This window comes from Ipomoea nil, unplaced genomic scaffold (assembly GCF_001879475.1).
Source record: "Ipomoea nil cultivar Tokyo-kokei standard unplaced genomic scaffold, Asagao_1.1 scaffold2761, whole genome shotgun sequence".
Taxonomy (NCBI): Eukaryota; Viridiplantae; Streptophyta; class Magnoliopsida; order Solanales; family Convolvulaceae; genus Ipomoea; species Ipomoea nil.
In genome coordinates, this window is record NW_017619189.1 from 562296 (window position 1) to 623243 (window position 60948).

The 60948-nt window shown below is 37.7% G+C and overlaps 3 protein-coding genes across 5 annotated transcripts; all 3 read right to left on the reverse strand.

The window, feature by feature from the left end:
• Window positions 1-357: 357 nt before the first annotated feature.
• LOC109157119 (FAM10 family protein At4g22670) lies at window positions 358-5771 on the reverse strand. Of its 3 annotated transcripts, none has more exons than XM_019305004.1 (12): window positions 5487-5771; window positions 5272-5323; window positions 4802-4963; window positions 4621-4708; window positions 4455-4535; window positions 4278-4342; window positions 3728-3868; window positions 3437-3553; window positions 3274-3352; window positions 2984-3237; window positions 2124-2181; window positions 358-629 (listed from the first exon to the last, which is right to left on the reverse strand). In XM_019305004.1, the coding sequence occupies exons 1-12, from the start codon at window positions 5594-5596 to the stop codon at window positions 532-534; spliced, it is 1305 nt and encodes a 434-aa protein (XP_019160549.1). In that variant the 5' UTR covers window positions 5597-5771; the 3' UTR covers window positions 358-531. The 3 variants fall into 3 exon arrangements, with proteins under 3 accessions (XP_019160549.1, XP_019160548.1, XP_019160547.1); XM_019305003.1 differs by having other exon boundaries at window positions 2984-3031; window positions 3068-3352; XM_019305002.1 differs by having other exon boundaries at window positions 2984-3352; window positions 5487-5770.
• Window positions 5772-36245: 30474 nt separating this feature from the next.
• Window positions 36246-36692, reverse strand: LOC109157017. The gene has a single exon (XM_019304903.1). The coding sequence runs from the start codon at window positions 36690-36692 to the stop codon at window positions 36246-36248; it is 447 nt and encodes a 148-aa protein (XP_019160448.1).
• Window positions 36693-41846: 5154 nt separating this feature from the next.
• On the reverse strand, window positions 41847-44869 carry LOC109157120 (lipid transfer-like protein VAS). Its single transcript, XM_019305005.1, has 3 exons — window positions 44463-44869; window positions 43998-44057; window positions 41847-42113 (listed from the first exon to the last, which is right to left on the reverse strand). Exons 1-3 carry the CDS (start codon window positions 44773-44775, stop codon window positions 42031-42033), a joined length of 456 nt encoding a protein of 151 aa, XP_019160550.1. The 5' UTR covers window positions 44776-44869; the 3' UTR covers window positions 41847-42030.
• Window positions 44870-60948: the final 16079 nt, after the last annotated feature.

Genomic DNA, 60948 nt, shown 5'->3' on the forward strand with positions numbered 1-60948 from the left:
CCAAATTTCAATAAAATATCAACAATCAAATAATGCTACTTTTTCTCCTAAAATTACCTCCTAATGTTCACCTCTTTATTTACTAAAAAACATCTTTATTTGCTAATCAAATATAAAAGAAAGCAATTAAATATCACCACATAGGAGGCGAAATCAATAAGAAAATGCTAACATTTTCAAATGATTTTTTTATAATCCAAACTGTATTAATAGAATCATGGAAAAGATTTCAGACGAGATGCAGTAACCTATCTGAACCATATACTAATTGCACTTTCATGAGGACATGACAAATGTTCCATGGATTGTAGGCATCTTACTGTGTATTATAACATGAAACCGAACCAAATAAAGGAAACCAAAATACTTTAAAACATCAAATTGCAGAAAACCTTCAGGATGAAATAATAAAAGTTGTATGTTCATAAGAAATCTGTGCATGTTTTAATAAAGTATATCAAAAAGCATAGAATGCAACAAGGCCCAACCAAACTCTACCAGAATAAAAACATTCAAACCCATATACTGTTGTTACTTTGCTCCACCAAACTTGTTCATCATTTTTGCAATGACCGGAGCCAACTTGGGATTTGATTGGTGCTTGGCTAGATTAGCAGGGTTCTTCATCACTGCAAAAATAGTCATTTAACGAGTTCCATATTAATCTGGCCTTATCGACAACACAACTTAATCCCCTCTAGAACGTGATTGTTTAAAAAAAAAAAAAAAAAAAAAAAAATCTTAATATCAAGCTAGAGTATAGATGCATGAATCACAATGATTACGTTACAAGAATACAGTTCAAAATGGGCAAGTAATCTCAGCCTAGGGAACAAATCACAGTTTCACCAGTAAACAAAAGGCAAATAGCAAATGAAAAGATAATACTGGAAAGCAGAAGCAACAGAAGGCACTTAGGAGTTGTAAATGTGAGCATAATCAGCCTGCATTAAGAAGAGAGAGAAAATGCCCATGCACATTGATATTATATGTCCCCATGCCGATCCTTCCTTTGGCATTTCAACTTTAAAATTCATGTCAACACATTGTATCATGATAAAGTTTTGTACAAATCAAACATACAATTGAAAGCAATTATTATTACATCATCTAGCCTAGATATATACAGCCTACATCATCAGCACATTGTATCATGATAAAGTTTTGTACCACCCCCATCTTTTAGACTAAGCTATCCATTCAATTCTTTATTTTGTTAGGAAGATCCATTCATTAATCAATAAATTCAGATAATCTTGAAATTTGATACCACTAAGTAGGAATAGACCAATATCACACCATGAAGCCATACTTCCTGGAAAATCCCACTAAGCAGGATAATACATCCCTACATATCTACAAATCATGACTTTGCACTGTAAAATATACGGAGTAGATTAAAGGTGTGTTTGGTTCGCACATAAGAATCGGAATCAGAATGGGAATCAAATACTTGGTAATGGTAAAGGGTTTTGGTGAAAGTATTTTGCATTTTCGGCAGTAGGGTGGAATTGAATGATTACCAATATTGATGTTTGGTTATGTATGACCCTATAATCAAAACAAAGGTTTTAAAAATACAAAAACAAAAAATCAAGGCAATTGATCCTAATATAATGACATCCAAAGCACCAGTATGAAAAAAAAAAAAAATCAAAACAAAAATCTGAGGGATGTAGTGAGGAGGCGACAGATCAGGAGGTGACAAATGAGGGATAAGATGGGATGATACATGTTTTTAATTAGGGAATGGAGTTTTTAGTTGAAGGGGTAATCAAATCACGTAGTTGTGTTTTAAAAAGTTGTCAACCAAAGAATAACTATGATTTGATTCCCATTCCTGGTGTGTAAATTCACGAACCAAACACATCCTAAATCTGCTTACCCATATCAAGTTTTCAACCCCACACACACACACACACACAAAAGATATCATTCCAGCTTAACACATCAAACAAGCTACAATATAGCAGGGGAAAAAAAAGTATTGGACTGTAATTTAAAAGCAAAAAATTTCAAATTCTCAGGCGAAGCCAATTTTTGAAATGGAAACTTAGTAACCAATTAATGTGTACATGCATCCAAAAAACTGAATTGCATTATATTAGGACCAAACAAATTACCATCTTGAAGAGCAGTCATAACTTCTGGATCTTTAAAAGCAGCCATTAGTTCAGGGTCCTGTTCAATTCAACATTAGATGATGAGTCAGATGACATTCAATTACAATTGCTAGGTGAAACTCTTAAATAACCATGCAAACCAGCATAAAGAGGGGAAAGTTGTGAAGAAAATAGTTCGATATCACGCATAACTCTATAACAAATTGAGTAAATACTAGATGAACTATTGGAGTATAGCACTTATACACCAACGCCAAATTGCTACTAATCATATCAATGATTAAGGTGTTAACCATCACAAATTTACATTCATCTGTTAAAGACAGTGAAACACTTCTCATATGACAATTTGGAATGTTTAATATTTTGAAATAATGTTTTCTCAATGGATCAGAGTTGAAGTTTGGAGGGTGGGAAAATAAAAAATGAATAGAAGTAAAGATAACTATGGATACATAGTTATAATTTTTGGTTCTTTGTATTTTCTGCAAACTGTTTGCAATTTCTTTAGTAATTTACCTCATGTGACAATGTATACAATAGTAGAACCGACTTCACAAGGTTGCTATGTTTTTCCTAAATTTAAGGTTAGTAACTTCTTATAATAAATAACAATTATTTTGATCAATTAATTACAAAAACTTAAATGATTATTACGGAGTACTATTTGCACCCAAAAAAAAAAAAAAAAAAAAGACATGGCCAATATTGGATTTATTCTTTAATGAAGTGGGGCAATTTTGTTAACCGCCAGTCATACACCAATGGGGCATCAAATATTTTCTCTAAAAAATTAGAGCAAAGACAGGACCATAGAACTTGGATAAGATAGTTTGTTATCAGAATATATAGTTGCTTACATTCAGTATTTGGCTGTAATCAATGTTTCCTGGCATCCCTCCAGGCATGCCTCCAGGAAAACCTCCTGGCATTCCACCAGGCATCCCACCACCCATACCAGCAGGGAAGCCACCAGGCATCCCACCACCCATACCACCACCCATACCAGCAGGGAAGCCACCAGGCATCCCACCACCCATACCAGCAGGGAAACCACCTGGCATGCCACCACCCATACCAGCAGGGAAACCACCTGGCATGCCACCACCCATACCAGCAGGGAAACCACCTGGCATGCCACCACCCATACCAGCAGGAAACCCTCCTGGCATGCCACCACTTCTCCTACTTGATGACTGCTCTTGTTTCTTTGCCCTTTCATAAGCAGCCTGAGATAATCACAAGAGATATCACTAACCATGGAACCAAGGATGATATCTTCACTTCTAAAAATGCAAGTAATAATGGTTTACCTGAGCCTCAGCTTTTCTACGTTGCCTCTCACGCTCAATTTTTCTATCTTCTCTTTCTTTCCGCAACCTATCATACTTCCTTCGGTGCTCTTCAATTTTGTGTGCATTGGGTTCAACCTGCAATCATAGATAAATTTAATTCACTCGTGACTAGTGACAATCTATCTGTAATACAAAAGTTTAGATCAGCCCCAACGTTAAAGAAGAATGTAGAAGTCGTTGAATTACAGTGAAGTCGCATCACTGTCAAAGGCAGATGTCACTTAGTGAACTGGAATATAGCATACTAACCTTTTTAAGTACAGAACTTATCTCTTCATCATAGTCCAGCTTTGAAGCTGTGTGGAGATCTTTTGCAGCCTCTTCCCATTGTCCTAACATAGATCGTGCAATACCGCGTGATTTATACCCTTTGGCAGAATCAGGATTAATCTGTAGCAACAAAATGAAATTTATTTTACAAAGAAAATCATGACAGCTGTCACTTTTTAAAATAATACATCCTTTTAGTAATGAAAATTTTAGAAGATATAGTTCACACCAGGCTCTTGATAGTTTAAGAAAAAAAAAAGAGTACAAACAATGTTGCGTAGAACAATTTTTAGGAAACCCCTGACCAGCCATCGAGAGACGGCATTTCAATAATACATCATGCACAAACATAGCATGTCCATCTTCATACATGAATGCATTGATCCATAAACATCCAATATGAACATAGAGTCATAGACAATTACAGGATGGTTCTTAGAAAATCTCCATAAGATGTCCCAAATACAAATCCTGCTCCTTAGTGTTATTTAATTTCAATAAACACCAAAAAAGTTAATAAAATGCCAACCTCTAAAGCTGCACTTGCATCTCGGATGGCAGCATTGGGCTTTTTCATTTTGATAAACACACTGGCTGTAAAACATCAAACATAAAGAGAGCACATGATTGCTCAGGAAATATGACTCAATAGCATTATATAAATATTAGAATCATTAATACAAGAAAAACATAATACAGGCATTACCTCTAGTAGCATACATAATAGCAGACGTAGGGTTGAGTATAATTGCTTTCGTAAGATTATCAATTGCTTCATCCAACTTACCTGATTGAAACAAAAAGTGGAGACATGTTAGCTTATTGTATATCTTTAGATACAACTTTGTGCATAAGGCTGCAAGCAATAGCACCTTCAGAAAGTGCTTCCATGGCCTGAGCTTTTGCCTCTTGAGAAGAGTCACGATTTTCCTCTGTAACCTCCACTGATGAATCTCCCATCTACCACAGTTGAAAATGATCATAACATTAACAAAACAACAGAGCCAAAATTATAAGTTAAAAACTGAAACATCACATCATAATGTACCAGACCTGCTGTGGAGGATCATTGTCAGGCTCCACAACGCCACTCTCATCAAGCTCAATATCAGATTCTACTATCTCAGGCTCCTCTTCTTCAGTAGTTCCTGTTGGATGAGCCTCACTCCCAGAGTCACCCATTTCCTCATCACTTTCTTCTACCACATGAGACTTCTGTTCACACAAATTTTCCACAAGACATAGTACTACAGAGTATCAAACAACAACTTTTATCATACATTGCGAGCTCAAATCTAATAGTCCCACAGTGAACCAATAATGTTAAATAAGCTCCATTTCCTGTTCTATGGAGCAAAAAGTTTTCACATCTTCACTATATCCATTTTAGATGAAACTATCGATATCTAGACACTCGAAACCCTAATTCACTGCAGGTAAATAACATTCACTTTTCCAGAAATCAAATGGAAGAAGATTAATTTCAAAAATCAACAAAAAAGAAACAAGTTCAGAATCCATACCGCTTTATACTCTCCCGGCTTGTAAGCAGAAGGAGGAAGCTTTCCGCCAATACTGAACAACAAAAAGTAAATAAAATCCAATTACAATCACAATAAACACAAAAAAAAAAAAAAAATCAAACTCTGTAACACCAAAAATCATAAAACAATAGCAACAAATTTCTAAGGTTTCCGAAATCCATAAACGCACGTACAACATGTGTGTATACACATACCTTTCGATGTAGTCGCGGAAGAAGGCGAGCGAAGGATCGGAGAGAACAGAAGGGTCGGACTTGCACTGTTCAACGAATTGCTTCAATTGATTCAGGTTAGCGGCGTCCATGTCTGAGGGAGAAGAAGAAAAGATCCTTTTCCCGACTGATGGAATTTGGGATTGCGGTGTTATGGTTCGTTACTATAGTACTACAAGGTAGTGAGGCGGAGAAGGGTAGCGATGTAAACCAGGGTCTCTTCGGCGGTTTCTACTGTAGCACGCTTCTAGTAACTTCTATTCAGTAGTCTCTGGAATCATCAATCGTGACTCTGACCGGTTCAGATACTATTCACAGGACCTCAATAAAATGTTCCGGTTCACGTAACATTGAGCATCCCTATTAGTGCATTTTACACCTTTTTTAGAATAGCTTTAGTGATATCGATGAGAGAAGGTGAGAAACAAGAAAATTAGAGTTGTTCCTACAAATAGTGAGTTTTTTTTGTGATCACAACGGACAAAAAAAGGGAAATAAACACGTAGCAATGCGCGTTTTGCGCAAAATGACGCCAGCCGAAGCGCCATGCATTGGACGCCCCCAGCTGGCGCGTCAATACCTTTTTTTTTTCCTGTGTCAGAATCCTTTTTTTCCTTCTTTTTTTTTTTCTTCTTCTCTTTTCTCTTCCTTCTCTCCTACTTAGCACATCAAAACTACACAAAAAACCTCACTATTGAAGATACCCTAAAGTAACATCCACTTCGATAGTAGACAACTAGAATTTTATGGTAAATAGTAAATACAATGAAAAATGTTTAAATTAGTTACTCAATTGTACATAAAAGTGCAATTGAATCATTTAATTTAAAAAATGTAATTAAGTTTCTCAACAATCCAAAAAAAATTGACTAAATTTGACATGTCATCGCTAACGTGGCGGTCATCATCTTAAAAAAATATTATTTTTAAATTTATTTTAATAATTTTAGATAAAATAAATTTAAAATTACACTTTTTGTTGGATGGCCTTATTACACTTTTTGTGTTGGGAAATTCTTCTTACCCCTTGTTGGAAAAAATAGCTTAAAATGGCATAAAATGGCATGTTAAGTGGCTATTTTGTGGTACAATTATCAGTGGGGTCCACTTCCGATTTGGGTCGGGTCAAAGTGGATTCGGATTCTTCGTAGTGAGACGAAGAGATCGATATATTGTACGCTCAAAACGGATAATGGGTGAATGAGATATTGATTCTCAAAGTAGACCCATTTGAGTTGGAAAATGAAGGGAAAAAGTGTGCTTTTGTCCCACATTGCTTTGGAATGAAGATTTTCCCCCCTTATATACAAGAGCTCTTTTGAAGCTTGTAGAATTGTATATCATAGAGGCTCTCTCGCGCGCGCGGGGGGGGGGGGGGGGGGGGGGGGGGGGGGGGTGCAAATCAAATTCCAACTAGCAAAGATTGAAAAGGGCTTGATTCAAGCCCGAGCTCGTGTGCGCCGGCACCTGGGGCACTCTCGTGCTACCGAGAGCATGAGAGGTTGTGGTGCACCGAGAGCACAACTCTCGTGCTACAAGAGAGCATGAGAGGTTGTGGTGCACCGAGAGCACAACTCCCCTGTACGCTAACGATCTGGAACCCGAAAGTTCTGACTGTTGAGGGGATTGAATTCATCTGTTACGAAATTAATTGTCTATTAATTCCAATTTTGAATTCTGAATTCAATTCCCAGGTAGTGGCCTGCTGTTATAGCTGTTGGAAGGCAGCTTTAATGTCATTTTTAATTGCCATAATAAAGGCTATTGGCTCCTTCAACCCTATATAAGAGAGGGTAGAGGCAGTAGAGTAAAACACACAGCTTTACACAGCACGAAAGTATACTTTTCCAGCTTCAAAAATCTCTGCTTCTACTCTTTCTTTAGCTATACTGTGTTCATAGCCATTGTCTTGCTCGCCGGATCCTTTGTTTGAATGCTCAAACATTGGATCATAGCAAGTTTTATCCTGGGAAGCCTAGGCCACAACGCTCCTAGCATCTACGGGAGGTGGCAAATAAGGTTTTAAGGAAAGAGTGCTCACTCGACTCTTGCAAAAACCCAACACCAAACACTAGCCACTTTTCTTCATCTTTTCTTCCCTTCTTTCCAGAAAATAATAGTCAATTTTATTTGATTATTATTTATTTTCCTACCAACGGTACCAACAGTCTTAAAACCTTATATATTTGTTTTCCCGTTGGTGGTCTTCTCCGAATTTCCTTGAAGAAAATGGAGCATCCCGTACTGCCAATTGATGGGGAGGATAATGTTGTTGCGGACAACAATGGAAGAAACGGCAACAATAATGTGGTTGCGGACAACAATGGAAGAAACGGCAACAATAACGTTGTTGCGAATAACAGTGGAGGGAATGGCAACAATGTTGCTAATTCCCAAGCTACACCAATGAACGTTGGTTCACAAGATGGTGGGAGCACTGAGGGATATATTCCCATGTCTCGGGTACCTTCGGTACCGAGTGGTTCGGCTGAAAAGCCGGAGAAGTTCACCGGTGTTAGTTCGAACTTCAAGAGGTGGCAACAGAAAATGTTGTTCTACCTAGCAACTCTCGGCCTGGCAAGGTTCTTGTCCGAGAGTGTTCCTGAGTTGAAGGAACAAGATGCACAATCCGTGATGGCAGTTGGCTATTGGAAGGATTCGGACTTCCTTTGCCGAAACTACATCCTGAACGGATTGTGACACGCTATATGATGTATATCGAAAGATAAGCACATCAAAAGCGTTGTGGGAAGCTTTGGATCATAAATACCGAAGTGAGGATGCTGGCTCAAAGAAATTTGTAGTTGGCCGATTCCTCGACTTCAAAATGGTTGATTCAAAGACCGTGCTAAGTCAGGTAGAAGATTTGCAATTAATCTTTGATGAGATCCGTGACGAGGGCATGGTGCTAAGTGAAGCCTTCCAAGTGGGATCTGTGATCCATTTGTTGCCTCCATGGTGGAAGGACTTCAAGAACTACCTTAAGCATAAGCGGAAGGAGATGAATCTGGAGGACCTGATCCAGCGACTCAGGATTGAGGAAGGGAACAGGACGAATGATAGGAAAGTTCCTATCGTTGTTGGCGCTAAGGCCAACGTTGTGGAGCACGGTAAGAGCTCAAAGAGGAACAAGAAGGACAAGCGAAAGCTAGGTCCGAAAGGTGGCGTTACCAAGAACAAGTTTCCTGGTGAATGCTACAATTGTGGCAAGCATGGCCACAGAGCATCTGAATGCAAGGCTCCAAGGAAGAAGAACAAGAGTTCTGAAGCCAATGTTGTTGGAGATAGCAGTCAGAAGGAGGTCGAGATTAGCCTTTCGGCTATGGTGACCGAGGTGAACCTCGTGGGCTCAAACCCTCGTGAGTGGTTCATTGATACCGGTGCAACCAGGCACTTGTGTTGCAACCGAGAGATGTTCAACACCTTTGAGACCGTTGAAGGTGAAAAGGTGTGGATGGGAAACTCTGCTCAGTCTGCTGTGGAAGGCATGGGCAAGGTGGTTCTGAAGATGACTTCCGGGAAGGAACTGACGTTGAACAACGTGTTGTATGTTCCTGAGCTGAGGAAGAATCTTGTGTCTGGCTCTCTGTTGAACAAGCATGGCTTTCGCATGGTGTTCAAGTCAGACAAAGTAGTTTTGTCCAAGTTAGGAATGTTTGTTGGTAAAGGATATGTAACTGATGGGCTGTTTAAGCTCAGTGTAATTCCTGTTATCAATAAAAGCAAAGTTAATTCTGTTTACTTGCTTGAGTCTTCTAATTTATGGCATGGTAGACTAGGTCATGTTAATTTTAATTCTATGCGTAGATTAATTAGCATGGACCATATTCCTAACTTTCAAATTGACACAAATAACAAGTGTGAAATTTGTGTTGAGGCAAAACTAACGAAAGTACCTTTCAAGTCGGTTTAAAGGGAAACTGAACCACTAGAATTAATCCATAGTGATTTGTGCGATTTTAGATCGATACAAACGAGAGGTGGTAATAAGTATTTTATCACATTTATCGACGATAGCACACGATACTGCTATGTGTATTTGCTTAAGAGCAAAGATGAAGCCGTTGATAAATTCGTTCTTTATAAGAATGAAGTGGAAAACCAACTTAATCGGAGAATTAAGAAGGTTAGAAGTGATCGAGGTGGTGAGTACGAAGCACCTATTGGTGACTTCTGTGCGAGTGTAGGGATAATACACGAGCGTACTGCACCTTACTCACCTCAATCGAACGGTGTTGCCGAACGAAAGAATCGTACATTGAAAGATATGATGAATGCGATGCTTATAAGTTCGGGCCTACCTCAAGATGCTTGGGGTGAGGCGATTTTGACAAGTAACTACCTTTTGAATAAGGTACCCCGAAAGAAGCTCGATAAGACTCCTTATGAGCTGTGGAACGGTAGGAAACCTTCCTACCAGTACCTGAAAGTGTGGGGGTGTCTTGCCAAAGTTTTGGTGCCAACACCTAAGAAAGTAAAGATAGGTCCTAAGACGGTGGACTGTATCTTTATTGGCTATGCACATAATAGTAGTGCTTATCGGTTCTTAGTACACGAGTCCAATAATCCGGATGTACACGAGAACACGATAATAGAATCAAGGAATGCATATTTTTTCGAAAATATATTTCCTTGTAGGTCCAACGAGGGACCAAGTACGTCAAAACGAACGTTTGACGAAACTATGGATAATGATAGTGGGGAATCCGAGAGAGAACTCGAGCTCGAGCCGAGACGCAGTAAGCAGGCGAGAGTTGGAAAATCATTCGGTCCTGATTTTCTAACTTACTTGTTAGAGTACGATTCGGGTACTCTAACTTGTTTATTAGAAAATGAACCCGATTTTCTATCTTGTTTGATAGAGAACGAGCCTCGAACGTATGTAGAAGCTGTGACTTCTACGGAAGGACCAATGTGGAAAGAGGCTATAAAAAGTGAAGTGGATTCTATTCTACAGAATCACACTTGGGAACTGGTTGATCTTCCTCCGGGTAGTAAACCCTTAGGATCCAAGTGGGTCTTTAAAAGGAAGATGAAACCGGACGGTTCCATCGAGAAGTATAAGGCTAGGCTTGTAATCAAGGGTTACAGGCAACGCGAGGGCCTCGATTACTTCGACACGTATTCTCCCGTGACGAGAATAAACTCCATAAGGATGATACTTGCCATAGCCGCACTGCGGAACTTAGAAGTCCATCAAATGGATGTGAAAACCGCTTTCCTAAATGGCGAATTAGATGAGGAAATCTATATGGAACAACCCGAAGGGTTCGTGGTTCCGGGCCAAGAGAGGAAAGTGTGTAAGTTGGTTAAATCGCTCTATGGTTTAAAACAAGCGCCTAAGCAGTGGCACGAGAAGTTTGACCACGCGATGTTAACTAACGGGTTTAAAATAAACGAAAGTGACAAATGCGTCTACGTTAAGGAAACGATAGACGGCTATGTCATCCTTTGTTTATATGTCGATGATATTCTCATCGTTGGTAGTAATGATCGGATGATCAAGTCTACCAAAAACATGTTAAATGCAAGATTTGACATGAAGGATATGGGTTTGGCCAATTTAATCCTCGGGATTAGAATCATTAGAAGACCTGATGGTCTCGTGTTAAGCCAATCACATTATATTGACAAAATCCTTGAGAAATTTAACAAGGATGATAGTCAAGTGGCTAGGACACCATTTGATACAAATATTCACCTAACCAAGAACCACGGAGAAGGTATTTCACAAGTGGAATATGCTCGGGTCATTGGTAGTTTGATGTATCTTATGAGCTGTACTAGGCCGGATATTGCCTATGCGGTTAGTAAACTCAGTAGATATACGAGTAACCCCGGTGCCATGCACTGGAAGGCAATAGTAAAGGTTATGAGATACTTGAGGTATACTCGTGATCTTGGACTGCACTATGGGAGATATCCCGCCGTACTTGAAGGGTATAGCGACGCGAACTGGATATCTGATATTAAGGACTCTAAGTCCACGAGTGGCTACGTGTTTACACTAGCCGGTGCAGCCGTTGCATGGAAATCCTCTAAGCAAACTGTGATAGCTAGATCCACGATGGAATCTGAGCTGATAGCCTTGGACAAAGGTTGTGAAGAGGCTGAATGGCTACGCCATTTTATAGAGGATATTCCTAATTGGGAAAGACCGGTACCTCCAATATGTGTGCATTGCGATAGTCAACCCACAATTGGGAGAGTACAGAGTCATATGTATAATGGTAAGTCTAGACATGTGCGTTGTAGACATAATACCATTAGACAACTGCTCACAACTGGTGTTGTCTCGATTGACTACGTAAAGTCAAAAGACAATATAGCGGATCCGCTGACCAAAGGGTTAGGAAGAGAAGTTGTGGAGAAGTTGACACGAGGAATGGGTCTACTGCCCTTGGACTAAAAAGTTCTATAGTGGATACCCAACCTAGCTGGCACCTAGGTTCAATGGGACAACTAAATTATGGAACGGAGCGCATCACTGTGGGGGTCTCGGACTCCCTACCACTCCTCGTTAAAACAGTGACTCCCGCAAGAGGCTAGCATATTAATGCTTTAATGATTCTTGAGTATGCGGGATACTCGAGAAAGAATCACCTATGTTAGAGAGAAGTGAGGGTCGCTTCAAAGGAGAATTGTTGGGCACAATTCTTTAGAAACTCTCGCAGAACCAGGAACGGTGACCCATGACCAAAACGGGCACACTCATGAGAGCAAGAGCATGATTGGGAGATTCTTGTGTGAGATATGTCATCGTCTACACAAACGGCAATCGGTTCAAAGACATCGCGTTCTACCGTACAGCCAGTAGAGTAAACATGTCTTTACGAGGGAAGGTTCAAAGGGTATAGTGACTCCCTACCTATCCTATGCAGGGATCGACCGTTTGAACACAGTTGTTTCCGATTTCAAAATACCCCGAAAATCAATTTTTCATTCATGTGGGGGATTGTTGGAAAAAATAGCTTAAAATGGCATAAAATGGCATGTTAAGTGGCTATTTTGTGGTACAATTATCAGTGGGGTCCACTTCCTATTTGGGTCGGGTCAAAGTGGATTCGGATTCTTCGTAGTGAGACGAAGAGATCGATATATTGTACGCTCAAAACGGATAATGGGTGAATGAGATATTGATTCTCAAAGTAGACCCATTTGAGTTGGAAAATGAAGGGAAAAAGTGTGCTTTTGTCCCACATTGCTTTGGAATGAAGATTTTCCCCCCTTATATACAAGAGCTCTTTTGAAGCTTGTAGAATTGTATAGCATAGAGGCTCTTTCGCGCGGGGGGGGGGGGGGGGGGGGGGGGTGCAAATCAAATTCTAACTAGCAAAGATTGAAAAGGGCTTGATTCAAGCCCGAGCTCGTGTGCGCCGGCACCTGGGGGCACGAATGTCGTCCGAAAATTGGCTGGCCTTGCGGGCTAAGTTATGCCAAACTTCGGTATCATTTTCCACTTGGTTCGGCCAGAACCGAACCGAGAGCACCTACTCTCGTGCTACAAGAGAGCATGAGAGGTTGTGGTGCACCGAGAGCACAACTCTCGTGCAACAGCCACCTACTCTCGTGCTACAAGAGAGCACGAGAGGTTGTGGTGCACCGAGAGCACAACTCTCGTGCAACAGAGTCCACGAGAGGTGCAAGGGCCGAAACTGGATGAGGTCGAAAGTTGAGACCGAACCCTGTACGCTAACGGTCTGGAACCCGAAAGTTCTGACTGTTGAGGGGATTGAATTCATCTGTTACGGAATTAATTGTCTATTAATTCCAATTTTGAATTCTGAATTCAATTCCCAGGTAGTGGCCTGCTGTTATAGCTGTTGGAAGGCAGCTTTAATGTCATTTTTAATTGCCATAATAAAGGCTATTGGCTCCTTCAACCCTATATAAGAGAGGGTAGAGGCAGTTGAGTAAAACACACAGCTTTACACAGCACGAAAGTATACTTTTCCAGCTTCAAAAATCTCTGCTTCTACTCTTTCTTTAGCTATACTGTGTTCATAGCCATTGTCTTGCTCGCCGGATCCTTTGTTTGAATGCTCAAACATTGGATCATAGCAAGTTTTATCCTGGGAAGCCTAGGCCACAACGCTCCTAGCATCTACGGGAGGTGGCAAATAAGGTTTTAAGGAAAGAGTGCTCACTCGACTCTTGCAAAAACCCAACACCAAACACTAGCCACTTTTCTTCATCTTTTCTTCCCTTCTTTCCAGAAAATAATAGTCAATTTTATTTGATTATTATTTATTTTCCTACCAACGGTACCAACACCCCTCATAAATTTCTTCTCATGATATGGCTCCTAATCATTGGGTGCTCATGAATATGCTAACCAACTACTTTTTTTTTTTTTAAAGAAATTTAATCAATCAAATGATGCTAAGTCTAGAGCAAAAAAATATAGGGAAAATAAATTAGGGGTTTATAGCATTACTCTTTGTGTAGTTCAGTTTTTTCCTAAATACTATTTTGATCAAGACTCATATTTTTATAGTATGGTTTATATAGTTTTAAATTTTGTGTTATGCCCATTACTCATTTTAATTTTAATCATTGACTTTTAAAGCTATCAAAACTATATTTTTATAATTTAAATCATTTTCAATTGTAACCGGTTTTAAATTTTATTGTGTGAATCGTTACAATTGAAGGTGAAATTAAGACTGTTATAATAAAATATTAAGGCTTCATTTTTAACATGTAAAAAATGATGCAATGCTCATGAATTTCAAAATTTACACTCAATGTTAACAATTCACAAATCACATACGAAAAATATTACAATTTGAAATAATTCAATACTTTAATATTTGATAGTTATAAAAATAATTGACTAAAATTATAAATGAGTAATAATTAAAAGACTAAATTCATAATTAACTATATCACTTATATGATATGTCATCATAATACATACTTTTATAATATCACTTGATAAAAATTTCATCTCAAGACCTTAACTTGTAAGGAAAGTTTTTTTTGCAATCCAGTGTTCTCGTAATTGCTATTCTCATGTAGACGGCGACTGGTGAGCCACCACGGGTCTCCCCGGCGACGGAGGAAGGACCCGATGGAGGTGGAAAAGTTTTCAAGAAGTTTAGAGGCCATAAGAGGATTTGGGGAAGCTGTGATGGCTTCTCCGAATTTTGTTAATGAAGAGATGGACATGGAGAAAAACGGTGAATGGTTGCTTGATGATATTGAAGTTGAATACGACAATGATGAGGGTTCGACAGACGTCGCCGATGGTTTATTTAATAAAAATAAATAGGGAAGGAAAAAGTAGAGTGGTAAAGGGCAACGTGATGTTCAGGCTATTGGAGGGGCTAAGATTGATTCATTCTCTTTTCTTAAAGAAACTTTTGTCTTTGGTCAATTTGTAGACACATGTGGAAGGACTGTCAGCGTTGGTTCCAGTAATAAGCAAAGAGGCGGAAACGCTAGTATGGCACATGACGAAGGTGATTGCCAAACTTCCTCGATCTCGCAGCAACTTCAATGAATATGATTTCGTTGAATTGTAGAGGGGTGGGGAGTCTCTCTACGGTATTACATGCCAAGTAGCTGCTTACTAGAAAGGATTTGGGGCTATTTGTTTCCTTGAGACAAAGACTTCAATGAGGGTAAGCTAATTAACATGACCCGCAACAGAGGGTTTGATAATTCCTTTGCGGTGGACCCTTTAGGGTTTGCAATTGCAGACGGACAATTTTTATACCGTGTACTAGGTCGCACATTAACGAAACGTCGTCGTTTCCATTATTAATAATTGAGATTGGATGTGACGGACGCCGCTCCATCTGTCCAATCCCCGTTACAGTTTTTGTTTTTTTTTAATTAAAATATAAAGTAGCGCTCTTCTTTTTCCCCAAGACACACCATTTCGATCATCCAAAAGAGCAAAGAGCACAACAAAAATCTCCCGCCAAAAGAGCGAAAAAGTTCGAAAGCGAAGCAGAAAACAAGTAATAACTCCCATCATTTCATCGTTCATCGCACTACACAACACATTTGCACGAATCTTCAAACATTTTTTGTTTAGAGATCAAAATATTGTGAAATTTGTAAAATAACACATACTTTCAGCATATATATATCATGAAATCTATGCACATTTGGATGAAAATTCATCATTAACAAGCATTTTCAGTTAACCTAGGGTTACATAACAGTACTAACATGAACTCTGCACCTGAATGATATTACTAAATTATGTATACAATGTTATGAGTTTGTGTTTATTCTTTTATACAATTTATGTGTATTCTGAGTAGAGATTATGTGTATTCTACTATACACCTCATCAAACATAACATATGTTCCTTATGCTTATGATTATGTGTATTATGAGTATAGATTATGTGTATTCTAGTATAAGATTCTGTGCATTATTCTTTACATCTCTGTATATGTATTCTGTGTCTGATTGATTAATCTAGGGTTACATATTACTTACACTAATGATTATGTGTATTATGTTAGATAGTTTAAGTGTATTTTACTATAAGATTATGTACATTAGGATTTTCAGTTGCTATATACCTCAGCAAACATAACAGATGTTCCTTATGCTTATGATTGTGTGTATTATGAGTAGAGATTATGTGTATTCTATTATAAGATGCTGTGTTTTTTTTTTTAAAATTAAATATAAGCCTTGCTAAAGACAAACTAGCAACCGATAAAATAGGGGAATGAAACCCCGGTGTCCAGCACCAACAAAAGGGATAGTCTACTACAACCATTAAGACAAAAGAGAGTTTAGACTACAAGCTATATAGCTAAACTAGTCTAACTCGTGCTCTTGTTTCTACGAACTAGGCCCACCTGAAAGGGGTTAACAAACAAGAAGTAGCAAACAAAACCCGTTAGCACGAAACTAAGTATAACGCCACTCAACCCTGTAAAGTAATACAGTATATACTTTTGGAAAACATTTGTTTCACATTCTTAGATCAAACTAGATTGATCACTTAAACATACTTTGGCGTTAACTTCTAGATTCTTGCAACCTAATAAACATATAGGCACATGCTCTTATAACGAATAACTCTTAAAAGTCTCATACTTATAAACAAAACTAAGCGTTCTCAAATATTCAACAATCTCATGCTTTCTCATATAAACAAATAAGCAATCTTATGCTATCAAACATCTCATAGGCAATCTCATGTTATCAAATACTACTCATGCAATCTCGTGCAAGATATATCTCATAAGAAAACTCATGCTATCATATACTACTCATGCAATCTCGTGTAAGACATATCTCAGAAGCAAACTCATGCTATCATATACTACTCATGCAATCTCGTGCAAGACATATCTCAGAAGCAAACTCATGCTATCATATACTACTCATGCAATCTCGTGCAAGACATATCTCAAAAGCAAACTCATGCTATCATATACTACTCATGCAGTCTCGTGCAAGACATATCTCATAAGCAAACTCATGCTATTACTCATGCAATCTAGTGCAAGACATATATCTCATAAGTAATCTCATGCTACTACTCATGCAATCTCGTGCAAGATATATATATATATATATATATATATATATATATATATATATATATATATATAAAGCAAACTCGTGCTACTACTCATGCAATCTAGTGCAAGATATATAACTCATAAGATGGGATATAGTAAGTATAGATATACATATACACACTCTTTCAAAAAGAATACTTTTTCTGTGGAGGTTTCTTGTTGTCATAAATGACTTGCTTTTCTTTCTTTTCTTTGAGTCTCAATGACTCGCTTTTTTTCTCTTGAGTCTCTTGACTCGCTTTCTTTGAGTCTAAATGACTCGCTTTCTTTCTCTCGAGTCTCTTGATTCGCTTTCTCTTTACTCGTGGGCAAGGCCGGGCTTCACCATAATGTGAATGAACTCATTGGGCACGGCGTCTAGCCGGCCAATCTCTCATCCCGCGCACAGAACCAATCTCGTGGTTCCAATACTCATACTCTGTGGAATCAGGTATCGAACTATCAGTGTGCACACCCCCTGACCAGGATTTCAAGCCTGGCGGGCAGTTTCCAACCTCGTAACGTGGGAATACGCCGCGTTACATGATATCAGATCGCAATGTCCGTTGCTTTCTCTTTTACTCCGAAAGGACATAGTCCAAACGGTTCCTCCAAAACAAGATTTTCATCACAATATATATATATATATATATATATATATATATATATATATATATATATATATATATATATATATATATATCGCTCATGCAACTCAATCATGCAACACTCTTCTTATGCAAATATGCACATAACTTCTCAACTCATTCTCAATATGTCATGATAAAGACTCTCCAAAATGGATATGAGTTTTTAAAAAATAATACTTGGGCTCACGTTGGCCACTTGTGCACTTTTAAAACATGGAATGCTCAAAGATGCCATTTACTGTAATTCATGCTTTCAACTCCTATTCACTGTGAAACTCAATCAATTCAATAATTCATGCTTGAATTCATAACTTGGCAAATCTTCTCAATAAACACTTAGCAAGTAGTTACCATGCTATTTGAACTCAAAATACTCAAATTATGTTCAAACACTGCAAAATAGCATTCAAGGAGTTCATTTTCTGTAAACTTCATCATTTGGGAACTTGGCAATAATATCAATAATCATAAAAGACACTTTAATCATGCTTTTCTAACTAAACTCATCAAATAATGTTCATGCTTCTCTATTTAATAATCAAAAGATAACAAGCTCAACAATTAAATAAACCAAGTCTGATGCTTCTCATTTTCATTCACTGGGCATACTTCTGCAACAATTTCTTTCACAAAAACCTTCATAGAGGGCTCAAATATTCTCCAAACTCAACGAAATCAAAGCCAAAACGTGTGTCAAGACGTAGGGATGGCAATGTGCCCCGTCCCCGTTGGGATCCCCGTCCGCTACGGGACGGGAAAAAATTCCGGGGATCGGGGACGGGGACTTTTTTAAATTCCCCGCCGGGGACGGGGACACCCCTCCCCGCCCCGCCCCGTCCCCGATAATTAATAATATATATATATATATATATATATATATATATATATATATATATATATATATATATATATATATATATATATATATATATTATTAATTATATTAGGAATTAGGAAGTTTATTAGTAATTAGGAATTATATTATTAGTAATATATAATATGTTAATACAGTAAGAAAGTTAGCAACTAAGCAATTAGCAAAGTAAGCAGATTCGCAGAAGCAGTAACGCACAACAGCAGTCTTCGACTCATCGTCCGTACTTCGTCGCCGGTCAAAATCTGATGAAGCGTCCCAGTGGCAACACTCTTCGTTCATCACAGCCTTCACAGCCACAGCCTTCAGTCCCTTCACAACCACAGGTAAGTGTTTAACAGTTGAAGAATTACTAAATGAAGAATATATATTGAATGATCATTATGTCAGTCATGAATTAGATTGAATGATCATTATGCATGAATATTGAATTAATTAGATTATTAGATTCTATTGAATGTGTATATATTAAATCCTTCATGCTGTGTATTTAATGATCATTATGCACTGTGAATATTGAATGTGTATATATTGAATTAATTAGATTATTAGATTATTAGATTATTAGATTATAATCATTATATTGAATGTTGATTACAATAACTAGCCATGTTATAACACTAATATAGTAATATCTTTGTATTGTAATTGTTTAAAGGTGTGTGATGTATATGTTGAGATAGGAGGGGGGGATGCACCGAGTTTAACTCAATCAGCACTACCTAATGATTCGTCAATACCGGATGAGACACCTGTGGACTCTCCCATCGATTTAACTACTAACAACAATGATATTAAGGGAGAACCGGGAATGGTCCGAGTGAACCAAATTTTGGTTCAAAAAGATTAAAATCTGTAGTATGGGAGCATTTTACCAAAAAGGTAGTTAACGGTGTGGATAAAACAGAGTGCAATTATTGTAAAAAATTACTTGAGGGACAAAGTAAAAATGCAACAAAGCATCTTCATGATCATCACAGATCTTGTAAGATGAAACCCATCCAAAACTTGAAACAACAAACGTTGTTACAACAACAGTGGCAGGCGGATGGAAAAATGGGTTTATCTACTTTCAAGTTTAATCCTGAGGTTACAAGGAGGGAGCTTGCTTGCATGATCATTATGCATGAATATCCTCTTGCAATTGTTGATCATGAAGGATTTAGGAGGTATACAGCTAGCCTTCAACCACTGTTCGACATTCCTTCTCGAAATACCGTTAAAGCCGACATTTTGAAGATTTATGAGATTGAAAAATTCAAGATTATAACACTTTTGAACACAAATACAAGTAGGATTGCCTTAACTACGGATATGTGGACATCTTCAAATCAAAAGAAAGGCTACATGGCAATCACGGCACATTTCATTGATAATGATTGGAAACTACAGAGTATGCTTATGAGGTATGTTTCTAGTTTTCTAATTTAATGTCTATAGTTATTTTCACTTTTTAGTTATGATACTTTATTTGTTATATTAGTAGTTCTGTAATCTTTTATTTCGTTTACATTTTAGGTTTATTTATGTGCCTTGTCCACACACAGCTTTAGCTCTTTCTAAGAAATTGTTGAAATCTGTTTATGATTGGAATATTGAAAGGAAATTGTCTACATTGACGGTTGATAATTGTTCTACAAACGATGCACTTGTTAACATCCTTGTAACTAAGCTAGGTTCTTCACATCTTTTGTTACGTGGGAGTTTATTTCACATGCGTTGCTGTGCTCATATTTTGAATATAATTGTTCAAGATGGATTAAAAGTTATGGGTGACGGAATAGAAAGGGTGAGAGATAGTGTTGCTTATTGGTTGGCCACACCAAAAAGGAATGAAACTTTTAGGGAAAATGTGACGCAGTTGGGCATAGATAATACTAAACAATTGGTGCTTGATTGTAAAACTCGATGAAATTCCACATATTTGATGCTTAGTGTTGCTTTAGAATACAAGGATGTTTTTATGCGTTTGAAAGAACGAGATGTTCTCTTTACTTGTGCACCTTATGATGATGATTGGGAGTTTGCTAAGGAAATTTGTGAAAGGTTGAAGTTGTTTTACAATGCGTCAAATAAATTTTCAAGGACAAAGTATCCAACTTCTAATATTTTCTTTCCATTGATGTGTGAAATCAAGTTTGCTTTGCGTAGTTGGATTGAATGTCCTAATGAGATTATTGCAAATATGGCTAAAAGTATGTTGTTGAAATTTGATAAATATTGGGAGGTAGTTCATGGACTAATGGTTGTTGCTAATATTCTTGATCCGAGATATAAGTTGGATGTGATGGAGTTTTTTTCCCTAAATTCACAGTGCTCAACAACAAATGGATAGGGTTATGAAATATTGTAAGGATTTGGTGAAAGAGTATCAAAAGGTTCCTCAAACTACCAATAATGTTCAATCTGATTCTGAAATCTCAGTAGGGGGTAATTCTGAAGATGAGGTTTTTTTTAATTCTGGATTTGATGCACATAAGGGTAGAGGTAATTCTGCAAGGGGTTTGAAATCAGAGTTGGACAAATATTTTGAAGAAGAAAATATGCCAAGAAATGATCCTACGTTTAATGTTTTAGTTTGGTGGCAAGGTGTTGGACTTCGTTACCCAACATTGCGAATGATTGCAAGGGATATCTTAGGTGTACCCATTTCTACTGTGGCTTCAGAATCAGTTTTTAGCACTGGTGGTAGGGTTGTCACTCCTTATCGAAGTAGGCTTCACCCGAAGACGTTGGAGGGATTAATGTGTTCTCAAAGTTGGTTGTTGAAAGATGCCAAAGGCCAAGGTAATCAAATTTTATTAAATGTCATTTATATATTGTTTTATGATATTGTATATTACATATGTATTGTTTATTGTAGTGCCCACTTGGAAAGATGCATATGGTACTATTTATGATGATGGTGGGATTAGTCCAGAAGAACTTGAAGACATGGAGGTATATATATTAATTAAACTTTATAACTATTTATGTATTGTGAGAAATGTTTGAACAATTAATCAACTTATTTTGTGTTCTTTCAGAATGAAGTAGAAGACCGTGAAGAGTGAAAAATGAATAATTGAAGGCTTTTATTGTATTGCTATTGTATTTTTGTTGAATGTTAGTTTGTATGATATTAAATTAAAAATAGTTGAATGTTAATCGTTGAAGAACTATAGTTTTTAAAATAAGACTATTAATGTAACACCCCGTGTTACGGCCCCTAAAACCATTTAATTAATCAATCAATAAGCCCAAGAGAAGGAATAAATCATAATGATCAATTAGGGAAAAAGGCCCACCGTAATCCATGGGCCCTCATATATAAACCCAACCCCTAAACCCAATCCTTAGTTCCGAAAGGAATAGAATTAGCAAGCCTATAATATTAGTTCCTAATTAGGACTCCTAAATATATAAATAAGGGACTTAGGAGACACCTAGAACGCCCCACACGCCTAGACGCCCCACCACCCCAGGAGAGCTCCAAGAATCCCCTTAGAAGAAATCAAGAAAGCAAGAAAGCTTAAAGAAAGATCCTTCATAGCCAAGGAATTAATTAAGGCTAAGAGGTAACCCATGTCTCAACAAAACCTATTTTCATAGCTATGATTTCCCCTTAGGGTTTCCCCATATTATTGTGTATTAATAACTTGTGATGATTATTATTGATGATTGATGTGAAGATCCCATGGGGGATCTTGATAATCTTGATATTGGGAGATTCTTGATAATTATGATATTCTTGATGATTATATGGAGTTCTTGGTGATTATGTGTTGTTCTTGATAATTGGGTGATGCTCTTGATGTTCATGTGTTATTCTTACCGAATCTTGCAATTAGAAGACGAACCGTATTCTTGTGGATGTAAAAGTGATTAGAACCCTAGGTTGTATCGTATGATCTTATTCTTGGATTATCGGGTGGGGAAATCGCATGTTTGGGCGTTGATTACATTTAGAAAAAGCATGATAGGTTATGTGCCGTTCATTTCTTGTATTTGATTCGTTAATTGTCTACGTGTTGTCGTTAATTGCGTTGTAAAGTGTCTAAGCATGGTTTCGGGTTCCACAACGGTTCCCGGGGCAAAAAGTGATGAAAAGAGTCAGTGGGGGGGTAGGTGGGGGTAGGGGACCCGCCACCTACCCGTGGCATTCTCGGGCAGCTCCGGCAGCGGGCAGCCGGCGGGCGGGCAGCTGCCCGCCGGGCACCCGCTGCCCGGAACAGTGGCAGCCGACGGGTGGACCCCCACCCACCGGCTACCCGCTGGAAATTACACTACCTCGGGCTCCCGGCTTCCCCGTTTGATGTTTCCCCGATCCCCGTGGTGTCCCAACGGACCCCATTTGTCGTGCCTATGTCTAGTTTGATGTTTCGGGTACCGTTCGTAGGTTTATGAGTCTGTTATATCGCATGCTAGATGAATTGGTATCCCGCTGACCTAGGTGAAGGAAGTATGAACCCCTTAGGACTATTCTTAGTATGTGATGGATCACGCATAGGTTTGTTATACGCTTTATTCCCCTTCCCGATGTGTAACGTGGGTTGCATGTGCTTGCTATGTGTTATGTGTGTGTGCTACTCCAATTCGGTTGCGATCGGATTGGTTATCCTGAGCTGCGGTTCAGAAGCTGGCTGCGGTCAGATGACATTCCCTTGGGCTGCGGTCCACCGTTTGGTTGCGATCAAACGTTTCTATACGAGCTGCGGTTCGTCCTTTATCCTGGCTGCGGTCAGATGACACTCTCTTGGGCTGCGGTCCACTGTTTGGTTGCGATCAAACATTATGATGAGCTGCGGTTCATCGGTCGGTTGCGATCGACCTCCCCGTGTTGCGATACGGGGTATGGTGCTGCGGGGCTGTGTCAGAGCTATATGCGCTGACCCTCATGTATGGGCATGCGATCGGTCCCGTGGCGCCAACAATGTGCGTTATGTGTGTGATATGGACGAGTTGTGACTATGAGTGCCTTGGGATGTGACTATGGGTTTCGTATCGGGGTCTGTTTATGATGGGATTATGTTTACCGTTTATGCCTTGCCGTAACTGCTTTATCTACTGTGAAATGCTTATGCTTGCTATGTCTACTGCTGGTGTCTAGCCTTAACTGTTGAGTCATTCCCGGTTTTAAAAGCTAGAGTTCGTAGGATATATCTTCATGTTCATAATGGTTTTCGTATATCTATATATATCTCTATATGTATTGTATTTCAACGCGTTGGAGTGGGTTACCAGCATCTCTCGCTGAATAGATATATTTGGCTTTCAGGCACAGAAGAATAAGTCATTGGAGCGCGCTAGAACTCGGAACGTAGAAGTAGATAGTCCCCTTTTTCGGCCTGCGTGCCATATTATGCATTTACATTATTGAGGATATTAGTTAGTAGCCTGTGCACCTGGGTTCTCTAGCTCAGGTGTGGCATAGCACCCCGTACACTTGTATTACGTTTGAGATTTAATGAGATAATACCTTTATTTTATAAGTTTTAAATGTCTTGAAAATCTGGGGTATTACAATTAAGACTTTTGGATTTCAATTTTTTTCTATTTAATTTTTAAAAATTGTACTAATTTGAGACTTTGACTATATGTTGACCGGGGATGGGGATTCCCCGTCCCCGCCAAATTCCCCGTGGGGACGGGGACGGGAAATTTTTTTAATTCCCCGCCGGGGACGGGGAGTATAGTCCCCGCCCCCGCCCCGCCCCGTTGCCATCCCTATCAAGACGGCCCTGGGGTACCGAGCCACAAGGGCCCGCGACACCCCATCCGAAACGACACGTAGCTGAGCCACAAGGGCCCGGCCACTGCATAGGAGCCTTCAACGGAGCTTGGGGCGGGGCTCAACTAGGCCCGCCCCTCAGATCGCCTAAAAGCCGGCTCTAGGCAATGACCCTCTTCTAGGGCCGTTCCCTAGGCCCGGTTGGCCACGGTCCTAGCCAACGGTCCCCCTGGTGGGCCGTTGGCTGGAGCTGTTAATAGGGCTGTGCAAAACCGACCCCATCCGAAATACCCGCCCGACCCGAGATCCGATGCAACGTTTCCGAACCCGGGCCAAAACCGACATCAGAAATCCGATCCGCGTCCTGAAACGACGCCGGATTACGGGGTCGGATAGGGTAGACAAAAACCACATCCGACCCGCCCGAAATATCCGATCTTTCCTAGGGTTTACTAAAGCTTAGTATGGTACGACGACGTATTAGGCTGTTATATATGCATCCCTTTGCGTACTGCGCAGCCATACGCTCCACTCCTCGCTGAGACCCTTCGCCCTAATTCTCTCAACCTCTCATTCTCTCTGACTTCTCTCTACTCCGATGTCTCCGAATCTCCGATTCTCTCTGTGACTATGTGAGACTCTCATACTCTCAAGTCTCAATCTCTCAATCTCTGAGAATCTCAGTCTCTCAGAGTCCTCTCTTCTTCTCTAATCTCAGATTCTCAGTGACTCACTTACTCGTTGAGTCGTTGAGACCTGTGCACTGTCCGGCTGTGTCTGATTCTCCGGTGGCCGTTGGAGGCTTACAGTGGTGGAAGCCCTTCTCTCTGGTGATTACTGGTTAGAGACCCTTGTTCTCCGCGGAGTATTTGGGGAAAACAAGTAAATCGCTAACCCTAGTGTTTATATTTATGATTATTCACTGTATTTGTGTTATATGATGATATATGTGTTATAGTGTGATCTATTTTGGTGAAAGTTGTTTTAAACCCAAACCCTAGTTCTATATTTGTGATTTATGTGATATATGCTGATGTATTTTGGTGAAAGCTGTTTTAAACCCAACCCTTAGTTCTATATTTGTGATTTATGTGATATATGCTGATGTATTTTGGTGAAAGCTGTTTTAAACCCAAACCCTAGTTCTATATTTGTGCTTACAATGATATATGCTGATGTATTTTGGTGGAAGCTGTTTTAATCCCAAACCCTAGTTCTATATTTGTGATTTATGTGATATATGCTGATGTATTTCGGTGGAAGCTGTTTTAATCCCAAACCCTAGTTCTATATTTGTGATTTATGTGATATATGCTGATGTATTTTGCTGGAATCTGAATTCTGATGGCCCTTAAACAGTTAAAGGCTTAAATGTGAAAGGTGGAAGCCCTTAACTGAAATCCAGATAGTGATGAACTGGAAGAAGTGTCTGAATCTGGATTTGTTTGTGAATTTGTTTATGGATGTATGACCCTTAAATGTTCTCAACTGTTTGTGCATAATGTAAATATGTAAATGTAATGTTATATAGTTATATATGAAATCTTGATAGATGATGACACAAAGAAGTGTCTGAATCTGGATTTCTTTCAATGCTTGAATGCTTGGTCTGTTAATCTGTATGACAAAAAATTGTTTGAAATCTGAATGTTGATGCCCATCTTTTTAGATGGAGAGCATCAGTCAACCTAGTTCTGGACCCCAACCTTCAACTCAAGAGGGACAAGGACAACCCCAAGGCACTGAGATACCTCAGCAGCCTCAGGTGACTCCTGTAGTTCCAAAGAAAAAGAGAAAAGAGGTTGAGTCCAGATCCAGGGTGTGGGAGCACTTTGTAAAGATATATGATGAAGAGCATAATGTGATTGAGGGGAGGTGCAATTATTGTGCTAAGATCTTTTGTGCTGAGCCAAAAAAACATGGCACTTCATCTTTAAGAAATCATATGAAGGCCTGTCTTAAAAATCCTCACTCGAAGGATACAAGGCAGTCACTTCTGACTTTCAATGCTGTCTCATCCTCTGCACCAGGGGGTTCTGAAGGGGTAATGGGGGAATTAGGCACATGGGTGTTTAATCAGGAAGCCATTAGGAGGGCTTTGTGTGAGATGATTATAATAGATGAGTTGCCCTTTAGGTTTGTTGATGGGATAGGATTTAGGAGATTTATTCTAGTTGCCTGCCCAAGGTTCCAAATTCCTTCTAGGTGGACAGTTTCAATGGATATTTTCCAAAGATACCTAGATGAGAGATCAGTCCTTAAACAAATCTTTAAGGGTTGCTCCCAAAGAGTGAGCTTAACCACTGACACATGGACCTCTATACAGAGGATAAACTACATGTGCATTACTGCACATTTCATTGATGATCAGGGGAAGCTGAACAAAAATATCATAGCCTTTGTCCCTGTTTCATCTCATAGGGAAGAGTATATAGCCAAGGCCTTGGAGACTTATCTGGTTGAGTGGGGTATTAAGAATGTTTTTACTGTCACAGTTGACAATGCCTCTTCCAATGATACTGCCATGGGATTTTTTAAGAGTAAGTTGATGTCTTGGGGTACCACTTCTGTAAGGTCTAAGTACATGCACATGAGGTGTATAGCCCACATTCTGAATCTGGTGGTGCAAGATGGGTTGAAGTTTGCTGATACTTCAGTTAAGAGGGTTAGGGAAGCAGTTAGATGGGTTAGGAACTCCCCTGCAAGGCTAAAAAAATTTAGAGATCTTGCTGAACTTATTGTGGTGGAAGCCAAATCAGCTTTGCAGTTGGATGTTCCTACAAGATGGAATAGCACATATATGATGTTGAACACTGCAATCCAGTACCAGGCAGTCTTTGATGCCTATCTGGGAAATGATCCCTCATTTTCTGATGACCTGGGTGCCTCTGTGCCTACTTTTATGGATTGGTTTAATGTGAAAAGTTTGGTAACTCTGCTAAAAACTTTCTATGACATGACTGTGAGAATCTCTGGTTCTTTATATGTTACATTTAACACTTTCTTCAGTGAGATCTCTGATCTTAGTTGCATGTTAGATGACATGACTTGTGATGAAGCTGGTCCTGAAAAGGTAAATTACATCCCTTAAATAAAATGTTTAATGTTTAACAAATGTGTATATTAAATTATTAACTAATGTTATTTATTTGTTTATTTACAGGTAATGGGCACCCAAATGAAAACTAAGTTTTTGAAATATTGGGGGGACCCTGAAAAAATGAACTGTGTGATCTTCTTTGGCACTATTTTGGATCCTAGAGATAAGGTTGAGTACATGCCTGCCAGTTAACTCAACTATATGGTGATGAAAAAGGAAAATCCTGTTTTGAGAAGATCCAACCTGCACTTCTTGAGCTGTACAATGATTATGCTGCCACTTACTCTGTGGATGTGAACCCTGAACCAGCTGCTGTTGGCCAACCTTCTCAAACTGTCTCTGTGAGTGTGCAGCCTAGTGCTGTAACTGTTGGTAGGCCACAAGGTAAGCTGAAATCTCAATTGAAAAGGCAAAGGATGGAGAGTGGTGGAAGCCTAAAACAGACTGACCTGCAAATATATTTGAGTGAGGCCATTGTGGAAGATAAGGTTGATTTTGATATCCTCAAATGGTGGAAGGTGAACTCTGAAAGACTGTCAATTCTCTCTAAAATGGCAAGGGATATTCTTGCAGTTCCAATATCCACTGTGGCTTCTGAAAGTGCTTTTTCAACCAGTGGCAGAGTGTTGGATCCATTTAGGAGTTCCTTAACTCCTAAGATTGTGGAAGCTTTAATTTGTACACAGGATTGGTTGAGATTACCAAATCAACCTATTCAAATTGAAGAAAATATTGATGATTGTGAAAGGCTTGAGAAAGGTAATAGTAGTTTACTTAAATACTTTCATTATTGTGTATTTATTTCATTATTTGTATGATAATTAACGTGTTTTTTTTTTTTTGCAGAGTTGCCAACTGGAATTAGGACTGCTGGAACTTCCCTACCAACCATTGTAGTAATGTTCATTCATTCTGCTCTCAGCTTTATATTTAGTTGTTATTCACTTATTCTGTTCTCTTAGAAAATTAGATTACCATTCTGTTTTTATTTATAGCTTATGAATTCAATTATGTAATTGCATTTTAGTGCCTCAGCCCCTATCCACAGTTCCACTTGATTGAACATTTGAACATCAGGTTACAGGTATGTGTAGTAGTATGGGTTATGATGATGCTTCCACCTTTGTCTGAATCAAAGGACTTGTGGTTGGTATGTTGCTCAAGATTTGGATTTAGTTCCAAAACTTTAGAAGCAATTTCCCTCAAATCTTAAAGATATGAAACAACAGCAATCTGAGCCTATTTTGGATTTTTTAGCAAATAATATTAAACTGTTATTCTTTCCATTTTTTTTTTGTTTTTGTTATTTGCTATTTAAATTTGCAACTTAAGCAGGAAGATGAGGAATGCTGATGATGCCTGAGTTGCTGGTTGGAGTGATTGCTGTTGGATGTTGCAGCATTTGGTTTTTGAATGGTGCCTTAACACTTTTAACAGCTTTTTTTTGGAGAAATTGAATCTATAAACTGTTTTTGAATTGTAACTTGTAAGTACAAAGCTGTAAAGTTGTTAGCTTCATTAACTTGTAACAAGTTAGTTTGTACTTGTGATTTGTGAACTTGTAATTTTGAAGTTGTAAATTGTTAACTACTTAGAAGTTAACAAGTTACAACTTATTTAGTTATTTAGTGTTGATTTACTCATTCAGTAGTTAATTTGTTGTTTTTATTAATTTTTATTTCATATCCGATTTAGCCCGTAATCCGAGGAAAACCGCCCGATATCCGAGATTTACATATCCGAAAAGTTTGTACTTAGAAATTACACGGATAGGATTCAATATCGGTAATCCGAGAACCGAACAGATTCCCATTCCCCCTACCCGAACCCGCCCGAACCGTCCGATGCACACCCCTAGCCGTTAAGCCTACTGGTGCACACTGTCTGTGCACCTGATGCCTTCTTCTCATCTGCAAAATAACTCAGGCATTTCTAACTCATCCCAAATCATCAACAACACATCATAAACAAATAATAGATAACTTATTAGCTCAAATACTTCAAATATCTAGCATTTCTACTCATCAAAAGACTTCACAGAGTCTTGAAAATAGCTTTGGGAGTCCATAGGTTATACCTTTGAAGCTTTCTCTTCTTCTATCTTGGATTCCACCTTCTTCCTTAGCTAGCTACAACCTCCTTCACCTCATAAACATCCCAAACAAACTACAAAACTAACTTAAACCTAGAACCTCAGAGAAGGGATGAAACTAAAAGTAAATGAATGGATGGAAATGGAAGATGGAAGCTTACTGTGAAAGGCTTGGTGCTCTTGCAGGAGAGGGAGACCAAGGTGGAAACAAGAGGCAAAGTCTAATAATGGCTCAATATATAGTAGCACAAAACCCTAGGATGATCTCCTATGATTGGTGGATGGCAAAAGTGTAAAAAGGTTTGGCTAAAAGATGTTATCAGACAAGTTTTGGAGTAGAGTGGTCCACCATGCTCCATGAACCAAGGCTAGAATTGCTATTTTAAATAGTTTGGGGTTGAAAAGGGAATTTTCCCAAAATGATTTCAAGATGAACACTTGGTTTAAGCCTCTCAGAATTCTCTCGGTTTCACTCCGATAGATTTCTCAGTTCAAAACTTGGCACGCAATGTACCCGAAATTTTAGGATGTTGGAATTAAATCAAGTCTTGGTGTTGAATTTAATTTAAAGTGGCTCAGAATAATTTATTCAACACCGATTACATCGCAAAAATTTTTTATGGAATGAAAATTGGCTATTTCGGATTTTCTTAAAACTGGATTTATAAAATAAATTTTGGGTTGTCACAATCGTACGCTAGGGCTTCGCAACGGCGGAGTACCTGCCTCGCACAAGAAGAGAAACGAGAAATATGAGAGATTGAGAAAGAAGAGAAAAGCGAGTCAATGTGACTCAACAGAAAGTAAGAAAGAAAGAAAGAAAGAAAGAAAGAAAGCGAATCAATGTGACACAACAGAAAGCAGTGTTGCAAAAATTGCGTAATCGGCACCTAGGCGCTAGGCGGTGGGAGGCCGCCGCGAGGAATGGTCTAGGCGGCCTCCTCCGCAGCCGGCCGGTTCGGGGTTTTTTTTTTTTTTTTTTTTTTTGTTGAAAATGTGGGAAAAGTTCAGAAAGGCATAACTTTTGACTCGGTTGTCCGATTTGGACAAACTGCCAAAGGCGGTTTGGTCCACTAATTTCTCAAAAAAATGCTTCTTTAGCTCTTAATTTTAGGTTTTTTTTTAATGTATTTAGATGGCTTAAACAATCTTTTGAACAATTTTACAACCACTTTCGTAAATAGTTTCTAAGAAATAACTATGGAAACCATATGTTTTATTACTAAATTTTGAAAATTTTTAATTTTATTTTTAATTAAAAAAATAATAATAAATAAAAATAAAAAATCGGCGCCTACGTGCCCTAGACGCTAGGCGCCCCCTTGGCGCCTAGGGGGCGCTTAACATTGTTTGCAACATTGACAGAAAGTAAGAAAGAAATAAAGAAAGCGAGTTAAGAGGCTCAACAGAAACCTCCACAGAAAAAGTATTTATTTTTACTTAAGAGTGATATATATATATGATGGTTTTATTGGGACCGGGTATAGGAAAGTAATGACTTTATTACCCGGGACGCTAGGCCCAAAATAATGTGTACAAAGCCCGAGGTACAGGCCCAGAATGGCAGACCAAATACAAAGAGTAAGGCCCACAGGGTGGGCTATAGCTAAATATGATGCCGATACGAATCGAACCCAGATAGCTGGGTTGAGAGTATAGACTAGAAACCACTACACCAGGGTGCCTGTCGTGTTTGAGTTGCCCTTAGCCAAAAATCCAGGGCCCCTATTTATAGCAAGCCCCCCTCCTCCTCTGGCGTCCGAGTGTCCCACGTTGTTCCTCCCACACTCAGCTTGTTTGTCGCTATGCATGTCACGTCGCCGCTATCCCCGCGACTTCCGCATCCACACCGCGCACGCTGACTAACATCCTCCACCATGCACGCCGCACCTACCTCCACCCCTCGCGCCATACCTACCTCCCACCTCACGCCGTACATACCTCCCCCCCCCCCCCCCCTTCATGCCGTACCTACCTCCCCCTACCTCCCCGCTCACGCCGTACCTACCTCCCGCACCTACCTCCTCCCCCTTCACGCCGTACCTACCTCCCCCCCCCCTCATGCCGTACCTACCTCCCTCCCCCCTCACGCCATACCTACCTCCCCCCTCACGTCGTACCTACCCCCCGCACCTACCTCCCCCCTCACGCCATACCTACCTCCCCCCCTTCCAGTCAATGCTCTTCACCCCGGCCCACCATGTGTGCTTGTCTTCCTAGCCCAACAAGACTTGGGTCAACCTCCTTCTTTCACCACCCCCACTTGGGCCAATACTTTCCCAATAAAATGGACCCCCTAGGGTCCCATATCTCCATCAATATATATATATATATATATATATATATATATATATATATATATATATATATATATATAAAGCAGCATGATTATCTTGTTGCATGATTTACATGTTTTGCATGTTGAGCATTAAAGAATGATGAGATGTATAGCACTTTATTGTTGATTATGACTTAGCATGAGTTGCTTTTAGCACGTTTTGAGAAGTGAAGCTTTATTGTTGTTTAAGAGTTGGCATGAGAGCATGAGCTTAATTGTTAATATCATTTATTTCTTTATCTATTAGTGTGACTATGAGTAAAGCTTAATTGACTATAGTTGGCTATCTGTCGTTAGCATGAGATTGCTTGTTGAGTTACTTAGTTTCTCTTTATCTATCAGTTTGAGCATAAGTTTTAGTATTGAGCTATGATTTGAAATATCTATTTAAAGCATGAGATTTATGTTAAATTGAGTACTTGAGGAAGCATGCCTATTTGTTGATTAGGATGCAAGCATATAGAACTATTGTTGAGTATGATTTGAGTTGTTGTTAAGTGATTGAAAGTACTTGAGCTTAGGAGTATTTGTCAAATGATTTTCAAATCTATATCTATAGTACTTTACAGGGTTGAGTGGCGTTATACTTAGCATTCGTGCTAACGGGTTGTTTTTTACTTGCTTGTTTTGTTAACCTCTTTCAGGTGGGCCAAGTGTTTGAGCGCGCTCGAGATATATTAGCGCGTAGCTTTGAGATGTTAGACGCTAGTTTAGACTTTGTTCTAGTTGTGGTTGTTTAAAACTCTTATGTTTAGATACTTTGTAGTTTTTGGTTGAGTTTGACTCTAGATAGTACCTATCTTAGCATGTGCAGTCACCGTGTGGGGTGACACCCTTTTGGGATGGTTTTTAAGGTATTAATCCTATCTTAATCTTGTTTAGTCTATCTTTTGAAGTTAAGTATTTGTGAATTAGAGTTAAGAAAAGTGCAGTGTTACATATGGGTTTGAATTTCAAAGTGTACAGAATTTTATAATATAATACACATAAACGACTATCTGAATACACATAAAAAACAAGTCTAAGAAACATCAACATACTTAGGGTACATATATTTTATACTTACAATCTGTGCACCACTCATATCAATAGGTACTGCCCTCAATTCCAATTTGTCTAGTAGCATCTGTCAAAGAAATTGTTGTTTGTTATATAATGTGTTGTTTAAAAAAAAGTGCATGTTATCATGTTTACTTACATAAGCGGCTACCGAGAACAAGACCGCTACGCCAAGTACCGCTCCCCCCCTCACCCACTCCTCTGTCACTCCCTTCAAACAGATCTTCCGCCGACTCCTTTCCGAATTGCGAATCGTCAAGTCCGTATCCATCGGCGTCGAGAAGTCGCTCCGCACGGCGTCGTATGATGTTGTGGAAGACGAGGAGGATTTGTACTTGACGGACATGAATTTTGTGGAGGATAGGCTGCCCAGGGTGTCTCACAGTTGACATCCGTTTCGATTTCGGATTTCTGGGTTCAGCCCTGTTGGCGGAGATCCAGTGTGCTTGCTGTCATTTCTTCTCGCTGTGAGCCCCTTCTCATTTGACATTCACACATATCTTCCCTAATATATATATAGCTAATCACAATTTACTGAACCTAAGAAGAATACTTTCTAGCAAAATGTCTTGTTCTTAGATGATGAATTCGATCACATGATTATTCAATATTTGGACTAAATAAAAAATAGATGGAAAGCTGTCTCAGTAGCATATCACTTCAAAAGTCAGATAAAAAGACAGATTTGCCCTTCAATTAGACGGTCAAGAGACGGATTGACTGACGGAGGATCAAAAGTGTCCAACGATCAATAACAGTGGCTACTAAATGGCAATTTTTATTATGAAGGATGAAAAGTGTTAATGCCCCAATAAGTCTAGGACCAAAAATGGCATTAACTCCAAACATACTGTCTGAATTAAACAACATTTGACTGCCAAAAATAAAAAATAAATTATATAGTTGAATGTAGTAAGAGGGATGATAGTGAAATTCATAAGGGCATCTTCAATAGTTAGGGATTTTTCCCCAGATTTTTGTGGGCCCCATCATCCACTATCTCACTCAATCACAAAATCTCTTCTTCTCATTAGTTTTAAGTTTTTTTTTCACAACCTTTTCTGGATGCACCATTTTATCTCCATATTTTAATTACTCCCTCCGTCTCATTTTATCTGTCTTCCTTTCTTTTTTCATCCGTCCCAAAATATTGTCCAATTTCCAAAAATGAACATAATTACATTTCTATTTTTTCTATTTTACCCTTTGAACTTAAATTACAACTACACTGATACACATTAAGGCAAACAACTCTCATCCACTCAAATATCCTCAAAAGTCGTGCCTAATTAAAAAAAAATGAAGAACATATCTCTACATTACTCATCCTGGTTTCATCTGAAGAATATATCTCTACATTTCTCATTCTGGGTTTCTTCATTTCCACTTTGAACATATTGTATTTCCCAGTTTTCTTCATTTCTCTTTTTTTTTTTTTCCAGTTCTCTTTAGTTCTCTCTTCTTTTTTTTTTTTTTTAATGAAAAAGAAACACAAATTAATTCCTCTATTTGTTCCTAGAACCAGTATATGTCTGGGCAGGGCTGCTAGATAGCTAAACATCATATTAGTGGATTCCGGTAATGGGATCTGGAATCTATGAGGTGGTTGCGCTCTTCCCGATTCATCTCCTCCTTTCTTAAGCATGGCGTTGCTCCTCCTAGCTTCGCCGGAAACAGACTCCGCCACCGTGTAGCTCCTACTAGCGGAAACAGATACTCTGTGCAGCACGAAAGCATAGATGAACTTGGCGTTGGAGATAGAACAAGCTATCTAATCTCCAGAGAATAGACAGTGGAAATAACGCTGCCGCGGCGGAAGGCTTAGCTCTGATCTGGCTTTACTCTCTTCCTCAGCAGCGACTCGAAACCTTCAGTTCTCTTCATTTCCATTTTGCAAAAAGGATCTTCAACTCATTGATGGTTGTAATCCTTTAATTTATATCTTTCAAATCTATAAACATCACTACTCTATAATTTTTTTCTCTGGTCTTTTTATCATTCTTATACTCAAATGTAGATCCGATTATTTTTAGAAGAAACAAGTTTGTGTATTTTTTTTTAATGATTATTGGGTGTATTAAAGAAGAATAGAATACATAGAAGTTATGGAGTATTCGTTGAAAAGTTCTAAAATGAGATGGAGAAAAATGAAGAAGAAATGTACTCTAGCAAACTATTCAAACTGCTACAGAGGACTAGGGAAGGGCATAAATGGAAAGCCAGGAAAGAGAGTCTACTTGCTTTAAAATGCGTGGCAAAACAAAGTAAGACAAGCATTTCGGGATAGAGGGAGTATTTCTTTATTTATTTAATTTATAAATTTATAATTTTATAATAAACATAAATGAATTGCATACGTAAATGAACATACGTAAAAATTGCAAGCTTTCATTTCCGAACTTATAATTAAAATAAACATAGTAAGCCTAATTAATTAATACGATAATTATAAAATGAAAATTAAACAACTAATTGCTTAAAGATTAAACTACAAAGCGCTTAAAAATAAATTCAAACGCATAAAAAATTAAAATACAAAGCGGTTAAATTAATTGCCGTTGTTGTTCCATATATGCTCAACCAAATCTGCGCAAAGTTGATGATGCAATTGCGAGTCATGTAACTCGTAATTTCATTGTGAATATCGTTGAAACTCTTCGGTTGAGCCTTGTGATGTTTGTGCCGCTCTTACATTTTCGTCGTCCACCTAACTACTTACGTTGTCACGTTCATCCTCAACAATCATGTTGTGTAAAATAATGCAAGTATACTTTATTTCTCTCAAGTTTTCCCAATACCAAAATATTCCAGGACCTCTAACCATTGCCCATCGAGCTTGTTACACGCCAAAAGCCCACTCAACATCTTTTCTTGCTGCCTCTTGCTTGTTTTTGTGAAAACAATATTCTTTTGGGATATGCTGGACATGGAAAACTCTTCACGAACATCGACCATTGTGGGTAGATACCGTCTGTCAGATAGTAACCTCTTTTGTACTCTGTACCATTTGCAATAAAATTAACCTCCGGTGAAAATCCCTGCAAGACATCATTGAATAAAGGCAATTGATTTAATACATTGTATCATTCATAGCCCCTGCGACGCCGAAGAATGCATGCCATATCCATAAGTCTGTTGATGCGACCGCTTCTAGCATAATGGTTGGAACTCCATGATCACCTCGTGTAAATTGACATTTCCATGCTACTGGACAATTTCGCCACTCCCAATGCATGCAATCAAGACTCCCTAACATCCCCTGGAAGGCGTGTTTTTGTTCATGCATGTGAAGCAATCCAGCAATGTCTTCTGCATTTGGTCTTTTCAAGTATTAACCTCTAAAAACATCAATGACACATCGAAGTTAAATAAGCATTCTACGGCGTTGTTTCATCCATGTGTAGATACTCATCCATTGCGTCCGATGGTGCACCATATGCCAATTGTCGAATGGCTGTGGTGATTTTTTGTAGCGGTGATAAACCCAACACATTAGCAGCGCTTTGTCTTTGTTGAGAATATTCGTAACGACTTTGCAATGCATTGACTATGCGTAAAAATAATTCTTTCCTCATTCGAAAACGTCGACGAAAGATGTCTTCAAGAAACACGGGATCATCGGAGAAGTAATCCGCGACTAAACAATTGTGGCCTGACTCATGATCCCTATGGATATATCTTCTTTTCTTTCTCGGTTGGGAAGAACTTTGACGTTTATCAACTAGCATTTTACTCAACCATAACATATTTGCCATCAATTGTTCTGTAATTTCATCATCAATAGCATCATCCATGCTATTCCAATTAGGAGGGAGTGATGACATTTTGGTAGTAAGAATTTAAGTAATATGAGAGAGATATTTATGTGAAGAAGTAGGCTAACATATACACACATATATATATAGGCAAACTTAAAAAACAAAAAAAACAAAAAACAAAAAAAAACTATGCTGACGTTGCAGCAACTATCCGTTGCAGCAACGGATAGTTGTTGTCCACTGGCAACATAGTTGCTGCAACCTTTAAACAAAGAAAGAATGAGATCAACGGATAGTTGCTGTCCACTAGTAACGTTGAATCTCATTCTTTCATTGTTTAAAATTAAAACTACAATAATTAACATTAAAATTAATAATAACTCAAATTAACATTAATATTAACATTTTAACATTAAAAATAAAACTACAATAAATAACATTAAAATTAAAACTACAAATACAATTAGCAATACGGAAACTACATTAAAATTAAAACTACATTACAATAATTAAAATGACAAGAATTTAAAACTACAAATACGGAAATTTTAATTCAATAACCACTACAAAAAAAAAAAAAAAAAAAAAAAAAACGCGAAAATAACGACAGAAATATTCCATTGCTAATATAACGACGGAATAGAGACAAATTTTCACTTTTTTGTTAAATGGATATCTAGCGACGGATTTGCTATGGATATTGCGACGGAATATTTCCGTCATTAAATACGTAGCTAATTTTAGCGGTAAATTTTTGCGCAAAAATTAAAGACAAATTTGCGACGGATTTTTCGCGGACTAATTTTATTATTTTAATTGTTACAGATTAGCGACGGATTTATATATCCGTCGCTAAATTTTCAAGTGAAATATGTTCATGTTACATTTTAGCGACGAATTTGATGATCCCCCGTCGCTAGATTTATATAGTGTGATTTTTTTTCTAACAGTCTAGCGACAGATTCATACGTCCGTCGCTAGAGATATATAGCACGATTTTTTTTCTAATAGTCTAGCAACGGATTTATACGTCCGTCACTAAAGTTTCAAACAAAATTTTTTAATATTTTAGCGACGATTTCTTATTTAGCGACGGAAACGGTCCGTCACTATTTTCGTTTTTTTTTTTTTTTTTGTAGTGAACCTACTACATTTAAAACAAAATTAATAAAAATCTATGGTGGAGTTGCATTTTGCCTACATTGCATAATTCCATTGATCGCTTCCATGTGCACTGCAAGTTGCTCCTCCGTCATCCCCAATGTGTTTTGTACCAATATATGATATTCATGTAGCCGAATTTGGTGCTCCTTACTTTTGTAAAAATTTTCAAACATTTGTGCTTATTTTTATAACGCTCTACTTAGATCATCTTCATCTACGGTGTCGATGTAGTGTTCTTTAGCCTTTCGCTTCGCTGTTTTTTTCCCCATTGGTCGAGGATAAACTTCTTCACTACCACTTTCACTGCCTTCTGCACTCCCGCTTGATGTTTGATTATTGGATGATCTGCTCAATGAGAGTTGAGTAGCAATAACCGATAGTTGCCAACTTGGAAGGTCTTTGCAAATACCCCATACATGTTCGTAACCAAACTTGTCTCGGTTATGCTTTTGCATGTACTCTTCCGTTGCACGAACTATAATATCCGTATCGCTAGCACCACTAATATGCATTGCTCATAACTTACAATAAATGTGGTGAAAGTCCATGGTTAATCTCTTAATTAGAATCCAATGGGACTTTAACCTTTCGACATTTCTTCTTGGCCCACCATTGGGGTGATTGTCATTGTAATATTTTTCAATACGCTTCCAAAATGTTGGACCACTTTGTTCATTGCCATATTGTCCAATTGTGTAGTAAGCGCGTGCCAACATCTTGTCATCTTCAATGCTCCATGGTTATCGACGACTACTTCTTGTGCTTGTCGGTGATAGAATTATCGTTACATCATTCTCGGGTTGTGTAGAAAATGATGCAAATTGAGAAAATTACATGTTGCCGGGAAATTGGACAGTTTCTATGTTGCCCGGAATTTAGCTACTTTGAAAGTTGAATGGAAATTGCGAAGCTTGTGCAAATTGTGGAAATTGAAAATTGGGTGGAATTTGAGAATTTTGGACTTGTGGAAAAAATTGACAATTTGGTGTGTAACCAAAATTTTGTGTGGATGGTTGGGAAGAAGAAGAGTTGCATGCATTGAGAAGAAGAGTGGGAATTTTGATTATTTGAATTGTTTCCTTCCATTGTTGTATGCAAATTGAGAGAAATATAGAAATTGGGAGTAGAATGAAAAGTGTTAAAAAATTATGAATGTGCTATTTATAGAAAATAAAATCACAATTATTAACAATAAAACAAAAAATAATGTGTGCCATTGCAAATGGCAATGGCACAAATTATGGCAACAGAGTGTCCAGTAAAACTCAAACTCTGCCTCTGTATCAGTACATTTCAGCAAGCAATTGAATATATCTAAAAAAACAATTTTGATTTCTTAATCCTTTAATATGCTTCTTTGAATTCTCACCAATGTGCCATATACATAACCGATGCCGTGAACTTGGAAAAACTTGAACAATAGCAGAAGTCATAGCAGCGCATTGATCAGTCATTATACTTTGTGGCCTTTTGTAATCCATAGATCTCAAAAATGAGTTAAACAACCATACAAACGACTCAATCTTCTCATTCATCAAAAACTCGCATCCAAACATGACATTCATGCAATGGTGATTCATGCCAACAAACGGACCACAAATCATATCATATTTGTTAGTACGATATGTTGTATCATGAACTAACAAATCTCCAAACAATTCATAATCTCGCCTCATTTGTCCATCCCTCCAAAAAAAACTAGACAATCTTACCTCACAATCAACTTCAAAATCAAAGTAAAAATCATTTTCACTTGACTGCCTTCATCTAAATATTTCAATTAATGTGTTTGAGTCAGTCACATCCAATTTGTTCAATGCATCAGTACATAAAGAGTTGTTTGCATCCCTACTTGTAAAACCAACAAGTGGTAATCCCTGCGATTGTGTTTTAATAAACCTTATACCATCTGCCATAGAAACATCACTCTCCTTCAAATCCTTTAGATAAGAAAGATGATTCCTATACACCATTCTATGTGACCGTAGAAGGTAACTCTTGCTCGGTGGAACCAAATAATGATTACGCAACTTCTCATGCTTTGAAGCAGTTCACGTCCCATTCCCATCTACATCAAATTGAACAAGTGCAGGGCAACCTGTTCGACCATCAACTTTAGAATAACAACCCTTTCCTAAATTCCTTTTAAATCCAGCCTTCAAGCAATGAAACGTCTTCGTCTTCAATGTTTTTGTAGCACTACTATATCTTTGCTTACCCTTCCTCACACTAAAACCTAATCTAATTAAAAGCATACTCATTATACATGTCATATGCTTCATCAACCAAACTCACTGACATCCCTACCAAATTCTGATCAGCTGCAAATCACATAAAGTTTAAGTACCCCTAAGATGAATGCACAAAATCCTATACCAGAATACACATAATCTCTACTCATAATACACATAATCCTCAGCATAAGGAACATATGTCATGTATGATGAGTTATAAGGAACATCTTAATGTACATAATCTTATATCAGAATAATGTACATAGATGTAAATGCATAATGTACAGAATCTTATACTAGAATACACATAATCTCTACCCATAAAACACATAACGCTAAACATAAGGAACATCTGTTACTGAGGTAGATACAAACTAGTTTGATTGTGTTTGTATTGGAGGGGCGTATTTTCAATTTAGTTTCTGGCAATATATGTGTTTTTCAATCTAGTGTTGTTATTATGTGCATTATGGTTATGATTATACATAATCATAACCATAATGCACATAATAACAACACTAGATTGAAAAAAACATATATTGCCAGAAACTAAATTGAAAATACGCCCCTCCAATACAAACACAATCAAACTAAATTGAAAATACGCACATCCAATACGAATTAAATCATATGCATCAACAACGAAAATATAAAACAAGCGAAAAATCAAATATAAAAAACCAGGAGCAGCATCCTTTGTAACTGCCAATTCAACCGGATCATTGCATTCGTCTGTCACTCCCACCTAAGCGCAATCACCCCATTCATGTATAGGAAATCAAATCGCGACGATGAGCTCGATAGAGAAACTGCCACGATGAATAACGCGGAGAAAAACAAATAATGACCAAGTAATTTTTCTTTTAGACGTTAACGGAAGAAACAGAATCCTAATGGCAAAAAAAACCCTGTTATTTGGGGCAAAACAAAACGACGTCGTTTTGCACCAAAGCGCACAGTGCATTGTGCGCCCTGGTGCACGATATAAATTGCAGCAGACGGACTACTCTTGTTGTGGAATAAGGACAGCGTTAACTTGGAGCTAATGGGCTATTCTTCTCAGGTGATCCATTGCGTAGTTAAGGGGACATACGGACATATGATTTGAGTTTCCTTTGCCTACGTGAGGCCCAATCGTAGGGCTAAAGACATATTCTAGAAGGACTGTAAGACTTATTGAGACTCCTCCAAATCTCCAATAACCCGTGGGCGCTTTTGAGGGACTTCAATAACAATGCTAGTAGTGATAAACAATGGGGTAATGCGGTCAAACGGGACCCTAACCTCCCACCCAGAGCAGAAAGCACCCGATCATGTGAAGTAGTTGCAAAGAGAAGCCAACTATAATGGCACGTTTGGTTCACGAAATAAGCCTAAAATGAAATATCATTCTTAGTAATAGACTTATTCCTTTGTTTGGTGAAAATATCTATTCCCATGAACAATGTGTTCTTAAGAATGACATATTCCCTTGAACAATGTGTTCTTAAGAATGACATATTCCCTGTAAGGGGACACAGGGGAAATAGAGATTCTTGAGAGCCCCTAGTAATATCTTTGTCCTCATCTAGAACACGATTTGTCTTCATTAATACATCTCGTGTACTCTTATTACATAAGCAATACAATACAGGAGTACAAGATACCTTTGTCTCTCAACCATTATTATCTTTACATCATTCATCCTTAATTAATTGGACTTAGTTAGGCCCCCAGACCCAGTTAATTAATTCCATTTCTTTACTACATAATGCACTCCAAACTCATCGATTCCGACACTTCCAAATAGTGATTGGGAAAATTTTTGAAGTTATAAGCTTTATTTTCAGCTAAAAGAATATTTCAACAATCACAGGATATTCTGTCTATATATATGCCAAATTCATATCAGAATTCACAAGTACAACACTGCACTGTTCTGCAAACAACACTCTGAGGTCTAACTGCTGCTCAGAAATACTACCTCCATGAAAACCTGCAACAGTTTAAACACAAAAACTCCGAATCTACCACAGTATTATAGACGCCCCGAGCAATAGCAAGCTGGAAACTTCAGCCCATGCAAACCTGCTTACTCCACTTGGTGTAGCTGCAAAATTTTGCGTCACAACAATATGGCATCAGCAATGTAGCCTTCATACTACAGAGTTGCACATTATCCATTTGTTTGATAAGGTCATTTCATTTGGGAAGTTGGGAGAAAACACAAACTAGGGAGAGTTTCAAGGGATAATAAGTTCATACAAACCAAGGAACAAAGTTAAAAGAGGATTGGAATTATAACAGAGAAGACTACAAGAATTAAACACTAATTATAGCATACACCCCTCATGGCTTGAAATGTTAGCCTAATCAGGGAAATTCAATATTTTGAGTGCTGTCTATTTTGTTTCAAAAAGGCTATATGTGTTAAGACTCGGAATTAGATTCATGATACCAAATCTGATTCTCTTTTCATTAGTAAATTTAGAATTCTTCCCCAAAATTGCAAGACAAGTATCCCAAACCATGGCAGAGACTGTGTTACTGTAAAATAGTACAATATTCTGATTCATGAAATAGTCCAAATACTATGTGTTCACCCTGTTTTCAATAGCTGATTACTTACTATTTTTTTTTAGAAGACTCCAAATGGAAAGTTCTCGGTTTTCAGTAAAATGGAGATGGAAATTTGGAAAATTTTGGCACACAAGTGGGTGCATAGTTATTACTGATGATTTTTTTTTTCTTCGTTTTTTATTTGGTGAATATCTTCTACCTCCAAACAACAATAATTTGATTAATCATCAAACCAGAACAAAGTAAATCCTAAGCAAATAAGGGAAGACTGCAGACTGCATATAACACACAATTCCTTGTGAAAAGTCACAAGTACACACTATACAATTATTATAATATACATAGTACCCAAATTCTTATTTTGCCAATAAGACATCCAATCCACATCACACAATACATACAAAACATTTTCTTCTCCAACATCACACCAAGTCAAAAATATCAGGTATGTTGCCAACTCTCGTGGCACCACAAGATAGAACAATTGGACTCGCCCCAGAGGCCTAGACTGAGTCAACCATAATATGTCTACACTTCATATATATATATATATATATATATATATATATATATATATATATATATATATATATATATATATATATATATATATATATAATGGTAGGTTCAAATGAGCATAATCCCTTGGGTAAAAAATGAGGACCGGGTCTCAAGCGGGTTTTAGTTTAAATTAAAAAAAAAAAAAAACAATTCAATTTTATAATTATTCCAAACTTTCAAATTCGCAATATTTATAAAATTAACTTTAACCCTTTGGTCAATCACTCAATCCTCATTTTATTACCTGAAAAACATGTTCTCATCTGAATTCTCTGAATCCTAACTTAGCCAAAAAACAAAAAAAAACACACATTTAATGGCAAAAGGATTACTTGTCAGTTAAAATGTCAATATCATCTAGCCCCAGTTGCAGGCAGACATTATCAACAGTCAAGAGAATAAATTGCAATTCACTCTCAAATTATACTCCTTAATATAGCACACATGAATAGAACATTTTCATTGTATAGTTCCAAGAAAAGTTGTCTACATCAAGGGTGTATTTGGTTCACACATGGGAATTGGAATCAGAATCGGAATGGGTATGAAATACTTGTAATGGTAATGAGTTTTGGTGAAAGTATTTACTAATAGTAATGCTTGAGAAGAAATATGGGAATGAAACCCTTATTTTATTTGGGTATGTGTTTTTTAATTAATAAGGTATTCGAAACTCATAGTAGTGTTCTAAAAACCTATCAACCAAACAATAACAATCACTTTCATACCCATTTCTTCTCTGAGCAAAACCCATCAACCAAACACACTCCAAAAATTTTTAAGAGTAAGGAGTAAAAGTTGGGGAGTATAGGCAAAAAGGGAAGCCAAAAAAGTCAGAGAAAACGAAAATTACCTGGAGGCGGCTGCGGCACTGATGGAGGAGTGGTATTAGTAGCGGCGGTTGGACTCAAAGCTGTACCAGACATTTCAATTTCGTAAGCAAACAACTCAATTCCAATTAAATTCAACAAAAATTAAAGAAAAAAAAACTGCGATCACCATTAGTATATACATGATCAGAAAACAGAAGTTCAAAATTATGTGAAAATCTAGCAAATCTTTATCGCATTAAGTTAATTTAAAAAAAAAAAAAAAAAAAAAAAAAAAAAAAAAAAAAAACATAAAACGATGGAAGCCCTATCTTCCTTCGATCATCATCTCCTTTCGGTGTACCTAACATTTACTTTAAAGCCTGGATCACAGAAATCCGAGTAAAATTAAACACACAGGGCCAGGGATCGTAAAAATCAAGTAACCGAAGCGGCAGATACAAACAATCTGGGCGAGTAAGTAAATTTCCGTAAGTGTTTAGCGTTACCTTTGTCGCAGGCGCTGACGTCATTGCTTATACCGCAGTGCTTGGGAAGCTCAAGGGCCTGAGTGATGTTGACTCCGAGGGACTTCAACACTTCCGGGTTCTTATAGAGGTTGCAGAGGCAACTGAGCTCTTTAGTCACGGTTTCTTTGAGCGGGTCGCAGCAGGAGGCGGGCGGTTTGGTGGAGTTGAGGTACTCAGCGCAGGGGACGAGGTTGGAAGCGCAGGAGGTGGACTGGGCGGTGGCGGTGGCCGTCAACATTAGCACCGCCGCTAGCGCCGCGATCGCCGTCGCCAGCATTTTGGTGGAAGCCATGTTAAGCTTAGCGTAGAAGAAACTAGACTCTCTCTTCTCGATCGGAATGGGCTGCGCCTTTGTGAGCTGTACGGGCTTGTGAGAATTATGGCTGGATGGATGGCTATTTAAACCGTTTCAGTATTAATTTAATCACTATGTACTAATTATTGAATTTAATTGAGACTTTTAGTAATCAAGTAAAATCAATAATTATTTGTTAATCGGTTGATTTGACATCACGTTGAACATACAGGTTGTATGTTTTTTTTTTAAAGCTAGACTAATTTCGTGTCCACCTCGGACAGAATAATATATTTTATGTGTTAAAAACTTAGAATAATATATTTTATGTGTCAGAATAATGACATTTTTTTGGTAAGATAATATATTTTATGAGTTAAAATAATGTACTTTATAAGTTAAAGTAATGTGCATTATGAGTTATAACAATGTTGTTACAAGTCGCGTAAAAAAAATAAAAAATATTATACGAAACGACGTCATTTTTTGACCGTTGTTGACACAGACTGTTGTTGTCTTAGGGAATTCTAGCTCTCTCATCTATCCCTATGGTTATGTCAACTTAAAAAGACCAATCTCTAACCTGGGGAGCCATAGCTCCAATATGTTTAATAGGAGTCACACCCTCACCCTATTGCAGAGTGGTAATTTTAAGTCAAGTGATTACCACTTAAACTAGTCTCGCGAGACATATTCCTCCTATTTTAATTCTAAAAAGAAAGATTAAATAATAAAATGCACGTGAGATGATGTAATCACAATAATTTAATAGCTCAGCAGATAAAGGCAAATGTTATTGCACACAATAAATCTGTACAAAGAATCTGCACGCTTTAGACACAATTCACATATTGTTATTATCAAATTTTAAACTTTAATCTTTTCTCTAAAAAAGAAAACTTTAATTTTTTTTTTCTTTTAAATATTATCTACTAAAGAGTTAAATCTGATAATTTTTGCTAACACTAACCGGGCGTTTAGTTGAAGAGAATTTAAATTCTCTTCCCACTTAATTCCCACCTGATTCTAAAGGTCACAAAATTCTCTTGTTTGGTTGAAAGGAATTGCAATTCCTCCATTTTCATGGAATTAAAATCTCATGTCCCCCTTGAGATTTTAGAAAGAAAAAAAGATAGTGATGAGTCAAAATTATCCCTTCCTTTTTTAATCTAAAATTAATGTCTAATAACAACAGTGGACATTTTTAACTTTATATTACTTATTCCCTTTCAATTCTCATGTATACCAAACATTGGAATTGAAATTTCCAATAATTTTATTTTTGTAAACCAAACACTGAAATTTAAATTCCTGTTTTATTCTCAGTAATTCATCTCTCATATAATTACAATTCCTTTCCTATATAATTCTCCATTTCCAACCAAATACCATGTAAAGCATGGCCATGGGTGCGTTTAGTTTAGTAAGCTAATTAATCAACGCGGTCCCCATTTGCCAGATCATACACGACGAGGAACCGCCAAAGCAATAAATGGCGGCCAAGAGAAATGTGTAGTCAATTAAGGAGGAAGACCACATGTGAAAACATTATATTCAAAATTTGTATGCTATCAAATTTGAAAACCGATATTTAATACAGGGGAGCACACAATGGGCTCATAAAAGCTAAAGTTACGATATGCACAATTCACACCTTCACACTTTCTCTGCCTTCATCGGTTTATCTTAGCAAATTAAACAGCTGGTCAAATATATTTTTCTTCATCCAAAAAGTGAATTCCCAATTCTAAAGATTATACCCTCTGATATGAGAGAATATGTGAGAGGATATAAATCACATATGAGTTAGTAGTTCAACAGACATGATCAAATATTCATGTTCATAAAAGATTTGCTCACTTTAACATAATCTTCATATTACTGTTTCAAATTTTGAACCTTGATCTCGTCTTTCAAATATGATCTACTAAACCAGTGAATTAAATCCGTATGGATAAAAAACACGTTTTTCTATTCTTGCCCAATACTGGTTGCCTTTTGATCTTCAATATTAAATTTTCAGCAGGTAGTATGTAGGGGCTAATTAGGGATTTTTTTTTACGCATTTAACCCGTTCAAGTGGTTTGACTTGTTCAATTATAAAAGTGGGTATTTTGTAAATCATAGATTAGTGGTTTCAGTTTGTTAAAAATGGAGTAGCATTTTACGTAAGTGAATTGCATTTATTTAGTTTACAAGCTTTTTTTTTTTTTTTTTTTTTTTTTTTTTTTTTTTTTTAAACAGTTTACAAGCTTTTGTACACCTAATGTGCGAAAAATATACAATATTACTGTCTAATGTTAAGAAAGCATTCAAATAATAACACATGCACATGTGTGAACGTGCATTTTGTAAAACTATCAAGTATATTTTGTGACATGTACAAGTGCACTTATGACCCACAGGCTACAACTCTAAAAATGCATCTTGTCAAAGCTACAAGGACATTTAATGATATGTATGTTAGAAATACATTACATTCAAACCAGAAGAGGTTTCCATTCTCCATACGCCTATGTTGGAAAATTCATTCAACGGGAAAAGCTACAATTTGGGTCCACCTTTCCCTTGTTAGTAGTGGTCATGCAGTTTGTTCCCCATGTCCACACGTTCAAAGCCCTTCCCCTTATTTTGCGTTTAACTTATGGTAGGAGGAAGGGAAACTGTTATATTAATCAGTATATAAGCAACTTTCCCTTCCATTTTCAAATGCGGAAATTTCTACAGAGCCTTTCACTCCTATTCGTTTTATCTCCCTGAGTCTGAGCAATAGTCAGGTTCGGCTACGTTTAAGTTGGTGCAAGCTTAGCGTGGTTATTATGTGTTGCCTGTCGAAAGCGTACCGGTTTATCTCGACTGCACCGTCACTGGGCAAATAACGCTTTTAAGGTAGTGTTATATAACATGGCACAGACTCCCTTACAGTCATACACCCGTATTTGTCCTTGTTTCCTAAAAGGTTGCCATCCCCCGCATTGACGTTGCTTATATTTTTCTAACAGTTAAAAGCGTTATTTTACAACAACAATCAATTTTTCAACTTTATGATACCTTCTGTCACAAATGAATGACAAATTGTTTGACATCTATGTCAAACAAGACTTGACAAAAGTTATTAGGGAAACACTGCCAGAAAAGTACGGTGCTAATGATGCTGAAAATCAAAGTATCAGAAATGACTATAACAAAAGGAGTGGAAAAGTACGTTAAGAAACTCAAAGGAGGCTGTTTCGTGTGCGGTAAGCAAGGACACCGAGCATACCAGTGCTATCATCGCAAGGGCAAAACTAGTAGAAGTCAATTTGAAAGAGCAAGATGAGTATTGCATTTCCTTAAATAAGTAGTTATGTTCAGTAACTCTTATTCTTAGTACTGAATACTAGTTGAGTTGTCTAAATTTTGAATGCCTATTAGTACTTATTATTGCAGTGTGTTGAATGCTAGTGACATTGATACATATTGTAGACAGAAATAATAGTGGTGTACACAAAGATAAGTGAATTGTTATTATTCACATGTATGAGCTTTGTGATTTTGTTGTGTTAGAAGTGTTGATTTAACACTACTGCTAAGTGATTAAATCATCAATCTGATTTAAAGCTTATAAATTGTGCACTTATGCACATGTCGAATTTATAACATTAATGTGTATCATTGTGAATATATTGCAAAGATTGTACTGTTTGATGAGATACATATATATTTTACAGTCACATGATCTTACATATTTGAATTGTGTACTGAGATTAATTTCAAATGCTTTATTCACATTGTGGTGGTAGCATGGAAAAGTCATCATTCTTGAATACTCTGTCTAGAAATGTGGTTTTTAAGTAAACTTCAATTTCACCACTCGACCTGGAAGTTTTTAAGAAGTAGGATGTTGATCATGCAGGCTAGTTGAAACGCCACTTGATCTTCATCCGAAATGAGGTTGACTTTCATATGTTATTAAACAATCAAAGCCTTGCAATATAAATTATTGAAGTACTGTAAGAATAGTGTTGATCTGCATTATATGAATGCTTATATGAGTTTTGAATTTCCTCAAGTGAAGGAAAAATACTGCAGGTGGAATAATTTTGAATGTTAAAGTTATACTTGTTGAATTCACCTTGTTGAAATATATTCTCCAACAAATACCAGTTTGAACATATTCTTTTCATATGAGATTAATTTCTTTTAAAGAATATTATGCGAAGTTGTGTTTATGTTGTTCGACATGAAGCATGCGAACAACTTTATCTCTTTGGCTTACGGGCAATGAGGATTTATACATATGATCTAAATCTTGGTTGAGAAAAAGTATTTGTACTTGTTGCATTGTGGGGGTAATTAGCTCCTGAGTTAATTACCAAAATGGTCCCTTGACTATTGTGAAATTACCAATTTGATCCTCGACTATTTTTTTTACTCAATAAAGTCCTCAACTTTGTAAATGTTAACCAATATGGTCCTCCGTTAGGTTTGGGTCTAACATCTGTTAAATTTGAGGGTAATAAAAGAATTTCACCTTTTTTCTCCTCCACTCTCCATGTTGGATTCATGGCGATTCCTTTAAAGTTGAGGGTAATCGGCACCTCCGTCGAAAATGGCGATTGAAATGCCGATAGACTTCGCTCATATTCTTCTAACTGGTCTTGTCACCCTGTTCCTCGTTGCAGTTCATGCCCAGGATGACCAGTTAGGTTTCAAATTTGTATCTTTTCAGATATCTATCGATCTATTTTACCTAAATAATTACTGGGTTTCATTTTTTTGTATCAGGCTTTGTAAGTATAGACTATGGACTGCATCAAGATGCGAACTACACCGACGCCATCACCGGAATACACTATGTCTCCGATGCCGGCTTCATTGGCACCGGAGTCATCACAGAGACACGTCTCCTCCGCCGCATCTCAGCCGCTCAAAACTCTCCGTAGTTTTCCCCAGGGAACAAGAAACTGCTACACCCTCCGGCCGTCCTAGGGAAGGGCAGCAAGTATCTGATCAGGGCCACATTCTGGTACGGAAACTACGACGGCAAGAACCAACTCCCAGAATTCGATTTGTACCTCGGAGTCGATTACTGGGACACCCTCACCCTAAACTCTTTATCCACATCCTCCCTTGAGATCATTCAAGTTCTCTCCTCTTTCTTCACGTCTGTCTGGTAAATACCGGCCATGGAACTCCGTTTATCTCCGCGCTTGAACTTAGAAACCTTAATGCGACAATGTACGCTACGAAACCAGATCGTTAAATTTGGGTTCCACTTCCACTCGACCAATCAGGTACAGAGATGACATGTACGATCGTGAATGGACGCCGTACAACGACGTTGCTAATACAACCGCAATAAGCACCTCTCTAGACGTCGACTCGGCCAAGGTTTTTAACATTTTCCGATCACCGTCCGAGGTGATGAGAACGGCTGTGGTAGCGGAGAACGCGAGTAGCGGGCTAAGCTTCTCTTGGGTGGCACAAAACTTGGCGGATCAATATTATGTTTACATGTACTTTGCGAAGGTTCAAGCTTTGAAACCAAACCAAAACAGAGGTTTTCGGAGTGGATCTGAACGGGAGGATAGTGGAGGAAAGAAGGGTGAAATTCCTTTATTACCCTCGATTTTAACAGATGTTAGACCCCAAACTTAACGGAGGACCATATTGGTTAACATTTATAAAGTTGAGGACTTTAATGAGTAAAAAAAATTGTCAAGGACCAAATTAGTAATTTCATAATAGTCAAGGGACCATTTTGGTAATTAACTCTTAGCTCCTTATACTTTCACCAAAAGTTTATCTGTGGTACTGAGAATAACGATAAAAGAGAATGTTTCATGTTAAGCATGAAAATCTCAAGGGATTATTTACGAGTAAACAAAGTATTTGTCAAAGTGTATGTAAGTTTGATCAAGAGGATCAACTTACTTGAAGGCTAATTATGAGAATTAGTCGTTGAATTATTGATGGAATGACCTATAATCCAAGAGGTGATGAATTCATGGTGGATCCCCACTTGTGTGGTTAAACGAAGCCATGGAAAGAAACACAAAGCAGTACACTAATTGGTCATTCCTATAGTGTGTGTACTTGTGAGGAGGTTGAGCTACAACTCTTAATGAATTCATAACCCTATGAGAAGGGTGGTTCTGTTGAGACAAACCTAATGAGTTCACCACTTAATACTTGAGTATAAAAGTGCTCTTAATGATTTATATCCAATTGAGGTGGTTTATTTTGAGGCAAACCTAACGAAATCACTGACTTGAGTGAAAAGGGGTTAACCGCCTTTTATGAGAGATAATGAGGGTATCCCAATAAGCTGAGTGGTTAAGAAATATGTTGATAGACGTGCAATTGTGGGGGTGTCCAACACCTTCACTACATATACATTGTGATTCACAAACTGTCATTTACGTTGCAAAGAATAGTGTATATAATAGAAAGAGAAGACACATAAGAGTCAAATATGAGTCTAAATGGTAGTTGATGGCTACTCGATTGATCATAATGGAGTTTGAGAGGAATATTGCAGATCCTCTCACAAAATGTCTAAACCGAAAGATCATCATTAAAATATCAAGGGAGATGGGGTTAAGACCAATAATGAGGTAAGGAAATCATGACGGGTACCACATATGTGGTCAAACGAAATCATGAAAAGACTTACACCAGATTTATGTCTTTAACCACTCTATAGCCTTTAAAGGTGGTCTATACTGAGGTAGACTTGACAGAGTTAAAAGTCTATATTGAGATAGACTTGACAGACATAAAAGTGATAAGGCTTGACAGAGTTAAAAGTTTATGTTAAATAGACTTTGACAGGGTGGAGGTATATATTGAGATAGGCATAACAGACTTGAATACTAAGGGTATTCATAAGAAGTCAAAGAGTTTGACTTTCGTAGAACCTGCATTTTGGAGTTGGTGTGTGCATTAGTGTTTAAAAATTTATCTAACCGGTGAGTTCAAGATTCATATCACTCCCGGGAAGAAAATTACTCAGTGTCACTATATGCCAGTTCAAGTTCTCAAACACTGACATTAAGATCAACTCGTTTATGTTGCTCAAACATTATTTCATTCTAGCCTTCTACTTTAAATGTGTGGGGGATTGTTGGAAATACATTACATTCAAACCAGAAGAGGTTTCCCATTCTCCATACGCCTATGTTGGAAAATTCATTCAATGGGAAAAGCTACAATTTGGGTCCACCTTTCCCTGGTTAGTAGTGGTCATGCAGTCTGTTCCCATGTCCACACGTTCAAAGCCCTTCCCTTTATTTTGCGTTTAACTTGTGGCTGGAGGAAGGGAAACTGTTATATTAATCAGTATATAAGCAACCTTCCCTTCCATTTTCAAATGCGGCAATTTCTACAAAGCCTTTCACTCCTATTCGTTTGATCTCCCTGAGTTTGAGCAATAGTCAAGTTCGGCTACGTTTAAGTTGGTGCGAGCTTAGCGTGGTTATTATGTGTTGCTTATCAAAAGCGTACCGATTTATCTCGAATGCACCGTCACTAGGAAAATAACGCTTTTAAGGTAGTTTTATATAACACTGCACAGACTCCCTTACAGTCATACACCCGTATTTGTCCTTATTTCCTAAAAGGTTGCCAGCCTCCGTGTTGACGTTGCTTATATTTTTCCAACAATGTAAAGTGCATTTTAGAGATTACGCATGTAGATATTAAAGAATGCACTTAATAGTATTACAGAGTATAGTCAAGTTTGATATACTTATTACCAAAGTGTCACCGTATTTTTTTCTTGCTTTATGTGTGCGCGTGCACGCACGCGCTCGTGTGTGTGTGTGTGTGTGTGTGTGTGTGTGTATGTGTGTGTGTGTGTGTGTGTATATATATATATATATATATATATATATATATATATATATATATATATATATATATATATATATATATATATATATATATATATATATATATATATAGGGTTGCATTCACATGCAAACACCCTTAAAATACAAACTTGTGGACAAATTGAGACCATAGGATTAATGGGTGTGGATGGCCTAGATTGATCCAACAAACAAGCATAATTTTGGATCAATCTTTAAAAAAGAGGTAAAAAGGGTAAAGGATGCAAAATTTGAATGTGGATATAATATTAATAATAGAATGTCACGTGTTTTAATCAAGGAAGAATTCATCCATTCATCTATAATTCCATTCCCACCACGCTATCACCCCTTCAAACAGGAATTTGCGCCGCCACACAAGAGAGAGACGAGTTCGACAGTAGAGAAGGAATAGTAAACGGCTACAACAGAAAAAGGTAAGCACTTCTGTCCTAGTGAATATGTGTTATAATTAGTACATGAATATGTTATTTTCCAAAGCAATCCATGTAAGGGATTTACGAATGTGTATGCACATGTATAATAGGGAATACACATGAATTCAGTGTGATTACAGATTATGAGATGACTAAATGAATGGCGAAAAGTAAATCTGCAACACTGGATCAATGTAAGCACTTTGTGTGCACTGCTAGTAATAGTGTGTGCACTACTAGTAATGAGTGTGTGCACGGGTAGAGCTACTACTGGGAAAATATTGTGAGTACAAGAGAGGGACATTCGGTTATAGTGTGCATACATAACTGTACGGCAGTGCACACACCTAACTGTACGGTAGTGCACACACCTAACTGTACGGCAGTGCACACACCCACCATATGAATTAGAAGTTAGAACATAGCTAGCCATTGTTATCCACTAAAATTAACTGAATTTCTGTAAATCATATTTTATATTTCAAAAAATATATATCCATTTGTAGCGTAAAATTACTAGAATACATTATGGCAATCATAACCTAAAACTTACTTTTATAGTGTATGCATCTTGAGTATAATGGTTTGAATATGATGAGTTTTTTGGTATGTTAGAAAGGGACAGTAGGAGGTTTAATGGAGAATACATATTCATATAATAATATTAATGCACACATAATTTTTGGTCAGTGGACAAATAATCATATATGGTGGGGTGTGTGTGAAACTGTGATAAAATGTGTGCACGTGTGTATTTCCAGATTTTCTGTTTGTGGTTCTCATTATAGGAATGGTAGGAGCATGGACTGACGTCCTTCCATTAGGTGTGTTATGTAGGCATATCTTGTTGATTTTCAAGGAAGAAGGGGTCGAGAACATTCCATGATGCTATATTGTTTTGCGGTGGATAAGAGATTCGTGTGCACAACCGATGTATGATGTAGCATGGGCAGCAAGCACGAATAGCAAAGCCACGGTTGCCAATCAACTTTGAAATGAATTCTACAATTGCATGGGATTAGCCAACGGTTGGCAAAACAAAATGGAACAAATGTTGTCAGGCTACAGCAGCTAAAAGAAGAGTTATAAAGTGCCAGACAGCCAACCCAACAAATTCGTACCAACCAAACTATGATTGAATCACTAAGTCAAGCAACATCACATGGAGAAATTTACATTAAAGCACCTACAATTGCAAAGAACAAAGGAGTGGGAAGGGATCGAAATCAACTGAGAAAAAGCAGCCAAGATGAAGAAAAAACGGGGGAGGACGTGCCATACATGCCACCGCGAGGGCCATGACAACCGCAATTGTCCAGAAAAAGTAGTAGTCGATTAGTATAAACCTGTTTTCATTATTCAGAAATCATATGGTTTTTAATGCATTGCATGAGACCAAAACTATTTTCATTTTACCTCATTGATATGTTTGTCAATTTAATACATTATGATCAGTTGGGGTGTGTGCATTAAATAATTAAAAAAAATGAAGTAGAGCCCACCGCGCCAAATTCCTACCTACTAACACACACAATAGCAAAGCCACGTAGGTAGATGTACGCACACCAGTAGCAAACGAGGTTCTGTTACAAAGGTGAAAATTCATAAGCTGCCAAACGGGTTGAACTAAAACTTATAAAGTAACCAAAAATTAGTTAAAAAAGATCCATCTTCGAGAGAGAAAAAAAAAACCATAATACGCACTGCATAGCAATCAAAATACCCCTAGAGAACATAGTCACAAACGGTAAGTATATCAAAATACCCACATGGATAAGCCCAAACATCCTTGAAAATACCTAAAGGGCAAAAAACATGGGACTAAATGTTTAAACGGTCTCAAGTCTAATCATAACATACACAGTGGGATGTGCACCCCTAACCGGAAGGTAGAGGACTAAAACTATATTGGTATGCACGAGCTAAATTCCATGATTTGTGGAAATTGTACTCGGAGACCACAATATCCTTCATGTATTGAAGCCTTAGCTTGTGAAGCGTACTAGTGCATCCTTTGATTAGCTCACAATCCCAATTGGACACGCCTTGCCCAACATAAGTCTCCATGTGACGCATGAGATAGATACACATCACAATCGATCTTATTCTTCGAATCCCGCCAAGACATTTTCATCTCGCATCCAAACCTGCACATATTGCTGACTTGGCCGGGCGACTATTTTTGAAAAATTCAGCAAGCATGTCCTTCTAAAAAGACATAAACATGGGTTATAAAATGGCAATATAAGGAGAAGGGGGACCAACATAGCAGATGGTTAAGGCAAAAAGGTTGAAAACATACCATATCTTGAAAAGTGTCTCCATATTTTAGCTTCTTTGCAGTAGGGACAATAGCATTGTCTATGATCTCATACCGGCATCACCAGAAATCAACATAGAGCACGAAATAGCGACCATGACGAATAATAGGGAAGAACAATTGCACATAACAACAAACCGCAAACAAATGTGCATCGGCCAAAATAATCAAAACACAGCACACATGAACTACCCTATACCAAGAGTGAACCATTGAAATAGAAAGTATTGGTGTGTGCAAGTGACCTGTGTATTGAGTGCACCCCACCACACTTTGCATCCAAAACTGCCCACACCAAGCACATAATACTCTGCCGTACACATAGCCCACCACATCTACGCACACACCCATTTGATATAACCATCTTTAGTGCACAAAAACAACACAATACTACTACACAACAACTCGTACAAACAAACACTCTTTTTCAACGAAACTGCCAACGCTAAGCACACCACAAAACTATAATATGCACACCAACAATACACATAACACACCTACTATACGAAATCAAAATAAACAAATAGCAAAATGGAACAGAACCTATGTATGAAAAAAAGAACTTAAAGTGGACTATCACCTAGCTATACGGACCAAAATAAACAATGCACATGGACTATACGAATTAAACGACTGTGGAATGCAGTTCTTCAAATATAAGACTTTGGACACATCCCTAACGCACAATATATGAGGTTTTTAAATTTTGTTTCCCCCTTATTAACATCAACAACTCTATTTTGCTCATAACATGTATGATATATATTAATTAGTCGATTCATTTAAACAATGTGTCGTTCATAATCACTATGTGCAACCATAGACCAAACCTTCACCACCTCAAGAACAAAAAGGAAACAAAAACTAAAAAAACAAGGGACAAAAAATAAAAAAACAAGGGTTGCACACAGTCCCATAGAACAGTGCACACGGACTATACGAATTAAACTAATGTGTAATGTAGTTCTTCAAATATAAGACTTTGGACTCATCCCTAACGCACAATATATGAAGTTTTTAAATTTTGTTTCCCCCTTGTTAACATCAACAAAAATAAACAAACTCCAAAAAAAAAAAAAAAAAAAAAAAAAAAAAAAAAAAAAACGACATAACAAACAAAAATTAGAATTAGCGTTGCACAGTCACATAGCCCAATAACTTCATTGTAAAATCCCCCAAATGGATGAAGTATCTCACTGAAGGGTACTTAACAGTGAGCCCACTTTAAAAAAAGAAGAATATGACAAAATAATTCTATTTTTTTAACAGTGAGACACAACTAAGATTGTCTAAATCCGTAGTTGATTAAGCTGAAAAAGATAGATCTTTGGTAATCACATGCGAAGAACCCTTGAGCAAACAAATATGAAAAGTATTACAAATCTATCGACAAAAAAGATGGAGTTAAACTGCAAAAAACATGAAATTATCATTCTAGAGTTCTAGTTAATGAGAATTAAACGAAGGTTGGGAAGAATTTACCTCTTCTAATACGAGTAAAGAGGGATGACGCAGCGCTATTAGGAGACGAGAGCGTCGTTGTGTTCGGAAACAAGAGCGTCGCTGTGCTGCATCATCGCAGCCTCGCAGGGTGGTCGGGGGATTTACGGTTGGGATGGCGATGGCCTTCGACTCTGCTGTGTTGGCTGCTTTTAGTATTTAAGGATTTACAATTTTACCCACGGATATAATAAAAACCAAACACAGAGAACATAACAAGCGAAAATTAAAAACCAAATCAGAACCGTGTAAAATCAAGATCCAATGGTGTTAATGAGTCCACACATTTGTATTTTAAGCGTCGTTTGTATTTGAATATAATCCTATATATATATATATATATATATATATATATATATATATATATATATATATATATATATATATATATATATATATATATATATATATAAAAGGATGCGTTCAGGTGAGAACGCCTTGCCCAGGAAAGAAATGAGAATGCATGTCATTTGTTCATGTGTTCAGATCTAATGGATGAGAAACACCGATTTAAAAAAAAAATGCTGGCATTTTCATAAATAATTGAACATCGAAGTGCTTGTAAAATGTATTACAAGTGCAAGTAGCAGTTTCATATAGTGCACCTAAGTGCAAGTAAAATGTCGTATAAGTGCATGTAAAATGTATTACAGGTGCAAGTAAAATTTACACTGAGTATCAATACTAAGTGCACCTGACGTTATAAGTAGGTGCATCTATAGTTATAAGTAGTTGCACCTAGGTACACGAATGTGAACAAGGTAAAATTACTTGCACTTGTAAGTGGAAATAAGTACACATGTATGTGATTTTACTTGCACATTTTACATGCAAAGGTGCATTAGCTACTTGCACTTATAACACATTTACTTGATGCCTTGGTAGATGCCCCACAGCTCAGCCTCCAGAGCGCTACAAGAGCTAATTTTGTGAGAGAAAGCGCCCAGGAATCTGGTGTTCTCGTCTCTAAAAACTCCTATGCATGCAGCATTATAGTTGATTCCACCTGAGCAGCCATTCGTGTTCACCTTGATCCAACTAGGTATGGGAGGCACTCAAGGGTAGCTTCTTATGTTATCAGCATGCTTCCTCCCCTTCGGGCTAGCATCTCTATCTAGCACTACTTCGATCTCACTAAATTGCCTATTCAACCAGGTGATTTTGTCGTTGACGTCCATCTCCCTATCATTAAAGACAACGTTGTTCCTCTATTTCCACAACCACCAAGCAATGATTGCAAATCTGGCGAAGCGTTGCCTCCTCCTCCGTCCTCCCTTAGCCCCTGCCATGTAGTATTTAACAACATGTCAAACTCCATATTGAAGGAATTACCTGGATCCTCCAAGATATTGAGTCTTTGCCATATCTCTTTAGCAGCCGGACAACTTCGGATAACGTGCTCCGTGTCCTCTTCTCCCGCTCCACATATGCTACACCTTTCGTCTTGGGTGAACCCTCATTTTTTCCTCTCAACATTGCACATAATTTTCCTTTGTTTGATAAGCCACATGAATGTGCGCATTCTATTCGGAACACAAAGTTTCCATGTGTACCTCCTTATCCGTTCCAGTGTTATCCTTAGCCAAGAGCTTATACGTTGTCCGGGTAGTGAACACGTTGTTTTCGCTACTTTCTAGCCTAGGAAATCTCGCTTGTCGACGTTGCTCAGGATGATCATAACAGCGAGCTCGCTTCGTTTACCATGGTGAAGGCCAATATTGATTCGGTCCCAGGCCCATCTCCCCCTCTCATCCCAAACCTCGGCAACTTCCATCATCTCATCACCCCTGTTAAGCGGACCGACCATCCATTCTCTGAGAGTAGTAACCACGAGCCAGCAGTCTGTTTAGAAGAAGGTGTCATTTCCGTTTCTCACCACTTTCTTGGCGCCAGACTCGAGCACGTGAGCAGCAACACAAATGCCTTTCCACGTGTTCGAATCATTCCTCCTTATCTTCATGTTTGCAATGCAGGCCCCTACTTTCATGTACTTCTTCGTGATCACTTGTGACCACGTCTTCCCTTCCTCATTCAGAGTTCGCCAACCCAATTTTGCAAGGAGAGAAACATTCATATTGTGCATGGATTTGATCCCCAAGCAACACTGTAACACCCCCGATTTTAAGCGATAAACAACGGTAATTAAAGCCTAAAGATAGAGATAAAACTAAACATTAACATTAAGAGTCGCAGAAGCTAACAGTCAAATCGAGAAATGTTATGCCACATCTATCTAATCTATAGATGCACAGGCTAGAACCAAGTACTAAACATCAACATCCAACAATAAGACAACAGTTCACAAGTCTAAAGCTCATAGGCTACAAGCTAAGTCTAACTAGAAGATAAGGAAAGTTACATTATGGCTTCGTCTAGAGCGCTCACAACGATTTACTCTGCACCTGTAAAACATAAGGGGTAGAACCCGTTAGTGAATAATGCTAAGTAACCCATCACTACTCGTTGAGTACATATAGTATAGATATAAGAAAATCATTTGAGACCTGGAATACATATTATATAATCTTTTAAAACGAGGAATAGAAACAACATAAGACTCATTATGGAACACTCTCAATCAACCGACCATCATACAATAAATCAAGAGATCAATACAACGATAAGAACAATGAATCATCAACAACATATGATCATCAATAACAATCATGGTAACATCATAACATGAAGGATAACATCAATACATGCTCATAGCAAATGAAAGTCAAAGATCGCAACCAATGACCATTTCCCATCCTTATACCATGTTCCAACCTTACACCTCTCCATCTTTATAACAGTTCCAACCTGTACCTCCAGGCCACCCTGTACTCCATCAACCTTATCCCTCCGGAGCCATTGCTCCCCCCTACATCATCCCCCTGCTTTTCATAGACATCGCAATGTCATAATAATAAAGTACTTATCACGTGATAGTATACCGCCAATCATTTGAGCACGCAGCTCATATCCGCCAGCTTTTAATCATAACACATAGTCATTGACATAGAGGATTAAGGCTCATCAATAGCCCAATCAAGGATCAATCAATAGAGTACAACATATGTACAAGATCACAACAAGAGATTTAATCGAAAGACTTCAAGGATAGACATGAAAGGAACATTCAATACAATGTCACAATAACGATAGGCTTCAATCCAAAGATTACAATGATTGGTGAATACAAGTTACCAATCTTCCTTGAGAAGAATGAACATACACATAGTAGTACTAACAACATCGTAACTAGCATGCAAATCAATAGGATAATCATAACGATTCAAACGAACATAAAGACTTCACATTAATCCAACGAATCAGAAAGTTGGACCTTTAAACATTGTTAGTGTTTTAATTACTCAAAAAACCCCAACATATAATTGGCAATATTATTATGGCAAACTAAGATAGGGTTAGCTTGGTGTCGGTTTGTTCTACAGAGGACTGATTGATCGGATACAGCAACAGAGGGACTGACACTGAAGATCTGTTTTACGAAGATGTTTCCTTTTTACAGAACGCGGTTTAAGAAGTCAGTTTTGGAAAGAAGATCAGCGTATCTATTTTGGAAAGGTATGGACCGGATCTTTAAGATTACATTCTTCTTATATCGTCCTACCATCTACAATCAGAGATATCTATGGAGAGTGTTCTTATTATAGAACTATAAGTACTCTTATTCGATCAAGAATTAGGGTTACACTTTTGAGAAGAAAGAAACACTCTGGCATATACTAAGAGATCACATCTTTGATTATCATGACTCTTCTCAAGACAATTTGTTCTTGTTGATTATGATGAAGAACTTGAGAAGAGATATCGTTGCTTAAACGAAAAGGACGCAAAGATCACACAGTTGTGGGAACAACATTGGACTGCGTCATTGAAGTGGACTGCATCAGAGTTAGCTCTCCAAGTGAAAGGATTTCATTGGACTTCTGTATGCTCGGCTCTCCATCTTCAACAATCCACTAAATCAGTGTAGACTGGGTACGTACCTTGTGTGGGGCACTTGGGTGAGATTATTGTTCTCTACCTTTGTACATTGGATTATTTATTA

What these genes read in the sequence shown, in the direction of transcription:
- LOC109157119 (XM_019305002.1), bottom strand. Translation starts at nt 5,596, where the DNA reads ATGGACGCCGCTAACCTGAATCAATTGAAGCAATTCGTTGAACAGTGC. An exon ending in ACAATGATCCTCCACAGCAG is followed by an intron (nt 4,709 to 4,801) that starts GTCTGGTACATT and finishes CAACTGTGGTAG; the next exon opens with ATGGGAGATTCATCAGTGGA. An exon ending in TATGACTGCTCTTCAAGATG is followed by an intron (nt 630 to 2,123) that starts GTAATTTGTTTG and finishes CTATTTTTGCAG; the next exon opens with TGATGAAGAACCCTGCTAAT.
- LOC109157017 (XM_019304903.1), bottom strand. Translation starts at nt 36,692, where the DNA reads ATGTCATCACTCCCTCCTAATTGGAATAGCATGGATGATGCTATTGAT.
- LOC109157120 (XM_019305005.1), bottom strand. Translation starts at nt 44,775, where the DNA reads ATGGCTTCCACCAAAATGCTGGCGACGGCGATCGCGGCGCTAGCGGCG. An exon ending in CGTCAGCGCCTGCGACAAAG is followed by an intron (nt 44,058 to 44,462) that starts GTAACGCTAAAC and finishes TGTCTGGTACAG; the next exon opens with CTTTGAGTCCAACCGCCGCT. An exon ending in AGTGCCGCAGCCGCCTCCAG is followed by an intron (nt 42,114 to 43,997) that starts GTAATTTTCGTT and finishes AAAATTTTGCAG; the next exon opens with CTACACCAAGTGGAGTAAGC.